The sequence below is a fragment of the Anser cygnoides genome, chromosome 22, assembly GCF_040182565.1.
Source record: "Anser cygnoides isolate HZ-2024a breed goose chromosome 22, Taihu_goose_T2T_genome, whole genome shotgun sequence".
In the NCBI taxonomy this organism is placed as follows: Eukaryota; Metazoa; Chordata; class Aves; order Anseriformes; family Anatidae; genus Anser; species Anser cygnoides.
In genome coordinates, this window is record NC_089894.1 from 4,765,032 (window position 1) to 4,829,023 (window position 63,992).

At 43.6% G+C, this 63,992-nt stretch overlaps 3 protein-coding genes across 4 annotated transcripts; 1 reads left to right on the forward strand and 2 right to left on the reverse strand.

Moving 5' to 3' along the window:
• The first annotated feature begins 1,861 nt into the window (after positions 1–1,861).
• Positions 1,862–23,613, forward strand: PLA2G4C (phospholipase A2 group IVC). 2 transcript variants are annotated; one of them, XM_066981740.1, is made up of 15 exons: positions 1,862–1,947; positions 3,951–4,070; positions 4,906–5,048; positions 9,001–9,199; positions 9,443–9,560; positions 11,845–11,988; positions 13,094–13,147; positions 14,794–14,871; positions 15,428–15,550; positions 15,666–15,791; positions 15,994–16,044; positions 17,440–17,535; positions 18,550–18,704; positions 21,263–21,431; positions 23,162–23,613. In XM_066981740.1, the coding sequence occupies exons 1-15, from the start codon at positions 1,936–1,938 to the stop codon at positions 23,329–23,331; spliced, it is 1,758 nt and encodes a 585-aa protein (XP_066837841.1). In that variant the 5' UTR covers positions 1,862–1,935; the 3' UTR covers positions 23,332–23,613. The 2 variants fall into 2 exon arrangements, with proteins under 2 accessions (XP_066837841.1, XP_066837840.1); XM_066981739.1 differs by having other exon boundaries at positions 1,864–1,947; positions 15,663–15,791.
• A 3,118-nt stretch (positions 23,614–26,731) lies between these two features.
• LOC106045963 (von Willebrand factor A domain-containing protein 5A-like) lies at positions 26,732–45,111 on the reverse strand. The gene is given in 19 exon segments (XM_066981661.1): positions 26,732–26,942; positions 27,131–27,254; positions 27,736–27,788; positions 29,454–29,657; positions 29,828–30,006; positions 31,452–31,555; positions 31,838–32,002; positions 32,158–32,272; positions 32,751–32,833; positions 33,012–33,156; positions 33,409–33,497; positions 33,642–33,769; positions 34,499–34,642; positions 34,645–34,718; positions 34,720–34,888; positions 35,261–35,483; positions 35,622–35,869; positions 36,666–36,734; positions 44,963–45,111. Coding segments are annotated over 18 exon segments (2,370 nt in total). The 5' UTR covers positions 36,709–36,734; positions 44,963–45,111; the 3' UTR covers positions 26,732–26,862.
• Positions 45,112–56,036: 10,925 nt separating this feature from the next.
• On the reverse strand, positions 56,037–56,987 carry LOC106045962 (olfactory receptor 10A5-like). Its single transcript, XM_013196759.3, has one exon. It carries the CDS (start codon positions 56,985–56,987, stop codon positions 56,037–56,039), a length of 951 nt encoding a protein of 316 aa, XP_013052213.1.
• Positions 56,988–63,992: the final 7,005 nt, after the last annotated feature.

The window sequence follows — 63,992 nt, forward strand, 5'->3', positions numbered from 1 at the left end:
CACATGCAAGACATAGAGTTTATCTGAGACAGCCATCATGGCTTCACCAAGGGCAAATGGTGCCTGAGCAATCTGGTGGCCTTCTGTGATGGAGTGACTACAGCAGTTGACAAGGGAAGACCGACTGATATCATCTACCTGGACTTCTGCAAAACCTTTGACAGGGTCCCACATGACATCCTGATCTCCAAATTGGAGAGAAATGGATTTCATGGGTGGGCCATTCCATGGATAAGGAGTTGGCTAGAAGGCCGCTCCCAGAGAGTGGTGGTCAATGGCTCTAGGTCCATGTGGAGGCCGGTGATGAGTGGTGTCCGTCAGGGATCTGTCCTGGGACCAGTACTGTCTAATATCTTTATTAATGACATAGACAGTGGGATCAAGTGAACCCTCAGCAAGTTTTCATATGACACCAAGATGAGTGGAACAGTCGATACAACAGAAGGAAGGGATGCCATCCAAAGGGACTTGGACAAGCTTGAGAAGTGGGCCCATGTGAACCTAATGAGGTTCAACAAGTCTAAGCGCAAGGTGCTGCACCTGAGTCGGGGCAATCCCAGACAGGAGTACAGACTGGGAGCAGAACTCCTTGAGAGCAGCCCTGCAGAAAAGGACTTGGGGGTTCTGGTGGATGAAAGGCTCGACATGAGCTGGCAGTGCGTGGTTGAAGCCCAGGAGGCCAACTGCGTCCTGGGCTGAATCAAAAGAGGCGTGGCCAGCAGGTGGAGGGAGGGGATTGTCTCCTTCTACTCTGACCTCGTGAGGCCCCACTTGGAGTACTGCATCCAGGTCTGGAGCCCCCAGCACAAGAAGGATGTTGATCTGTTAGAACGGTTCCAGAGGAGGGTCACGAAGTTGATCAGAGGGCAGGAGCACCTCTCCTTGAAGAAAGGCTGAGAGCACTGGGGCTGTTCAGCCTACAGAAGAGAAGGCTCTGGGGTGACCTCCTTGCAGTCTTACAATACTTAAAGGGAACTTATAAAAAAGATGGAGAGCAACGTTTTGCTGAATCAGATATTGACAGGACAAGAGGGAATGATTTTTTTTTTTAAACTAAAAGAGGGGAGATTTAGATTAGAGATTAGGAGAAAGTTCTTCACTGAGAGGGTGGCAAGGCACTGGAACAGATTGCCTAGAGAGGCTGTGGATGCCCCATCCCTGGATGTGTTCTAGACCAGGTTAGACGAGGCTCTGAGCAACCTAATCTAATGGGTGGCATCCCATCTTATGACAAGAGGGTTGGAATTAGATGATCTTTAATGCTCCGTCTAACCCAAGCCATTCTATGACTCTATGAATATTTCAGTTTGTTTTGTATGCACAAGTGCACACCTGTTCTTTACCTGTCTCTTGAAATTAGGTTGTTAACAATTGAGTGTTATACCAAAAGGTTATTCACACTTTATCATAAAACTTCCATTCTCTTCTTAAAAAGCAGAATGCTGGGAACTCAGAACTGCTTTCTGATGTAAATTATCAAATCAATCTGAGTCAAGTAACCAGTAACAGCCAGTAAAAGACCAATGTTACCCTAAACAGTTATACTATTACTGTCTAACTGTTTAACATTGGTCTTTTTATTGCCTTTGGATGTACACAGTACTTATGATTTTTTTTTAGCATAAAAATTCTTGTTCAAATGATAACATTCTATGGCAATTATGGTAATATGGGCAGTGTTGCTAAGGTGGAGCAGTCAAAGCCACCAGTCTGTAAATCATTAATCCCTAGGATTTGTGGTGACTAGCATGATGCAACATGACAATTACTCAGTCCTTGTTAAACATTACTTTTTTTCTTACCCCCCCCCCCCCCCCCCAACACATTGGGAAGTAATAAATTCAGCTCCTTCCCAGTTGCAAACTTACTCTGAGCTAAAACATTGCTCTTCATACCTTTTTCAAAGATCTATAGGATATCAAGACAGACATCTCAATGGCTACCATGGTATGCTCTTTCCCTTACCCTAGTTTTCCTCTCTATTTTCTAATTCCTCTTCTGTCTGCTTCGTTGTCCATATTCTATGACACTTATGTAATAATGATTTTGAAAATGGATTTTCTATGTACTTCATGCGTATGTTACTCTGCAAAGTATTTGAGTCTTCCTGTCTAGATAATATCAAAAGATAAACCTCCAAGACATGAATCAGAGCAAGGACAGGATTCATCTCACTGACTGTAAACATCTGCAATATAGATTTCTACATATGAGCTAATCATGAATGCATTTCATAGTGAAGTGGAACAGTGCAACAGTATCTCTGGGGTGTATGAAATATGGTTTAGGAGTGGTACTCTAGAAGAGGTTGTTTCTCTCCATTGATGTTAAAAGATGTTAATGTTAATGTCAAGAAATGTTAACGGCTATAACTGACATGGAGAAGGCTGAGGTACTCAACATTTTGCCTCAGTCTTCACAGGCAACTGCTCTTTCAATACCTCCCAGATCACAGAATCTCAGGGCAGGGACTGGGGGAATGAAGTCCCACCCTCTGTGGGAGAAAGCCAGGTTCGATACCATCTGAAGAATCTGAATATGCAAAAGTTGATGGGGCCTGATGAGATGCATCCAGGGATGCTGAGGGAACTGGGAGATGAAGTTGCTAAGTGTATAAGGAATTGGCTGGATGGTCATATTAAAACGGTTGCAGTCAATATCTCAACGTCCAGGTGGAGACCAGTGATGAGTGGTGTCTCATCCCCTCAGGGTTCTATTTTGGGAATTCAGCAAAGCCAAGTGTACAGTTCTGCACCTGGGTTGGGGCAATCACAAATATCAATAGAGACTATGTGATGAATGGATTGAGAGCAGCCCTGCAGAAAAGGACTTGGGGGTACTGGTGGATGAAACACTTGACATGAACCGGTAATGTGTGCTTACAACCCAGAAAGCCAATTGCATTCTGGGCTGCATCAAAAGAGTCATGGCCAGCAGATCAAGGGGGGTGATTCTCCCAATCTCTTCTGCTCTCATGATATCCTGCTAGGAATACTGCATCCAGCTCTGTGGCCCCCAGCACAAGTCGGTCCAGAGGAGAACCACAAAAATGATCAGAGCATAGAACACTTCTCCTATGAAGATAGGTTGAGAGAGCTGGGCTTATTTAACTTAAAGAAGTCGCCTTCTCTAAGGGAGAGGAGAGAGCAATAAAGGGAGACCTTATAGAGGTCTTCCAATACTTACAGAAAGCCTCCAGAAAAGATTGGGAGATGCTTTACCAGGGTGTGTAATGAGAGGACAAGGGGTAATGGTTTTAAACTGAGAGAGGAAATTTAGACTGGATATAAGGAAGTAATTCTTCACGATGAGGGTGGTGAGGCACTGGGACAGGTTGCCCAGAGAAATTGTGGATGCCCCCTCCCTGGAAGTGTTTATGGCCAGGTTAGATGGGGCTTTGAGCAACATGGTCTAGTGGAAGGTATGTCTTCCCAGACATGCCAGGAGTGTTGGAACTAGATGATCTTTAAAGGTCCCTTCCAACCAAAACTGTCAATGATTGTATGATTCTATGATTCTATTATGTTCAGGGTACTGTAGATCTCAGGGTGAAATCTAAGGTTAAGTGAAATGAATGCCGCCACAAACATATATCTGATCTATAAGAGAAACCTGGGAAAGTTATATTTCTTTAGACTATTGTGAACATTAGTTCCAGCTAGACATCTGTTTGTAACCGAAAGATATATCATTGACTCAAGGAAATCAATTGTTGAATTTGACTGCAGTTGATAAATTGTTTCAACAAGAATTCTGCCCCTTCTATCCTCTGTTTAAAGTATACTAGAAAAATGAGTTCTCCGATCTTCTTTTTGATGATGTTAGGTATTAAATTAGGGTAAACATTGGCTAGTCTGTGGAGAGCTGGATCATATGTATGGATACTGTATATTAATTTTTATGTAGTGAGAAATATTCTTACCCTGAATGTGTTTCACTTTCTATGCCAGGTTAATAATGAAGTTCGTGTGTCTAGTGATCTCTCAGCAGGTGAGATAGAAGCCACTCAGAAGAGAAGGGAAAGAGTGCAGACATGCCTGCTTAAAGAACTTGGTGTTCATTGTGAGGAGGTAAGCACTGACAATCATGTTAAGGTAAAATGGATAACACTCCAGCAATGTAACTAGCACACAGACTGTAATTTGAAGTGAGGTCAAATTACTGACCTCAAGAAAATTAACTCTATATCAGCCAAAACCAGCACAACATCACATGGTATGAAATATTCCTTTAGTCCATTTGGGTCAGTTGTCCCATACCTATTATATTGCCTCCTAGTCTCCTGCTCACCCACAGCCTGCTTTCTGGGGATGGAGTGCAGAGTGGGAAAGAGAGAGCCTTCATACTGTGGCAGCACTGTTCAGTAACAGTCAAATTATTGGTGTGTTATTAGTACCATTCTAGCCTCAAATCCAAAATACAGCACCATATTTGCTGCTATAAAGAAAGTGGACTGTAATCTTGTCAGATGCAATACAGCATACTTCTTTAGAAATGTCTTGGCTGGCTATAATAGTTCTTTCTCTTTTGGAAAAAATAAAAAATAAAGTTCTTGGTGACAGAAAGGGAACAGAGAAACACAGTAAGTACTTCTCAAGATTTATTTATATTTTGAAGCAACGGCACAGAAACGTAGCCAGAACAAAATTACGTATCAGAAAGACAAGAGCAGTTCATTCATGGTGGGACAATACAAAGGAGAACATATTTTGTGACCGTTATGTAAAGGGAAAAGAGAAATAGGGGAAAGCAGGTAGATTATGGAATGTGTCCTTAACAAAACTAACAGGTTAGGTGAGAATTGCAATGGCCCTTATCCCTGACTGTTTGTTAAGCCTTTGCTCTAAAAAGAATGCACCAAGATTAACCTTTATGTACTGGTGTTTTCTGTCTTCCACTCCTCAGAATAATGTACCTAACATTGTTGTTCTGGGATCAGGAGGAGGCCTGCGTGCTATGATAGCCCTGCTAGGAACCTTGGTGGAGCTAAAAAATCAGAATATCTTGGACGCTGTCATGTATCTGTGTGGCGTGTCAGGATCCACTTGGTAGGTACCTGTTGACTAGTGTGATAGTAAGTGAACTGCTTCATAGATTCAGTAGCAATCTGACACTTTCGTCACTGTTCAGAACCCTGTATTGGACTCACAACTGATGAACCTAGTGGCAGGTGAGATGTGGCCTGTAAAAAGGTGGGAGGCACAGGAAATATTTATAATATCACCAACAGTCCAGCAAGACTGATCTTTCATCCCTAGAGAGGAAGAACCTCTCAATGGTGACTTAAATAATAAGCTAACTCTGTCTTACCTTCTTGAAGATATAATTCCCGTTGTTTACAGGTTAATGATGATGAGGAGAGCAGAAAAGTGACAACCAGCCAGGAAAATGTTGAAAACTTCTGGGTACCATACTACTCAGAAGTACAGGGGCTTGTTTAATAGAGGCTATGTTACATTTAGAAAGGGCCTATAAAACTTAGCTACATCTTTCGAGTGTATGGGAATGACTCAAGGTACATAAATGTAAACACCTAGTGCCATTTTACCTACTTTGCCTGCCCCCTGCCGGTTGGGAAAAGCACTGAGTCTCCTACATATACTGCGTCAAATCTACTAATTTTGTGGTGTGGTCTCTCACACACACGACACGTTAAATGACATTATATATATGCATGGTTATGCTCTTGAATTTTGTACTTGATATACTTTTCAGATGTATCTTTTATGCAATGGAAAGAAACGACATTCAGGAACAGGAGCCATTTTACTTTAAGGTCTATGTGCACCATTGTCAGTGACATGCATGGATTGTTGCACACTTAAATTTAGACAAATAAATACATGTGCCTGTATGTGAAATATACACCTAGCCTTCTCTTTTATTTAAAGGGATAGGTTTATGATCTGTAAAGATAGACTTATAGTGACAGCTTAGATATTATAGAAGAAAGTCCTGTCTGGTTTTCTTCAGCTGGTTCAAAAGGACACAGGTCTACAGCTCCTGTGGAAGTCTTGGACACTTTACACCTCAAGTGTCACTATCTGTGGTTAGGAGCCCTATGTGGTGTCTGCAGTAATCCCAAACATCCTCACACTAGAGGGATAGGATGCCATCCAGAACGACCTGGACAGGCTTGACAGGTGGGCCTCTTTGAACCTCATGAAGTTCAACAAGGCCAAGCGCAAGGTCCTGCTTCTGATCTGGGGCAATCCTAAGCACAAATACAGGCTGGGCTGTGAATGGATTGATAATAGCCCTGAGGAGAAGGAGTTGGCAGTGTTGGTGGATGAAAAACTCAACATGAGCTGGCAATGTGTGCTGGTAGCCCAGAAAGCCAAGCCCAAATCCTGGGCTGCATCAAAACAAGCATGGCCAGTAGGTCGAGGGAGGTGATTCTCTCCCTCTTCTCTGCTCTCATGAGATCTCACCTAGAGAACAGTATTCAGCTCCAACATAAGAAAGACATGGACCTGTTAGATCAGGTCCAGAAGAGAGTCACGAAGATGATCAGAAGGCCAGAGCACCTCTTCTACAAAGACAGGGTGAGGGTTGTTCAGCCTGGAGAAGAAATGGCTCCAGGGAGTCCTTACAGCAGCCTTCCAGTGTTTAAAGAGGGCCTTATGAGAAAGCTGAAGAGGAACTCTTTAACAGGGAGTGTAGTAATAGGACAAAGCATAATGGTTTTAAACTAAAAGAAGTAGATTTAAATTAGATATATTAAGAAGAAATGTCAGTCTGAGTTTGGTGCTGGGAAAGCTTGTGGAGCAGTTTATCTTGAGTGTCATCACGCAGAACTTACAGGACAACCCTGGCCCAGGGTTGATCAGGCCCTGATAAGGTCCAGTCAGCATGGGTTTATCAAAGGCAGATCCTGTTTCACAAACCTGATCTCCTTCTACGACAAGGTGATGTGCTCAGTGGACAAGGGAAAGGCTGTAGATGTGGTTTACCTAGAATTCAGTAAGGCTTTTGACATTGTTTCCCACAGAATTCTTCTGAAGAAGTTGGCTACTCAAGGCTTGGACAGGTGTATGCTTTGTTGGGTTAAAAACTGGCTGGGTAGCCGGGCCCAAAGAGTTGTGGAGAATGGATTTAAATCCAGTTGGAGGCTAGTCACTGGTGGTGTCCTCCAGGGCTCATTATTGGGGCCAGTTGTCTTCAATATCTTTATCAATTATCTGGATGAGGGAATCGAGTGTACCCTCAGTAAGTTTTCAGACGACACCAAGTTAGGCATGAGTGTTGATCTGCTCAAGGGTAGGAGAGCTCTGCAGAGGAATCTGGATAGGCTGGACTGATGGTCTGAGGCCAACTGTATGAAGTTCAACAAGGCCAAGTGCTGGGTCCTGCACTTGGGGCACAACAACCCCAAAGCAGCACTACAGGCTGGGAGATGAGTGGCTGGAAAGCTGCCTGGCAGAGAAGGACCTGGGAGTATTGGTTGATAGTCAGTTGAATATGAGCCAGCAGTGTGCTCAGGTGGCCAAGAAGGCCAACAGCATCTTGGCTTGTATCGGAAATAGTGTGGCCAGCAGGACTAGGGAAGTGATTTTCCCCCTGTACCCAGCTCTGTTATGAACACCATGAACATCATGTTCATTTTTGGGCCCCTCACTACAAGAAGGACATGGAGGTGCTGGAGCATGTCCAAAGAAAGGCAACAAAGCTGGGGAAGGCTCTAGAGAACCAAAGAAGGGCAAAAAGTCCGGTGAAGGGTCTAGAGAACAAGTCTTATGAGGAGCAGCTGAAGGAGCTGGGGTTATTTAGCTTATAGAAAAAAAGGCTCAGGGAGACCTTATTGTACTTTACAATTACCTTAAAAGAGGTTGTAATGAAGTGGGGATCAGTCTCTTCTCCCAGACACCAAGTGATAAGATGAGGGGAAAAGGCCTCAAGTTTTGCCAGGGGAGATTTAGATTGGATATTAGGAAAAATTTCTTTACTGAAAGGGTTGTGTGGCCTTGGATTAGGCTGCCCAGGGAATTGGTTGAGTCACCACCTCTGGGGGTCTTCAAAAAACATTTTGATGTAGAACTTAGAAACATGGCTTAGTGGTGGACTTGTCAGTACTTGGTTAAATGTTGGACTAGATGATCTTAGAGGTCTTTTCCAACTTGAACAATTCTATGATTTTATGAAGTTCTTGACTATTAGGGTGGTGAGGCACTGGAACAGGTTTCCCAGAGAAGTTGTGGATGTCCCATCCCCAGAGGTGTTCAAGGCCAGATTGGATGGGGCTTTGGGCATCCTGATCTAGTGGGAGTTGTCTGTGCCCATGGCAGGGAGGGATTGAACTAGATTATCTTTACGGTCCCTTCCACCTCAAACCATTCTATGACTCTGTGATTTTATGATCTTCATTGTACAGAGTCAATACACAGGCAACAGGCTGCTCTTGATGAAGAAGGTAATTCTGTACACCTTAATTTATACTTGTATTAGGGCCATAGAGTTGGTCTTGGAACAGTCTGAGCCCTTCTGCAAGTAGCTAGCAGAGATGATATTTTAGTAGGAGATGATACCACACTGCAAATGTACCAAATTTATTGGTCCTAATAACAGACCAAAAATTTCACAAGTTTGTAAAAATGGTGACGTGATGTAATTCATTTTACTTAAGTTTGTTCCATGTTCTTTAATGGATTATCCATTTCTTAGCAGGCTTCACATCTTTCCCACTAAAGATTTCTGCAAAATCTGTATTCCTACAGCAATTTACCCTAAATACGTGGCATGTAACCATCTGAAATTCAGCTTCATGTCATCTAACTAATTAAATGACATTATCAGAATGCAGATGGGAAGCAAATGATCAAGGAACAATGACATCCTTCTATGCTGCAAAGTTCCTTGCTTGTGGAGAAGCCTATGACTTTTTCTTCCCATACATTTGTTAAATCATTCCAATAACTGCATGTAGATTGAAAGAAAAAAAGAAAAAATCAAAGCTCTGTTCATTTCCCTCTTTACTAGAGAAAGGATTTTTCTCCTTAAAAGGTGCATGTCCATGCTGTATACAGATTCAAAATGGTCAGAAAAATTGAAGTCCCTGGAAGAGAATCTGATCAAAATTCTAACTGTGGACACTTGGAATATTAAGAAGGCAATAGAATATTTAGAGGAGTCATCAGAAGATGAACATTACTCACTCACTGATGTCTGGGCCTCCTGTGTTGTATACAAAATACTGCATCAGGTAAGAAACGGATTACAAACACCTTAGGAATGTTTTGAACATCTCAAAGTAATTGCAACTGAACTTGACTTTGGTGAACGTTTTGAGGAGTTGTATAAATTGAAGTAATATTTTAGAGCATTATGTCTAATTTCTAGATACGTAAAGGTAGAGAGGTTAGTCCAACTCCATTCTCCAAAGTGGGGTTTTCCCCAGTAGTACAGAAGAGAGGAACAACAACTTATGTTCATACTTATTTTCCAGTTTGATGAGAATGAGCTGACTGATCACAAGCATGCCTCCGAGACTGGAATAAACCCTTACCCAATTTATGCAGCAGTGGATAAGGAAAAACTGCGTGAAGAGGGTGCAAGCTCTCCAGGTAAATATGGGTTCGCCTTACAGTATTTTAAATACCATCAGATATCTTAAATACCATTAGGTTCCTTTAAGTTAATGGCAGACATTAACTGTGCCGACATACAACCCCATTTTGACAAATAAATAATGGAGAAAAAGAGGCACTTCCAGGGGCTGAATCACATTCTGTAAAGGTCACTTGCATGATAGGATAAGGTGAGACAACTCCAGAATGGAATAGACTAAACAGATTAGATAACACATCAATAAAATAGATCTTCAAAATGTATGTTGTGGATGAAACTTTACACAGATCTGATGTAGCAGCAGTTTAAGATGTATTAATTCCTTTACAGTAAATCACAAATTAATTTGTATGATTTTTTTCCTTAGCAGCATTTAATCATTAGTTAATCGTTATCATATTTAACACAAAAACTCCTCTGCATCAGCTTATTCAGCAGGCAATCATTGAACCTCAGGGAGTCTGCCCTGACAGGCATCCCTCCCCAGGGAAAGATCCTAGGTCACAGCCCGCTGTGGTCCTGGAGAGCTCAAAGGGGCCTCCAACTGAGTATTTAGAGGGGCGCAGTTCTCTTGCAAATGCTCTATCATGTATTGGCCCTAGGAGGAGCTCCAGAAAAATCCAGATCTTCTAAAACTGAACTGGGTAACTATAGTCTTTTTCAGTATATGGGTGGAAGGACTTCACATAGAAAAGTTCACATTCATTCAATTGCTCAGTCAATCCTGTCTCATTAAACTGAATTTTCCCTCACTACAATTTAAAACTTTCCTACACCTACTTGCACAGAGGACAGATCACCTCCTTCCACTTAACATCTGTAGGCTTTGATATAAAATGATGAGACTTGATTTATAAAGCACAAGCTGGCCCAGAATTCTGATAATCCTGGAAGGTCTGAGTGAGAACTGGTAACTTCATTGTGGAAAGACAGTGTGATCAAGGGAGGGTTTATGAAATAAAGGGTAGGTGGCTTTGCAGTTTAGACAGGTGCATGTATGGTAATAGTCACAACAAAGAAAAAGTTTCACCATTGCTATAGAATGCATTTTATTTTCCATACCTCTTAGAATAATTAACCTCTTACTAGAGCAAATCAGATTGATTCAGTTGTCCATACAGAGGCCTCTATTCACATTTGAGAATCCTTATGTCACAGAAGTGACTCAGGATGTTCTGTGACAAAGGGGGAATTGGTACCTCCTTTTAATAAACATTTTTGGTAAGATTTAGTCATGATCATGAGACAGCTGCTCAGTTAGGGAAATGAGAGGGAGAGAGCACACATACACACACACACATAAAATTTGCAGTAGTTTATATACAATTTGCAATAAAGCACTATGCAAACATATCCAATCACATTATTACAGCAGTCCCAACTCTGCAAAACATCTTCCCTTATTCCATGAAAAACAGAGCTTTGGCACAGGACAGGTGCAGGCCTTGGGTTGGCACCAATCCTTTGTTATGTGTTCCTGAGGTCTTGATCTTCTCTGAAGTTGATTTTTTCTCAAGACAGGATTTTTGGTGTTTCTGTCAAATAATCTGTTTGTTGTTCCCAGCCCATCAGGTAAAAGTGCTCAGGCCAATGTTTATAGCTCTGGGCAGAGACAAAGTGATCAGGTCCTAACTTCTAGGCAGATCATTTAACCCTTTCATTGCAGAGCAGGTAGCACAGAGCAGGCAGAGCGGTTAACCCTTGCCTCATCCTTACCATACTCTGCCTACTTCACCTACTCCTCTATAACAGTATGGGCTTCCTTTCCATCCTACATCATAACAGTCAGCTCCATGCAGATGATTCAGTTCAAGATAGGTTCCTTGGTACCATAAGTCCCTGGTAACAGACACGTGGGTACTTGAATGAAGCCCTTTCTCTTCTCTTCACTTACACTAAAGTGTATTATGGCAGTCAGTGTATTAGAGCAGAAGGACTCTCTTAGCTTATAAGCACTGAGAGGCCTATGAGTTATGCTAGCACATCTGAGAGATTTATTCAGAGCTGTACAATTTGACAGATGATCTGCAGGGATCCCAGACCTTCCAGGTGTAGCAGTTGGAGGCCAGGTTATAAAGGATACCAAGAGCATAACAAGCAGCAGGCATAGCATGCTATGACTTTCTTTGTTCCCCATATGACAATTCATCTTTGTCAGCTGAAGTCAGGTGATTTAAGAAAGGAAAAGAAAAACAACCAGAATGCTATCTTGGGATGGTGAGGTCAGCTATACTTCTGAATACTGTGTGACAAAGCACAATATTCTTTGATTTTTCTCAGGGACCTGGTTTGAATTCACTCCACATGAGGCTGGATATACTGCCTTGGGCGCTTTTGTGAGTACCGAGCACTTTGGAAGTAAATTTGAAAAAGGTAAACTGATGGAGAGTAAGAATAAGAAGAAACACATTTGTTACATGCAAGGTAAATCTTCCTAATTCTTCTTTGTAGAATATATATATATATATATGTATTTGTATTCTGTATACATATGCAAGTATATATATATGTATGTATATATATACAGGTATTCTGTATCTTTCTGCAGGTTATAATAATATATCTATTATTGTATTGTGTGTGTGTATATATATTATGTATGCATGCATAATAATGGAGAATTCTGGAGAGCAGTTTGTCTATCTTTAAACGTCCAAATGGGAACATCTGAATACTTCTCTACTCTCCACTACCTAAATTGACCAGTTTTCTGTGGTTATTAAGGAAAATTAGAGACCTACATCCTAGACTAATGAAGTTAGTAGAATATTCCCAGCCTAGCTGTCTAAATGTTTTATAATCTCAGCATGTTTACTTTACAGGGAGAGATGCTTCCCAAATCAGATGCATCCTGTGAGGACCGGTTCCTCCTATTATTTCAAATTGTTTCACTCTGTTTCAGTCCAGGTCCCAAATCTTTTTATTCCCTATCTACAGCTGCAAATCTCATCTCACTTGTCTATGACACATCTAAATATATCTATCACCCTTAAACACATCTTGCATTTAATCACTTCATGTCCCAGTCTCCTCAGAACACGCACTTGACATCATTCCCTTTAGGAAAAAAAATCTCAACAAACAAACAGAAAATGCACTCTAATTCTGGCTATTTAATTCACTCGGACAGAAAAAAAATAAAATCAAAACACAGAGAAGCAATGAAGAGTACTTATGGCTCTGGGCTCATGTGTGGGGTCTGCCCAGGGAAGTGTTCAGCCAACAGTTCTACAGTGTGAGAGTATTCAGTGTTTGCCACGAGATACTGGACTTAATGTAAAAAAAATAGCTCACTGAACTGTAGATCTGGCACGAGGAAGAAGGAGTAAATCAGATTTTGAGCTGTACAATCCTTTCAGTGGACAATAAGGGAAAACTATGCAAGTAGTATTTAGAGTTAGACTTTTACCTTATAGGTTTTGAAAGTTAGGTAAGAGGAGTGTACTATTGAAAGGCAATCTTGGATTGAATTCTTAGTAAGATTATCATAAAACAAACACTTTAACCACATTTTTTTTTTTCCTTTCAGGCTTATGGGGGAGTGCTCTTGGAAGCAAGGAAGAAATTCTAAAGGCTATACATGGTACTCTATTTTTTTCTGTTGCCTCTATGTTCAAATTACTTGTTATGTCTGCTGAAATTGAGCATATACTTCAAATTACCCTTGAGTGATCCTTGCAGTCCTCCAGTTTCAAAGAGGAATATGGCTATGTCTAACAGAATCTCTACTGGTACTCCATTTTTCCTTCGCCCAGTGTTCAGTAGAATCACAAGGAATTTGGTGAGGGTAGTTTGAAATACTTTTATGAAGAGTGGCAAGAATGAACGTGTATTTTGTGATGAAATATTGAAATCTTTCTTATTTAAAAACAAGAAATAAAACACAAGAATCATTCAGCCTAGTGCATATTTCCCTACGTGAACTACCCAGAGGACACAACTTACAGAAGCGTTCTACAGGTGCACCAGTTTGCACAGCAGCTCACACAAAAGGGCACACAGAAAAAGGCCAGCAGCTGTATTGAGGACAGCATCGACACCATCAGCAACCACAGCTACACGTTACATGGCGTGGTCTCTAGCACCTGCTGGTAATATGAGAGTCCTCAATCAAAGTAAAGCTATAGGAGAATGAATCTCTGCAGGTCTCTGACTGCAGGGAGTGCTTGCAACCTTTTACTGAGGCTCAGGAACAGGAGATGGTCTTCCAGTTGCAGGAGAACTGTGCTTGTTGAGGACCTGTGCCTCAAAGTAGAGGTTCAGTGGGAGGAGGTCAGCAGGCTTCACAGCATCAGAGATGGCAAGAAAAAGATTGGTCAGATATTATCTAAGAGAATTTGAAGAGCCCAAGTTCCATCAGTATCAAAGAAGGATCAGTCTTTGCATGTCAAATTGGGTAGTGGAGACTGTCATGACGACACAAGCTGGAAGCTGGTGACTTTTGGCATTAAGAAGAAAGCTCCTGCTCCCCCTGAAAATTTGCAATTAAGGAATAGATTTAGTACTCTCGTAAAAGAGGAAGGACTGGGAGAATGAGAGTCTGAGCTCTGTCTCAAATGAAGCTCTGTGTCAAATAAGCCTGTGCCACCTACAAAAGGAAGCAGTGATTTACAGTACTGAGAGACTCTGTGCCACAGTGGACAGACACATCCATGTACCCAACTGTTCTCTTGTCTAGAGAGGTTTGCTGAGGGCTTGGATTCATGAACTTATGGAAATATAGCTGTTTCTTGTGTGAACCTGATGTTATCACCCTCCACAGCTCATCCACATGGGCATTGAGGATACTGCTAATTGAGACGAAGTGTCAATCATGACTACATCTGGTGAGGGATGTTAATGGCAACAAGAAGGGCTTTGTAGATACATAATCATCAAAAGGAAGACTAGGTAAAATGTGGACCTGCTGCTGAAATGGAGGCAGGCAGGAATCCTGGTGGCAAAGGACATGCATAAAGTTGAGTTACTTGGTGCCTTCTTTGCTTCACTCTTTATCTGGCGCTTCAAACACAGATCTATGAGTGATGAACAGAACCAGCAGGAGATTAGTGCTCTTCTAGAGTGCCAGCCAGAAGACAGGGGAGATCTTTCAAGGAATTTAAAATGGAACTGTACTTACATTTACATTTAGGTGCAAGGCTAGATTTCTTGATGTCTTTCACTGAAAGACAATGACTATTTTATGAGAAGGGGTATTCTTATTTTAATTATCTTTTTATTTCTTTCAAGAGTTTATCAAGCAGTTGTTACAAAGATTACAAAGATCCTGTGAGACAAGGATATGCAGCCCATATGGATATGATCATGGTGGGTTATTGTGATTCTTTGCGCTTTTTTGCTTTTTTTTTTTTTTAATTTAAACACACTGATTTGCTTTCCCCATGTAATCCCTTAGGGGACTGTCAGGATTGTCAGCCAAGGTACAAGGAAATCCAGGCCTTTTTCCCCCTCTCACACATGTAATAATTTGTAAGGTCTTCAACACGTAACTAATTCCCATTTACTCCAAATTTTGCTACTCCTCCTGCTATTGTGTTTCATGGACCTTTTCTTCCAGAATGAAAACAAAGACTATTTCTATTCTGGTATGATTGTATAGCCATCCAGATGTGAAAAGCTCAGTGTTAGATGTTTTTATTATCAGCAGGGAGAAATATTCACTTTGCTACATGCTTCCTCTCACCAGTTTAAACTTCTTTAGGATATGAAAAACGAGGGCAGGATTTCTACATATTCCATCTAATACAATGACTATATCGTCACTAATTCATGTTAGTTACCATCTGCTTAGATCAATACCACCATGCTGATGTTTGGTAAGATAAATTCCACCCTGACATAACTTCTATCTTATCTTTCTTAGAAAGTATGTCAAATACCACCGAGATTTTTCAGACTGCTTTTCTTCTACTAGAACTTCAGCTGTGTGCTGTAAGTGGGAGAGATCCTGAAGAAGTCTTCAATAAATTGTTGAAAATATTGTCAGGCAAGTGAATGGTGTGGAAGTTTCTTAGTACCTGCACTCTCGGTAATCTGATTTCACAAATTTCTTTGTTGTGTATTCTTATACTTTCCTTTTTTTCTTTTCTCTTTTTAAGAAGATGAAAAAAAATGTGCATCCTACCAAATGTGCCTTAAAGTGCATGAGACTTGGGTGACGAAAACAAAGGAGGAAAGAATAGAGAGCTGTGTTAGTCTGGGTAAAGAAATAGAAAAGGAATTTGGAGGCAAGTATTGCACATTAATGCTCATCATAATGGTGATGATCTCCCCACCCCATTTAGAAAAATTCACGTTTTTCTACAAATCCTGTGATTTATTACAAAAGCCCACATGCATTCGTTGTAAAAAGTTGTCGTGTAAGTTGCTGTGTATTTGTTTCTTTAATGTCACTGGCTTTTAGCTTTTTCTCCACTTCATTTTCCTCAGTGTGTCTTGGACAAGAAGGTACTCCAGAAGAAATGCCACGATTATTGCAAGGCAAGTTTGTTTCATTTTTAATATCTTTTATTGCTCTTTATATTGTATGTGCTTTGAAAAAAATCCATCTTTGGAGGATTGTGAACATAAATTCCAATGTAAATCTTGGGTAGGGTCATTGTGGGATGATCTAGTGAAAACTGTACTGTAGAATGTGTCAATGATATTCTAGTTTCCAGTGTTCACAAAGCTTTCTGTTCTCGTGAAAGTAATTAGAATATGCCTTCCTGAGTAAATAAATTAGGAGGCCTAATCCTGAACAATCAGTTTCCCATTTACTCTTGTTCCTGAGTGAGCCTGTACTGCTCAGGCATTCAAAACTGATGAAGTATATGTTGCAGAGAGTGGATTTCTCAGTGGATTGCTGTTAGCTACTTAGCATGCATTACTCTCAAGTGTTACTTGGAACATCTGCCACTAGAGACATTTTGAAATGAAAAGTCATGAAATAAGAAATCCTATAGCAAGCATTTTTGGCAGCTAATCAAAATTTCTGCCCTTTTATCTGTTTAGATAGAAGTAACTTTTAGATACTTTTAGCACTAAAGTTTTAAGTAACTGAACTCATTTAGCTTATATCTACAATATTTATTGGACCGTGAGTCGAATGAAGTTTATTTGGATTTACGTCAAAAAGACTGAGAAGAAGTCTAAGCAAGACACAAGTAAATTTCAAATTAGAATTTCACTTTGAAGTTCCTAGAATACATTTGCAATGTTAAGCTGGTACATCACATGTTTAGATCCATGGCTCTGCTAGTTCCATCACCCACTGTGTATGGGCAGCTTTTTGCCAACTCCTTCTGGAGCAAATTGGTGGGTGCTATGAGATTAAATATGGCCATTGTTTCTTTAATCTCCTGTGCTTGTTCCAAGGACTGTGTACACAGATCACACCTGGACTGTCTTTGCCTAATACAGTCCTCCAAAGTATTGCATTGAGCTCATTTTCTCACATTTTCTCACATGATCTCTTGAATTTCTCATGGTTTTCTGTCGATATTCGCTACCTCGCACAGCTTGTTCTACTGGGCTGTAACATGGCTCTCACTTTATCCATGGGACTTTCAGCTGGAAAGAAGATTAAGAGAAAGAACGCTCTCTGAGCCACAAGAATGTTGCAAGGGGGCCAGAAAAGATCAGGCCTTGACTGACTTATTCAAATCTGTTTCAAGTGGGCTAAGATTCCACTGACTGATGTTAATTATCTGAACTAGTGAAAAGTATGGTTCTTTTTCTTTGGAAGCACTTTGGCCTTGGCACTAAGGCTGGCTGTATACTATCAGCACGTATGTTCTTCTGACATGATGCATCTTCACCGGATTTTGTTGCACCAGTCAAAAAGTGAAGTTGTCTAGATTCTACTATGTTCTAAATTGTTTTATCTCTTCTTAGGCCACTTATTGAATATCCATAGGATCCTGACTAAAACAACGCACTGTACTTTAAACTGGACGTGGGGAACAACTAATAACTTCCTTTACAAGTGCCGTAAGAAACTCCAGTGAAATCTTTATTTATTTAAGATTCAAAAAATACAAACTGGTTATGTTATCTGACTTGATCGATGGAGCAGAATGCATGGGATCTGGTAGAGCTTTTAGGCTGTGCTTGTGTGATGTTAAACCAATAAAACTGTCTTTGCCATTTATTTTTTTTTAATACAGCAAGTTAGATAACTTTCCTTTCCAAGATCCACCCTCTCTTAATAGCATCCCATTGTGGGCAGCAACTAAACAAGTCATAAACAGAATTTTATTTCACACTTCTGGAATCCAGACCTGCAATATCATTGCAGATACATAAGATACTAGCTCAATTCAGTCACATAAACACAGGCATCCAACATCACACAAACTGCCCTGAGTTCAGGGGACCACAACATTAGGGTGAAAAGTACAAAAGAAAACCTATAAAACCCCTGTGCCCATTTGGAGGAGAACCTGGAGGACACAGAAAGTAGACTAAGGAGGTGGAACTAGACATCTAAGTTTATGAAAATGAGTTGTGCTCCTGACACATGGACAGTAACATTGGTCTCTAGATTCCATCACCTGCACTAACAGAATGCTCACTTAAAATAATGGAAGTTTTGGGACCTAGTTTGTAAGTAGAAACCTTCATTTAGACAGATATATTTACATGTCATGATCTTGAGCTAGCTCATCCATTCATTTTTCCCCTCAAAGATCTTATCTTAAAATGACTAGACTTTCTAGGGGCATAATCTCTTTTAAAAGATCATCAGGAATTTTGGTCTAAAACTGACCACAGTCAAAGAAAGAGGCAGGTCATATGGATGTAGATTCCTCCTGTCAGAATACAGTTGGACATCTGGTTGGGCATGAGATGCATGTTCCTATATATTTTTGGGATGCATAATCAATAAAGTCTGATGTACTCTTTTGGGGCTGGTCATATATATATATATATATTCATATTTGTCTTCATGAAATCTCATTGCTTTTTTTTTTTCTTTTTTTTTTTTTTTTTCCATTGGATTAGCTAACATTCAGTCCTCTCACCTGGTCAAAAACAAAACCATCTCCTTGATTGATGCTGGCCTGGCAATAAATTCTGCCTATCCTCTGGTACTTAGAGCACAGCGTCAAACAGATCTGATCCTTTCCTTTGACTTCAGCTCTGGAGATCCTTTTGAGGTACATATGTGGTTATCTCTTTGTAGACCCTATTTTGGGGGTGATTAAGTTGGAGACTGGAGAAATGCATTATAATCATTAACAAAACAAATTTCAAAGAAATGTGTAAATGGATTCTGACAGGCTGGTAAGCTGATCATCATGTTGCCTGGACTTTTTTTCAAGGCAGTTGGCAGAAACAGATATTTTTAGAACTTGAGGCACTTTATCTGTCTTGTTCACAGGTATTTGATGATATACTCTCAGGTTATCAAGCTATCAGGTTATCAAAGGTGCATAAGAGCAACAAGGAGAAAGCTCACAAATTTCTTAGTCTCCCTTTTTTCCTTAAAGCTGGCCAGAACTTTTGTGTGGGTAACTGATGCTACTCCTTCCTTAAGAGTAATTGATGACATTCTTCAAAGAGATCATTCAGGTATGCAGCGTGAGGAAATGTGGTATTGATAGTCTCACCAGCAAAAAAGTCTGCAGCAACTGCAGAGGTTGGAAATTCCTGGAGAAGAGAAAGGAAAAGAAATTCAACCAGTTTCAAAGATGACACAGCAAGGGTATTTCCTAGAGATTTTTGTGCTGAGTGGAATTTTTTGAAACAATTAAAACAATATGAAGTTGTTAAATGCTCAGTGAAAAAAGATTAGGGAAAGGATGCACTCAAAAAAAAAATATACAAAAAAATAACAACAACAATAAGAAGACCAGCCAAAACAAACAAACAAAAACAAAATTAAAACTCCTTAGACAGTGATCAGGGAAGATATTGATTACAATTATTTTTATTTTTATTATTTTATGTTTCTAACTCTGTTTTATTCTATTTTGGGGGGGGAACTAGGAGGGAGAAGAACACTAAAAAACAAAACAAAACAAAAAAAACTCCTTACGCAGTGAGCAGGGAAGATATGGTTTACATTTATTTTTGTTTCTATTATTTTATGTTTCTAACTCTGCTTCTCTGGCTATTTTCAGTGTGGTCACTTCAGGGACAGTGGAGGTAAATGCACCAGGAAGCACTGGCTGCTTTGGATTGCCATATCTTACAGCAGGCATTGAGAATAGAGTAGAGTAGAGTAGAGTAGAGTAGAGTAGAGTAGAGTAGAGTAGAGTAGAGTAGAACAGAACAGAACAGAACAGAACAGAACAGAACAGAATAGAATAGAATAGAATAGAATAGAATAGAATAGAATAGAATAGAATAGAATAGAATAGAATAGAATAGAATAGAATAGAATAGAATAGAATAGAATTAGAATCGAATCGAATCGAATCTAGTCCAGCTGCCTGACCACTCCAGAGCTACCCAGAAGTTAAAACATATTCCTGAGGGCATTGTCAGTCTGAGGAGTCAGTATGGATCAGGACTGGTGGCAGAAAAGTATCAGATATTTCCTTTATCCTTTATTAAAAAGTTGCATTACAAGTGAGGGTAAATGTACAATACTATTTCTGTAATTGCTTCTATTTAAATATAGTTGTCTAGGGAATTAGTTTGGGGAACTTGATTTAAAAAAGAACTTACTAGCTTTCAGAGATTTTATTAGTATTTCTTATCTTTCAACTGAATGTGGGACATTTGAATGTCTTTTGTGACTACAAAAGCCATGTCTTCTTTACCTTTTTCCAACAGTAATAAATAAAAGTGATAAAATCTATAGAATCTAATCCAGAGATAACATAAATACTAAGGTGTCAATAACTGCCTCTCTATGGGAGAGGCTAGTAGTGTTCTTAACGCCTCAGGACCCATCTTTAACTGTAAAGTGCATTCTTTGTGGAGGGCTTGTTGGAATGAGCTGTGCAAGACCCCAGTTAATCTGGGAAGTTTAAATTAAGTGGCTGCCGTTCATAATCCTTGCACCATCTCAAAGCAGAACATTGCAAACACATTCAGAGAAGAGTGAAAAATGTCTCAAATGTTGTTTCTCCTCCTGAAATCTTCAGTCATTGGAGGATAAGTAAGTTTTCTCAGGGACACCACAGAAAATCTCATTTTGTGCAAGTTCCCAAAATGACACCTACTTTAGTCAATACTTTCATTCAAAGTTAAGCAAGCATTAAAGTTTATGTATGGCTTGAATTGAGTGTGTTGCCTCCATTTGATGGTCAGATACACATATGGAACATGTAGCGACTTTTTAATTTTGCTAGAGTGCAAACATGAGAGGACTGCTTCGGAAAGCAAAATTTGTTCTGAAAGACTGTGAACCTGGTCATATCTTCAGACTGTTGTATAGATGTCAAGACCCTTTAATTTTGATATCTTTCAGTGTCAGCCTTTCTGGATGTAGCTGTAATTTGTTAAACAAAGGTTCTTGCTAGAAGTGACTCCAGAAGCAAGTGCTGGATTTTCATTTATATTCTCGATTCAGTCAATTCCTCAGAGAACTGAAGAAAATTTTGATTTTTATACATAATTTAGGTTATAATTTACTATAGTCTAAGAAACTATCATCATTTTGTAGCAATTAATTTTATTACTGGAGATAGGATTGATTTATTCTAGGTTTTCAAAAACAAACGATAAAAAATGCATACAATTTCTCTGTGTCTCTGTGTCTCAGACTATCGAGAAAGCAGCTGAATACTGCCAAAAAAATGGTATTGCATTTCCTAAGATAGAGAAGCAGGAAACGGAGAAAGAAAGCCCTTCTGATTGTTACATCTTTCGAGGAGACAAGTCATGCCCTACAGTCATGCACTTTCCACTCTTCAACAAAGTGAATTGTTCTGGTAACATATATTTGATGCAATTTTGTCTCTGTGTACTTGCATTTCATATTTTCAACTTCCAGTGCCAAGCATTTCAGAGTCCTCTTTTACCCAGTGCTGTTGTAAATGGACACAGAAGAAAAGGAAGAGAGTAGGCTCTATTCATAATCAACAGATGCTTGTGCAGGTGTTAATATTTAGTGTTTACCCTCACTCCCTCAGATAAATATATGTCTGTACTCATGGCTAAAAGATTTTATGTAATCTTTGGTTTGTTCTCTGTATCAAGCTCAGGAAGTGCGGCCTAGATGAGTGGACAGTGAGGTGGACTGGCAATTGGCTGGATGGCAGAGCTCAGAGGGTTGTGCTCAGTAGTGTGGAATCTAGTTGGAGGCCTGTAGCTAGCGGTGTCTCCCAGGTGTCAGTACTGGGTCCACTGTTGTTCAATTTATTCATCAATGACCTGGACATGGAATGGAGTGCACCTCAGCAAGTTTGCTGATGACACAAAGCTCAGAAGAGTGGCTGATACCCCAAACGGCTGTGCTGCCATTCAGAGGGACCTTGACAGGCTGCAGGGATGGGCCAAGAGGAACCTCATTTAGTTCAACAAGGACAAGTTCAGGGTACTGCACCTAGGGAGGAATAACCCCAAGCACCAGTACAGGCTGGGGGCTGACCTGCTGGAGAGCAGCTCTGCAGAAAGGGACCTGGGAGTCCTGGTGGACAGCAGGCTGACTGGGTGGCAGCAATGTGCACTTGTGGCCAAGAAGGCCAATGCTATCTTGGGCTGCATTCAGAAGTGTTGCCAACAGGTCAAGGGAGGTGATTGTCCCCCTCTACTCAGCCCTGGTGAGGCCACACCTGGAATATTGTGTCCAGTTCTGGGCTCCCCAGTACAAGAAGGACATAGAACTACTGAAGCGAGTTCAGAGAAGGGCTACAAAGATGATTAGAGGACTGGAGTACCTGTCATATGAGGACAGGCTGAGAGAATGTGGCCTGCTTAGCCTGGAAAAGAGAAGACTGAGGGGAGACCTCAATAATGTATATAAATACCTGAGGAGAGGTTGTAATGAGGATGGAGCTGGTCTCTTTTCGGTAGTGCCCAGTGACAGGACAAGAGGCAACACGCACAAACTGAAGAACAGGAGGTTCCATCTGAATATGAGGGGGCACTTTACTGTGAAGGTGAGAGAGCATTGGAACAGGTTGCCCAGAGAGGTTGTGGAGTCTCCTTCTCTGGAGATATTCAAAACCCACCTGGATGCCATCCTGCACAGTGTGCTCTAGGTGATCCTGCTCAGCAGGGGAGTTGGACTAGATGGTCTTCAGAGGTCCATTGCAACCTCGGCCACTCTGTGATTCTGTGATCATTTTAATTAAATTGTGGTCCTCCCATTAAAAAGAAGTTGAGGAGACATCACATTTAGAAGCTAGACTATCCAAATTGGGGATATTTATTACTGTTCCCCTTGTAGTTGTAGTTACTGATGAGGAACAGGCTGGTGCAGATTTATCTCTCTCTGATAACTGATAAAGCTGGTGATCAAATAAGTACCTCTGGATTTTCATTGAACTTCTGCTCTCTCGTTTTGCTGGCTCCAGCATTATCTTAATGTGATAAAGATTTTTTGTATGAAACTTGTGTGTCTTCAGGGATTAATACTTTCCACAAGTCCATGCTTTTCTTGGATGATTTTGTAGCTTTATATTTGGCATTTACTTACATAGTGTTTTCTGTTTTCTAGATAAAATCAAAGAATACAGAAGTAAATTCTCTACTTTTAAAATGTCCTTCCCCGAGACAGACATCAAAGATCTCCTTGCAAAAGCAAAGCTGAATGTGTCCAATAATAGTAAGAGAATTTTGCAAGAGATACAACTGCTTCTATGTTCCTCTCATACAAACAAGTTCTGAATGCAAAGGTAGTTTTTGTGTTTGTTTGATTGTTTTCCCTTTGGTGCAGAATAATGAATTTATGACTCTGTATTTCTCACCTGCTCATTTTTCTGCATTTCCTGTGTAGAATATTTAAAACTGATCAAATATGAAATATCTGAGCTATAGGTTGTTCCTGATGGCAGAAGTATTTGACTTTGTCCCATGGTGCACTGAATAGTCCCAGTCAAATAATATTGCCTATAACATCCCGGCATTAGACAAGTATGCCTGTGATATTAAAAAATGTCAAAGTCCTCAGAGCTGTCCTGTGTTTAATTTACTAGTGTTTTCCTGTGTTTTCTTGTGTTCAGACTGAGTTTAAAGAATTAGGAAATTGAATCTGAACTCAAGAAAAGAAAAAATGTTTTACTGAGAGGTTGGTCAGACGCTGAAACAGGTTGCCCAGACAACCTGTGGACTCTCCATCTGTGGAGATACTGAAATCCCAATTGGACAAAGTTCTGGACAACCTGTTTGAGCTGACCCTGTTTATGCAATGGGTTGGATTGCATGATCTCAAGAGAGCCTGTCAAAGATAAACAATTCTGTGTGATTATGTGTAACCAGGTTGGTAAATCAGCAATAGCATTACAGGAAAAGTGCTATTTCATTAAACTCAGAATAATTTCTTTTGAACGAGTTCCAGTTGGAAATCAGGCATCTTGGTTGTGGGCAGTAGATATGCTTAAGCTAGTACTCCATGGATTTTGGCTTACACGTTTGCTTGCCGAATCAGTGGTAAGGAGTATCCAAACACTATGAAAAACAAGGTTTTGTTGGCAATGAGTTGTCAACACACACACACAGACAGGCAGATGCGCAGCTTGCCACAACAGAGAACCATTTTGCAAATCCTTATGCATTTGGTAACTGACATGCTAAACATCCTCAGTGCTGCTTTGCAATGGAACTGCATATTCTCAACATGGTTTGCTGAGCCAAGGCCAAAAAGGACTTGTACCTCTGTCACCTACACCAGCAATGACAGATCAGGATACAATTTTTCTGAAAGTCTGGTAAGAAAAGAAAAGCACCTCCTATACTTTTACCAAGAGCTGTAAGTCAAGGCAACCACACTGTCAGTGTATGAGTCCATCCTTAAGGATAGCTTCACATTTGTTGATCACAGCAAACAATTAGTCAGGGGAAAAAAATATCTGGGAATGAAAATAGGAAACTGTTGAATGCACTGACGTTTGTACTTCCCCTGACCAGTATGTTTATTTTCTTTGTAGCTAAACCAGGTAGAAATGAATTAGACTTAAAAAGAGTTGCAAAGTGTGTATGTCTAACCTACTGCAGTCACTCATCCACTTATCAAGTTTTACATTTCCTCTGGGGATTAAAATACCTCCTCCCAACTTTTCAAAATATGTGGTGTTTGTCCTCATGATGTGGGCATTGAATAAGATGTGCAAGACACAGATTTCTGTATGTATTGCCTTTGGGTAGGACCTTATTCATTCCATTTATGTGCCTAAAATATCATTGTCAAGAACTAGCATTTATATTTGCCTAGACAAGTTTTGATGAAGTTTGTTCTTTAGCTTTTTCATCTAAGCTGTATGAGCTCAGTTCTTCCATGCAATGTATTGAGGCAGAGTTCAAACGTGAGACTGTTATCAAGCTATAAAACATTGGTCTCTGTTTTCTTGGGAGACATTTAGAATCACAAAATCATGGAATCATAGCATAGTTTAGGTTTGGGCTGAAGGTCATATACCCCTGCTTAAAGAGGTGAAGAGATATGATCACAGAATCATAGAATGATTAAGGCTGGAAAAGACCTCCAAGATCGTCTGGTCCAACCATCACCCTACTACCAATATCACCCACTAAATCACGTCCCTAAGCACCATGTCCAGCTTTTCCTTAAACACTCCCAGGGACGGTGTTTAAGGGACAAATGAGTCCCAGCACTCATTTCCATGGGCTATCAGAACCAAGGAAACACAACTGGCATCCCTGGTCAGCTTTCCAAGGTCATGGAGTTGCCCTAAGAGTGTTTCAAATCTCATTTTTCCAAAATTTGAGTGAAAGAAATGATTACCAGGGTTCTGCAACTGTTTGCATATGAATTTCAAAAAAAGCTGCAATGAATGTGATCAAAGATGCATTTAAACTACTGTTCTGTCTTCAAGTGGGACAAAAATGTATGCTCAGGAAGAATATGACAAACCCTCACGAATACTCTGCTTTCTTCTGATTACTCTCCCAATCTCCAATCATTTGCAGATCAGGGATAGTATAAGGCAGATGTGGTTTCTATTTTTCAGTAATAATTAGATGATTTTTTTCTCTTCCATGAGCTCCGGGGGGAACATGTTCTCACCCAGGTGTCAGGCTGCTGGGTATGCCCTACTCTTACGTCAGTACAGGATGGCAGCAGCGAGCACAGCTGTGGGAGGTGTGCCCAAGTTGAAGAACAGCTTCACTTGGTGGCAGAGACTGGGGAGGAAGTGGGCAGGCTGAAGAGCATCAGAGAGAGGAGATTGACTTGATGGGGGTAGTGCTCAGCCAGCCACTACACAAGAAATGAAGGCTCCCCTACCCCCTTGCCACTAGGCAGAGGGATGGGATCTAATACCCAGGCGAGTGGAAGCAGGTTCCTGTTCAGCACAGCAGGTGAACCCCCCTGTTGCCTATCTCACCTTCCCAGGTGCCCCTACACAACAGGTATGAGGCTCTGGAACTTAACGGGCAAGCAAATGACAATGTGGACAAAGGTCCATCCACATTGGGGGAGTTGCCAAGGCGAGACAATCTATACCCCACATCACAACAACTCCCACCAAGAAAAAAAGAAGGTTTATTGTCATAGGGGACTCCCTTCTGAAGGGAATGGAAGGCCCGATTTGCCATCCAGACCCAACCTATAGGGAAGTCTATTGTCTCCCTGGGGCTCAGGTAAGAGTCATCACTTGGAAAGCCACTCACCTGGTACATCCCTCTGGTTATTACCCTTTATTGGTTTTTCACGTTGGCACCAATAAGATAGAAAAGGGAAGACCAAAAGTGACTGAAAGGGACTTTAGGGCTTTGGGGCAATTGGTTGAAGGATCAGGTGCACAGAGAAGAGCAAAAGCAAGAGGACTCGTGTCAAGATATAGACAGTTTAATAAATGAAGAAAAGAGGGGAAAAAAAACAAATGATGCATAGGCAATCATTCTGATACAAAGGCACTCACTATCTCCTACAAGTAAACTGATGCCCAACCAATCTCTAAGCAATGCCTTCTCTGGAAGACAATGCCCCCTACCCCACCCTCACCTTGCCCCAGTTTCTCCCTCCCTGGCCCTCCCCTCCCCTCCCCTCTCCGGCTGTCCCCTCCCCTCCCCAGCCCTCCCCAGCCCTCCCCAGCCCGCCCCTCCCCTCCTCCCTCCATTTCATATTTTATTTTTAGCATTGTATTAATGATATTGAATATGCTTTCAGACAGTTTAGGTCAGTAATCCTGGCTGCATCCCTGCCCAACTTTTTGCTCACTCCCAGTAGTATGGGGAAGTTCACATCCTGAAGCTGATGGGCTCTACCAAGCAGCCTAAGAGGGAATTTGCTGCTTCCAGACATTCATCCAGATGGATCTCTGCAAGCAGAGAGAAAAAGTAGAGGGCAAACACAACTCAGAAAGGGAAGACAGTGTGTATTGACAGTCTCATAGACTGCCACACAGGAGCACAGGGAAAGAGGAACATGGGTGTTGGCTGTGCATTTTGTGGGAAATGCCTAGAGAATGCCTAGAGGAGAGAACTCCTCCCAGCAAAATCTACTTACCAGTTTGGTCCCGTAGCCACCTACAAGCCTTGGCTTCCAGAAGTTCTGACCAAGATACCCTCCATTTATACCGGTGCAACCAGACTAAGGCCAACACTGTGGCCCAAGCAGTTGGCTTCACATCCTGTGGAGGAAAATTGAACAATCGGGGGAAAAGAAAGACCAAACCTAAAATAGCACAAACCTTTGGACAAATCTTTTCCTGAAAGGAGGACTTCCACACACACACACAAACTCTCTAAGCTTCTGAAATCCTCAAAACCAGAAAGTTCCCAGATACCTGTGTTGATTACATCTCTCCTTTCTACAAGCAGACAGCCTGAATATCCTGACTGTTCTGATCTTCTCCTGCTGGTTCAGCTCAGACTGGAAACTTGGAGGAGAGAAAGGTTCAGCTCATGATATTTCCCCCCACCTGCCCCTGATCTGCTTACCTTACTGGGCCTTTGGCCCTTAACTTCAGCCTTGCTGAGCCCCAAGGCTGAGGTCAGGGCTGAGGTCAGGTCCCACGAGCCATTTGCTTTCTGGAGTGCCACTACTGCCCTGAGACTGGAGAAGTCACACAATCTTGTCGACAACGGTGAAATTTTCCAGTCCCAACTTACGTGAAATGGTGGTGGTTCCTCCATCACCAGCTCTTCAGGAGGAGATTCCTGCTCTGGAAGACAGCAATATTCACATAGCTCATATGAGATAGGCAATGGTTAGTAACCTTAAATTCTGCCTTCTCCAGGTATCCTCAACTGTCCTACATCCTTTCTGGGCTTTCCAAAGTTTTCTCAGTCCTCCAAAGGCATCCTGAGCTTTTCCAGAACTCCAAGAGCATCCTCAAATTTTCCCAGTCCTTCACAGGTATCCTGACACTGCTGATCTTATAGGTCTTTTCCAACCTAAATGATTCTATGATCATTAAAGGTCCCTTCCAATCCAAACCATTCCATGATTCTACAGCATTTAAAGCCCCACTTCATCCTTCTCCACCATCAGTTCTTGAACCCACCAGTCTTATCATGAACTGCTCCTTTCCACATTCTGGGATGTAAGACTTCTTTGAAGCTACAACAGCACTGCAATACATGAGCGTGAAGGTGAGGAGGGTCAAGCACAGGCCACAGGACATTAACGTTATAGGCATGGCCGAGTTCTGTAGCAGAATTAAGAGTTTTTATGGGCAGAAGAAGAAGTATTGGGGAACAAAGAAGTTGGGGGCAGAACTAGGGATCATGTAAAGCTAGCCTAAATGTATACAAAGTAATTTAGGTTGGCAGGAATCTCTGGAGGTCATCTAGTCCAATGCCATGATTCAAGGAAGTTCTCATTTAGATCAGCTTGCCCAGGAACTTATCTTGAACAGTTCCAAAGTTGAAGATTCCAACAGTTCTTGGCTATTCTTATGATTAAAAAAAAAAATAACCTTCCTCATACCCATTCAATATTTCCCTTGTTCCAACTTGTATCAATTGCCTCTTATCCTAATGTCACGTACCTCCAAGTCTCTGTATTCTTTGTATCTTCCTCCAGTCAGGTAGTTGTAGACAAAAGTAAGGTATCCTTATTAACAAAACCAGTTCCTTCAACCTCTTTTAGCATGCCATGTATTTCAGCCCCCTCACTTTAGTGGCCTTCCTCTAGATTCATTCTAGTATATCAATGTTTTTGTTGTAATTAGAGAGTTTCCAGTAACTATCATACGTCTTTTCTTTCTGTTTGGACACTACAGTCAGGCTCAGCTGACTCTGGATGCCTCCCCTAAAAGGCCTAGTTTGTTCTCACCAGTGCCTGGGCATTATACCTATTCTGAAGCTGCAGGTCTGCAGGTTGAGCAGGAGCCTTCCTATTGGTGCCAGAAGTCACAAGTCTCCAGCTTTCTCCATTCTGACTGTGAATTTCAGATGTCCTATCTTCCTTGCTTCATGTCACTCAAAATCTTCTCTTTGCAGACTTTCCACAAAGACCACAACAATCTCCTCTTCATTCACCCTGATGGTGTGCAGTGTGCTCATTACTTTTAGTTCCTTCAGTTAGCAGCTCCAGGCCTTGTCTAGAGTATACCTCTCACAGAGGAGGGCACTTCTGCCCCAGCCCCAGAGAGAAGCACCAGCCTCTCTCTTCAGCTCAAGACCTAGACAGCAGTCTCTTCCTTTCATGCTCTGTCTGGACTGAGGCTTCCAATGCACTATGGGCAAATTTGCTTTGCCTATTTCTCCATCCGTCACCAGCACAGTGATAATCAGGAAGTCTGGTGAGAAAATAAATACTGAAAGGAGAGTTCAACCGTTATGCAACACATCAAAGAATCCACAGTTGAGAATTTTCTACTTACCTTTACAGGGGGATGAAAACTTGGTCAGTGCTACAGCATCAGAGGCTTTGGGATGAAGCATCTCAAGACAGAACTGGAACTTTTGGACCATCCAAAACTTGGTGGAGTTGAACCACACAGGCCTGAAGCCACACCAGAGGAGCTGGCAGGGAACCAGGTTGCGAGAGGGAGGAAACAGCATGGGGGAGTCTAGAGGCAAAGAATCTGAGAGAGAGGCAGGAAGATGGGGAGTGAGGGTTAGACTTTTGTATTTTAGAGATAAGCAAAAGGTTGTTCAGGCCCACAGGATATGGGGCTGGTGATGGTGAGGAGGCATCAGACCAGCAAGTTCCACTTTTCCCTTACAATCCTGTCCCCACTATTCTTGGCCTTACCACGGTGCCAGGTATCCATCAGTTCCATGCGTACAGCTGTGCTGGATGTGAAGGGGGATTGGACCCCCAGGCTGAGGCTGAACTTAACTGCATTCTGCCAGATGTCCTCTGACCTGCTTGTCCCACACCGGGAAAGTTTCCACAGCAGATGCATCAAGGCCATACGGTGCACAGGCAGCCTGCAGGGAAAGGGAGTTAGTCCTTGTTTCCACTGTGGGTAGAGGGATGAGATCATAGAATCATAGAATGATTAAGGTTGGAAAAGACCACCAAGATCATCTGGTCCAACTATCCCCCTACCACCAATACCACCCACTAAGCCATGTCCCTAAGCACCACATCCAACCTTTCCTTAAAAACCCCCAGGGACAGTGACGCCACCACCTCCCTGGACAACCCGTCTCAATGCCTGACTACTCCTTCTGAGAAGAAGTTTCTCCTAATTTCCAACCTAAACCTCCCCTGGTGCAACTTGAGGTCATTCCCTCTTGTCCTGTCACTGGTTATCTGCAAGAAGAGGCCAGCACCCAGCTCCCCACAACTTCCTTTCAGGTAGCTGTAGAGGGCAGTAAGATCTCCCTTGAGCCTCCTCTTCTTCAGACTAAACAACCCCAGTTCCCTCAGCCACTCCTCATAAGACTTGTGCTCCAGACCCTTCACCAGCTTTGTAGCCCTTCTCTGGACATGCTCCAGGGTCTCGATGGCCTTCTTGTAGTGAGAAGCCCAACACTGAACACTATTCAAGGTGTGGCCTCACCAGAGCAGAATATAGATCACGTCCCTGGTCCTGCTGGCTAGATGATTCCTGATACAAGCCAGGATGCCAGCAGCCTTCTTGGCCACCTGGGCACATGGCTGGCTCATGTTCAGGCGAGCATCAATCAGCAACCTCAGATCCTTTTCTTCTGCACAGCTTTTGAGCCACTCTTCCCCAAGCCTGTAGTGCTGCATGAGGTTATTGGGACCAAAGTGCAGGACCCGGCACTTAGCCATGTTGAACCTCATCCCATTGGCCTCTGCCCATTGATCCAACCTGTTCAGGTCCCTCTGCAGGGCCTTCCTGCCCTCCAGCAGATTGACACTTCCCCCCAACTTGGTGTTGTCTGCAGACTTACTGAGGGTGCACTCAATTCCCTCATCCAAATCATTAATAAAGATATTAAAGAGGATGGGCCCCAACACTGACCCCTGGGGAACACCACTGGTGACCAGTTGCCAGCTGGATTTCACTCTGTTCACCACCACTCTCTGGGCCCAGCTGTCCAGTCAGTTTTTAACCCTGCAATGAGTGTATCTATTCAAGCCATGGGCTTCCACCTTCTGCAGGAGACTGCTGTGGGAGACCATGTCAAAGGCCTTGCTGAAGTCTAGGTAGACTATGTCAACAACCTTTCCCTCAACCAAGGCTGCTGTGGTGTAGCAGCAGGAGTAAAGAGGAGGGGGCAGTAAGGCAATGGTCACCCAAATCCTCTCCCCAGGTCAAGGCAGAGGAGACAAGTTGGGAGCACTGGAAACCCATATTGTCTTCCCATCTCAAGGTATGCAAGCAAAGGACACCTATTGTCCCTCCTCCAGACCTTGATAATGTCCCTTTGTCTTGTGGGCTATTGTGTTATCCTCTCACCTGTCATCTGCTGATGGGGACAGTGAGAACCTGAGTGTGTAATCGAAGGACTGGCTGCCTACATGGTACTTTAGGGTCACAGCTGCCACATCTGCCTCTGGATCCTGGGGACACAAGGGAAAGAGTCAGACAGAAAAGTTTATCTGCAAGGCACAGAGAGGCTGGCCGCTTAGCTTCCCTCTCTGCTATGCTAAAGTAGTAGATAGATGTCCATAGTTGGAGCAGAGGCAGTGTCATCTCAGGGGGAAAAAACAGGGTTCACAGAGACATAACATTGGTCTTTCCCAGGTCTAGCAGAGGTGAAGGACTCCATGTGTTGAGAACGTGAAACTGGGAGTGTTTCCTATACCTTCCAGAAAGCCTTGCTCCTGGATCTGATTTCTCACCTGTGCTTGTCCATGGATCTGGGCATAGATGATGCTCTGATGTCCCTGGAAGATAGACTCAGGAGCTTTTCTAATCATTGTCACCTCCAGGCCTGGTGGAAGGTCCCAGTGTAGTGAGATCTCGCTTGCCAGAGGCTGCAGGGCCTGCTGCAGGCATTTCACTGCCTGGTGAGGGGACACAGAGAGCACAGGCTACTGGAGGGGGTCTCTGAGTTGGAGTGGATGATGGCAATTGGATTGCCTTGCATATCTAGGAGAAACGTTGGAAGCACTGAACAGAGCAGCGGGAGTGCTGGAAGCACAGGCACTTGGGCAGTTACCTCAGATGTCATGTCCAGCCTGGAGTGGATGCACACACATTCACCCTTGGTCTCCAGGGAAATGGCCTGGGAAAGGTTGAAGCTGTCACAGTTGTTAACAGGAAAACAGAAACACCTGTACAGGAAAAAAGAGGAAGGTTAGAGAGTGGACAAAGGTGAGAGGTAAGAAGGACAAGAGTGGTATAAAGGAAAGGTAAGAGTGTTTTTAATTTTAGGAATGAAACTGATTCAGCTTTCTCTCACCCTGGAGTGAGAGAGTTTGCCTGCTGTGTAGGGAGAGGTTAAACTGGTTTGGGTTATAGAGGTCATGGGAATGGGTTTTGGGCCCTCAGAGCACACTGAGGTATTGCATGGTGAGGGGGAAGAGGAAAAGTGCTGAGAACAGCCTGGAAAAATTGTGAGAGAAGGCCCACTACAAGAAGAGTATAGGCAGTCTCAGTGAGCTAAGGAAAGTGTGTGTGGAGGTCATTGCTGAAGTCCCATCAAAGTAAAGAGAAGATGTAGGACAGACTAGGACCTGAGAGAATTTTTGAAAGACTGACAGTCAGGGCAAGTAACCATGTTGGGGGACAGGAACAGGGCTCCCCCATTACCGATGATCATCACGGTAACGGTGGACCTCAGCCATGATAGCTTCCTCTTCACTGCAGATCTTCCTCTGGATGAATATGAAGAGCTGAGGCAGAGAGGAGGGGAAACAAAGATTTTTAGGGCTGTGCACCCTCACAGAGGAAAGACACATGGCAACTCTCAATGCAAGCGTCAACAGCATGACTCACAATGAGTACTGAAATCTACCTTTGCCCCAGTGTTTACATTCTTTCACCTCCCCATTACCCTTTGTGCCCTGATACCTGGCGGGGATGCCCACGAAGGAGAGGTGTGCTGTAGATAGACTTTAGGAGGCCCAAGAGGTCACAGCCCCCTAGATCAGGGCAGATGGAAGAGAGGCGTCTCACAGCATTGTCCATGCTTTCCTGCGTGTATTCCACACTTTGCCTGTGGGATAGCAAGCAGAATGTCAGAGGGAGAGAACCTGGTCTACAGCTATCCCCACATGACCACTCTCCAGGAAAGCCCTACCTCACCACCAGTGTTCTAGAAGCAGCCTGAAAGGAGAACTTACTCTATCAGTGCCCATAACAGATCCAAACCCACAGCTGCCATCCAGCTAGAGCTTGTCCCATAGTTTCACTTAGAGTTATACTCAACTTGCCCCTTGGCCCTGACCCAACATCATCCCCAACTCACGGATAGAAGGCTTTGAAAGTCGCCCCAAAACTGTAGATGTTGAAATAGCAGCCCACAGGCAAACTCTTGAGGAGGAAGAGCAGTGTGTTCTAGGGACAGACAGAAGGATGGGCAGAGCTTAGATGGGAAAGCTAGGCAGAACATCCACTCCCATGAAGCAGCTTGCCTCTATCCTCATCACCTGAGCAGAAGTATTGTGAAAAGTCCACACTGAAGCCCTCCTCAGATGGTACCTGTGCATCCTGGAAGAGGCTGCAGTCTATGAGAAAGAGGAATTCCCCAAGATGGCCTGTACTGGGCACCACTTCAGGAATGCTGGGCTTCAGTGTCACCATCACCACAGGGTCTCCCAGCAGAGATCCTGGAGTGTGGGGGGAAGCAGGGAGGATTTTTTGGTTGGAACCCCCTTCTCTGTCTCTTTGCTTTTGTCCTACACATTGCCTTTAGCTCCAACCTATGATATTAACTTAGAAGGAGCTGTTGACTCCCTCAAGGGTAGAGAGGCCTTTCAAGGAGATCTTAACAAATCAGAGGGCTGGGCAATCACCAACAACATGACATTTAACAAGAGCAAGTGCCAAATTCTAGATGGGTCTAGAGGGAAGATGTATGAGGAGCAGCTGAAGTCACTTAGTTGGTTTGTTCTAGAGAAGAGTAGACTGAGGGGAGACCTCATTGTGGCCTACAGCTTCCTCATGAAGGGGAGTAGAGAAAAAAGTGCAGACCTCTTCCCTTAGGTGACCAGTGACAGGACTTCAGGGAATGGTATGAAGCTGTATCCAGGGAGGTTCAGACTGGATATTAGGAAAAGGTTCTTCACTGAGAGAGCAATTGGGCACTAGAACAGGCTCCCCAGATAAGCAGTCATAGCACCAAGCCTGTTGGACTTCGAGAAGCAGGAAAATTCTCTTAGGCATATGGTTTAATCTTAGATAATCCTGAATGAAGCCATGAGTTGGACTTCATGATCCAAGTGGGTCCCTTCCAACTTGTGATATTCTGTGATTCTATAATTTGATGAAGCTACTGCCTGAAAATTCCTCAGATTTCCCCAGTCTCCCTGGTGCTCAGTTCTGCCATCCACACTCACCAGGTGCAGCTTTGGGATCTCTCCTCTCCACCACAGCACTGAGATTGTGACGCCCTTTATAATACACAAGCAATTGCAAATCATCAAAGTGCCAGGGTGCTGATTTCAATGAAACCTGAGGACAAGTGGGGTGTGGGGAGGAAAGAGAACCAAATAAAAGGACCAAGGAGCCCTTAGGATCATCAGTACATCACAGACCCTTCCCTACTTTCCCACTTTGGGACTCTGGCATCTGACAGGGCCATACCTCAGCAGACGTCTGATCTGGAGCTGTGTATTGCAGAGGGGTGTGGCTGCTGTTAATGTCTATATGAGACACACCACGGGCTGACTGCAGGTAGATTCTAAAGCGCAGGTTTTCCAATATCTCGTCCTCAGAAATCCGCCAGCCTGTAGGGACAAAAAGATGTGAGAAGGTGAAAGGAGAGAACATAGGGCAGCAGACAGTGATAGTGGAGTACTATCTGTAATGGGTGGTGGTGGTGGGTCAAATGTGGAATCTGAGATTTCCTCACTGCAATGCTTGTTTGGGGGGATATGTAGTCTCACGGTGTGGACTGTATAGGAATTCGTGGGGATCTTTTGCAGTGGAATGTGTGGGGAGACTTTGGGGTGCTCCTAGCTGTGAGGTATGAGGGGTTATTTTCAGATTCTATCGGTGTGGTATGTGTGCAGCTATGGGGTCCTGCCCTGCAGAGATGGTGAGAAGGACAGTGCTCCTCCCTGGTATAGGCACCTGTGGCCTATATACTATACACTCACTAAAGCGTGTATGTTGGGGCAAAAGGTCTCGTGGCCAGCAAAACAAGGCAGATCCATCAGTATGCAGCGGCAGCTCCTGGATATAGCACAGGTTGATGGCCACCTCCCTGTTAGGAGGCAGGGTCCCCAAGAAACAAGCAAACACTGGACCCCATATATCCGGCTGATCTTGCAGGTATCTCAAATTCTCCATGCCTGACGTGGCTTTGTGCAGCTTCTGGGCCTACCACAAAGGGAGAAAAATATGTTACTGAGGTCTCAGCAGAATTTTGTTCTCCCACTTCCACACTCCATTTCAACCTGAACCCCTCTCCCTGCCCCATCACCACCACCACCCCCCCCCCCCAAAGAATCAGAGTACCTCCTCCTTGTCCCAGAGCATTGCTTCAATACGAGTGTCCCCCATGGTAGCACAGAAGGTGTATACAACAGTGTCAGAGTGCACAGGAAAGATGAACATGATCTCGTCAGAGACTTGCTGCTTATTGCGGAAAAACAGCTTAGACTCCACATCAGCCACAAAGTCCTGGATGGTTACATTTACTGCCACAGATTCCAGCTCTATTTTAGGATAGATTGAAAAGATCCATATTCCCCTGTCAAATAAGCCTGAGGAAGACATAATGATTGTCAGAGTCACTGGTTGACTGTAGAGGATTTTAAATTTGAAGTGTCTGCTTGCAATAGGCAACATTTGTGTGTCCAAACTTGCCACAGAAATACAATTTGCAAAAGCTGACAAATAGCAATGAAAGGTCACTAAGGCTGCCAGCATGTTTCACTTGGACCACATTTCCTCATCTCTCTAAGCCCCTTTCTGTCCAGCATGGACCTCAGATCACCTAACTGTTCCATGCTTCACCTTAATTCAGACCTATCATGGCATTGTGAGGAGTCTGTCTGTCCTTCAACATGTAGAATGAGATAGCCCCACAACAAGCTTCATGCAAATGGCAGGAAGTGCTCTGCAGCTCTTCAAACCTTCATACCGTCATCTCAGAGACAAGGAGCAAGTCCTACCTCCTGTTTTGAGACTAATGTTCCAGAGAGACTAACTTAAGTGGACATATGACTCATTTTGCACTACTAAAAACGAAGGAGGGATCCTAGCATAACAAAAAAGGTAGAGTCACAGGAGGTCCGCATCATCATCCCATTTCTTGATGGCTTCCCTGGAAAGCCCTGAGCACTACGGGTGAAATGAATCACATGTACAACAACCTCTTTTTTCCTATGCAACTCATAAAAAATAAATACTGACTACAGGCCATGCCACTGAGTTCCCAGAACACAAAGAAATGTGCTTCCCTCTCAACCATTCAAGAAATCAGTTCCTTTCCACATTGCTCTCCAGCAAAAATCTTCCCCGCTGTTCACAGACACCACACTCTTGGCCCCAACTCACTCCTGTAAATACGATGCTTGCTCAGGATGCCACTTGGCCTCATCTTGACTTTCTGGTTGAAGACAGGTTCTGTGTAGGAAAGAGCATAAAGCGAGTTATGAGGACCTCATAAAAGAAACTGGGCACCTCCATCTTCCCTTCCTCTAAGACAGGAAGCTCCCACCAACATACATGGCCAAGATGACTCTTGCTTCCTCACATCTTTATCTCAAGATTCTTTTTCACTAGCCTGGTTGTAGATTGGTAGGAGAGAGGCCTGCGATGGGAATGGCAGATGTCCAAAAAATCTGTTGACTCAAGGGGTGTGTGTGTGTGCTTAATTTACACTAGACAGGGAAAGGAAGATGGCAGATATAATGGGTAAGAGACGGAGAAACAAGGCAGAGCATGGGTTTGGGCCCGAGAGGCGGGAATTTCACATGGAGGAAACCAGCACCAATGATGACAGGAAGAAATGGACAGAGGGGTGGACAAAGAGCAAATGAAACATAGTCTGGGCAGATGGGTGGATGCATAAATGGATTTGTGTAAGGAGAGTGGCAAAGCTGTTGGTTGGAGAAGGCTGTATTTAGTGGCAGCAGGAGTGAATGGCAGAAAAATATGAACATACGGAAAGTTGGGCAGGAGAATGGATTAATGAATTTGTAGTTGGATGCAAGGATGGCCATCCAGGCCAGTGGGGCAGATGAGTTTGTGGTGGTTTTACCCAGCTGGACAGCTAAGCTCCACCTCAACTGCTCTATCACTCTCCCTTCTCAAAGGGAAAGAGGGAGAACATACGATGAAAAGGGCCCTAGGGCTGAGATAAGGGCAAGGCAATCATTCAATAATTATCGTGACAGGCAAAACAGACTGAGTATAGGTAAGCTAGAGAAATTTATGACCTATTACTAACAAAATAGAGAAATTAGAAACTAAAACAAAACCATACCAAACAAAACAAAAAACTAAAAACACCTTCCCCTCATCCACCCTATTCCAATTCCTCCACCCAAGCAGCGCAGGGGAAATGGGGAAATGGGGGCTGTGGTCAGTCTATAGCACTTCGTCTCTGCCACTCCTTCACAGTCACTCTGCCCCTGTTCCACATGGGGTCCCTTCCATGGGATGCCATCCTTCCCAAACTGATCCTGTGTGGGCTTCCCACAGGCAGCAGCTCTCCAAGAACTGTTCCAATATGGGTCTCTACCACAGGGTCCATCCGTCTGAATCGGACTGCTCCAACATGAGTCCCCCACAGGTGGCAGCACATCCCAGATCCCCTGCCCCACTGTGGGACCCATGGTGGGACTCCATCCTCCACGGTCTGCAGCATGGATATCTGCTCTGCCGTGGGACCCATGGGCTGCAGGGAGACAGCCTGCTCCACCAGGGGCCTCTCCACGGGCCACAGGAGAACTTTGTTCCAGCTCCTGGAGCACCTCCTGCTCTCTTCTTCACTGACCTTGGTGTCTGCAGGGATGTTTCTCAGTCCTCTCACTCCCAGCTGCTGTGTGCAACAGCTTTTCCCTTTCTTAAATCTGCTCTTACAAAGACACAAACAACATCAATTATTGGCTCTGCTCTGGCCAGGGGTGGGTCCCTTTGGGGCTAACTGAAACTGGTCCTTATCTAACATGGGGCAGCTTCTGGACTCTTCTCACAGAGGCCACCTGTGCAGCCCCCCACTACCAAAACTTTCCACATATACCCAATACATTCCCCCAAGCCAAGAACAAGCTGAAAGATGGAAAAAAACATCTTCGAGTTCATCAGGTTTATATGAAGCATAGGGTGATTTTTACCATAAAAGCCAAAGAAACTCTCTAAGACTCTCATTTTGGAGTTTTAGAAAGCAGGCATTCTTTAATTGCGGTGGATCACTTCACCTAGTGTGCGCACCGAGTTGCTCAATCACAAAGGTTATATGCAATCAAAATATACATATTCATTCGATTTCTATTGGATAATTATTATATTCATATTACGTTCCATAAATCATTAAAATATTCAAATGTTCCTGATGCATGCGCATTTGTTTCTACTGGTGGTCTTTCAGGGTCTTCTGGTGGTCATCAATAGTCTTCCTCGCTGTGTTCACTGGTTGAACCCAGTTCTTGTGCATGATCATGCCATCTCATTCTTTCTTTTCTTATTGTTTCAACTTTGGCATGTATACTGAGCCTAGTCATTTACACATCCAAGGACATATGCATAACATGAGTTCCTCATCTCATCTTCTTCTGACACATCCTCCAGGCCTGGATCATCTTGCTTTCACTTTGAGATACAAGTCTGTATTTGCTTACAGATGAAGCTGGCTAAGTAATACAAAGTTTCCAAACTTCCTCCTATCTAACTAAACATAGCAAAGGTTAGACCTATCTGCTCATAATGCATTTCAAATTTTGCCCCATTGCTCTATCGAAGGGGGGAAAACATATGTCTTTTAGGTTCAATATCATTTTGACCAGGTACCTATGGTAGGACATTTTTGCCAGCTAGTAGCGCTAAGAAGCTGCAAGAGATCCAAAGAAATAGAGCTTAGCCATACAGCCCTGAGCAGAGGTGGTCCAATCTCCAGTCAGAAAGCTGGCCAGCAGCCTGAGCAGTGTGATGGAAGTGTAGCAGATCTCCAAGCTGGACAAATTCACCAGCACATCAGTTTGTGCAGATGCTGACTTGTCACCATCAGCAATGAAGATTTTCCTAAGCACAGTCTGCAAAAGGAGAGAGAGAAGGAAGCAAAACACCTAGAATCAGGTGTGTTCCCAAATGCCAACATTTTCCCATTCTCCTTTCTCCATGCTGTGTTGTTGGTTTTCTCTTCCCCTCCCTTCAGCAAGGGCACCTAGGAGAGAGAATATTTGTGAAAGGAATTACTGTCAGAGAGAAAGCAGTGTTGAAGACACATCAGTCAGTGTTCAGATTCCGTTCAGGGGCTCCATACTTACTGGAAGAAGAGGAACAGGTTCTCAGTGAGAGCTTGTCCTAAGACAACTCCCTCCAGCGAAACAGTTGAGTTACCCCATGAAGTTGCTCTGTGAAGGGTATTTGCTTAGACTTCAACAGTCCAATTACTATGCCTGAAGTTATTCCCAGCATGCTCTTCACAGGTGTTAAGAACAGAGTTCCTTTAGCTATCAGGCAGGAGAAAGACAGCTTGGAAAGTGTGTACGAGGTGATTTAAATCTTGGATTCAAAGTAAATGAAAGAGGGACCATTTGAGTATACAAGTAAGTCATAATCCAGGACAAATATATTTAGCTTTGATTATGGCATGGCAGAAGTTAACCATTGCTTGCAGAATTGCTGCATGAGCTTATATTATTAATTATTAGTCCATGTGGTGGATAATATAATAACATCACTAATAGGAGAGCTGCAGAATAAGGACTAAGTGGCTGCTTCTGGGTCAGTCTCAACTGACTCTTCAAGACAGAACTGACTTAGCAGGGACTATAAACAATCTGCCTGAAGAAACTGAGAAAGTACCAAAAGCTGCAGGCCATTGAATTTAGAGGGGATAAAAGACCACTTAGATTCTGTGGGGTGCCATTAGCAGGAAAATAATCAGTGAAGAACCCACTGTCTAGTAAACTGCTGTGAAGATATAGCAATCCTGACCAGATGACCAGCACATAGAGGAACTGTTGATCCATACAGTAGTTAATCTGAGGAGGCCCAGGCCTGTGCTGCGCTGTGCTCCATGTCCAGGTTGGCCTTCAGTGCTGCACAAATCTCCTGGCCACAACCTAACCTCAGCAGCTTATTGTAATGGAGGAGCCTACATGCAACTTCTGCTCTATACCAGTGATTACAGCACCTGCATGCTGTTGCTTTTTTGTAAAAGTGCAGCAAGAAGTAATTATGTGAACATCCTCTATGTTTTCCTTTAAGAAAATCCTCCAATAACTGAAGTGACGAGACCAAGGTAACCCACATGTGAATGGGAGATGCCCAGCATGCTGCACCAAATTGAAAACATCTAACTCATCTGATGCTTTACAGCTTCTAGTTCTCATAGTTCCCAGCATCAAAGAAAGGTGAAATTCTCTATATCATTCTCTCTTTTGGGTTAGTATTAATAAACAGCATTTTAAATGATACTTTACAAAGTCTGAGTGCTTTTTTTTTTTTTTAAAGTGGGATCAAATCAAACCATCACCTCCTAATCCAAAACATGGTGCAAACCTTCTCCAGGCCGGCTCAACATGTCAGGAGGGATGATCTGATGATCTTGAAGCCCCTGTGCTGTGAATGTTGACTCTAAGGGCTAGTACACAGGTCCCATGGACCTCAGCAGGTTAGTAGGTCTCAGGGACATGTGAATGCTTGTCCTAAAGGAACCTGGAAAGGTCTGTGTACCTTTAACATTATACTGCTATCAGTAACCATGATTGTGTAGCTACATTTTTATAGGTGTTCACTGCCAGTTATCAGAGTTAATCACAGCACAGTTATACTGTAGTCACATGCTGACAGATTTCAACAAACTTAACTGACCTAAATGTATTTGCTGTTGCTGTGATTATCATATCTATATGCCATGGTTTATGTAAGCTGTTAAAGATCATTAAGCATGTTCTTCATAGAGTCCAAGTTTCTTTCTTCACTAGCTAATGCTTCACACTTTCCACTAACAGAAAATGCTCCCCAAGTGATGTCATATCATAGCAGATGTCCTTTTTCGTACCAGTAGAAGAATTGGCACTGCATTTATCGGCTGTTTTGTCCTGTAGGTTTGGGGCTGTATGTTCAGTATTGCCAGTAGGCGGCTGAGTGGGGATGGTTAAGTGGGGAAGGAGCATCACCTAGCGCATGCTTGTGGTAAATACCCAGAATGTGCCTGACTGCCTGCCCAGGGAAAGTCCATGCCTGAGAGCTGTGGTTTAACCCAGCGGGGATCTAAGGACCACACAGATGTTCGCTCACCACCCCCACCCCATCCCCCCACCCCACCCCCAAAAACCCCACACGTTGTAGGATGGGGGAGAGAACTGGGGAAAAAAATTAAAGCTTGGGGGTTGGCATAAAGACAATTTAATAGGACTGAAAATGAAGGAATAATAATAATAATAATAATAATAATAATAATAATGGTGATGATAAATATAAATGTAAATAATATGAGAGTATAGAAAGCAAGTGATGCACAATGCATCACTCACTATCTGCTGACTGATGCCCATCCCATCCCCAAGCAGTGGCCCCAGCCCACACTCCAGCCAGCCAGCCCATATTTATTGTTCAGCATGACATCATACGGTATGGAATATCCCTTTGGCCAGTTCAGGTCAGCTGTCTTGGCTCTGTCCCCTCCCAGCCCTGTTTCTTGAGCACCCCCAGCCTCCTTTCTGGCAGGGCAGTATGAGAAGCAGAACAGTCCTTGACTTAGTGTAAGCACTGCTCTGCAAAAATTAAAACGTTGGTATGATATCAACATTATTCTCATCCTAAATCCAAAATAGAGCATCATTCCAGCTACTAGGAGGAAAATTAACATTATCCTAGAAGAAACCAGGACAGCTCACAATGAACAATACACTAGTAGTTGTACTCCTAAATTCCACTGATTTAATGAACAAGATCTCCTGGCAGGAGAGGGAGACTCACACACAGCCAGGATGTGGGGAATAGGGAGCAGGAGGGCTGCCAGAGGTTGTGCAACAGGGCACTGAAAGAGCAGGTGAGAATGTGGCAGATGGATGAATGGTGTGTGAAGGGGATGTAAGAGGGGACAGAATGAGAAAGGGAAGGAGGGATGTTCATTCACTGCTGTAGTGATCTTGGCTGGAGAATCATCACACACGAAGGAGTTAGTGATCCACACAACAGTTAACCTGAGGAGGCACAGGCCTGTTCTGTGCTGTGCTGCACATCCAGCTTCACCTTCAGGAGTGTGCTGGGCTGCACAAATCCCTTGGCTGCAAGATAACCTCCCCCAGATCACTGTAACAGGTCTGACAATGTAGGCTGCTCATTTTAACATATTGCATGCTGATCAGGTAGATCACCATTTCATGTTGCACAGCCTGGGGTTCCCAACATTGATGGGGATGTGATTATCTATGCTATCCTCTTTCTATATGTATCTTATTTCTTTACTGCCCTAAATCTAGAAAATGTCATTTAAAATGATACTTTACAGCATCTGAGTGTCCTTTTTAATGGGATCATAGTAAACCAGCAACTCCTGGTGCAAAACATTTGATGCAGTCATCAGATCCCAGTGAGAAATGCCTTTCTGGAAAAAGGAGGAAGACAGACTGAGTGCCCGGCTGGCCTGCATGAAAGTGTGGGGGCAGCTTCAAGGTATTCTTTTTGCTCAGGGAGCTTTCCTCGTGATTTTGGAAAGGGAGGAGGAAGTGCCTCAATGTTCCAGTCCAGCTGAAGTATTAACTTATTTCAGGGAGTAAGGAGGGAAAATTTGCACTGTGTTAGGTTGGTACCTAAGTGTTTGAAGCAGCCACCGGGATGTTTGGAGCTGAAGCAGCAGCTCTGCCTGAGCTGCCGGTGCAGCAGCACCTGGGTGACAGGTTGCAAACAGTGGGGAGAAGGGGCAGGGTGGCCAGGGCACCTCTGAGGTATGAGCTTCTTGTTGGGAAGAACAGGGATTGGAGACCTTGGTGACCCTGGGATGAGGAGTGGAGAGCGGGGTTGGTGGACAAGTATGGCAACAGCATTTCTATCTGGCCATTGGAGATGACAAAGGCAAAGGAGAGGGGCTGAAAGGAAGCTTGGAGCACTGGGGCATCGGCCCTGCTCGCCTCTCCCCAGTCGACGCGGAAGAGGCACCTTGCTTAATTGTGTCCTCCCTCCCCGCAAATGAGACCAGGCAAGGGGGGACCCCTCTGCAGCATAGCTCACAGTGAAGGCTGGGGTGGGGGGGGATGGGGGTGGGGGATGAGTGTCTCCCATGTGCTCTATGTGCTCTGCTTGTAACACTGGGCAGATGGTGTAATAAGCAATGGCCTATGACTGTCCTACATGCAGGAGCAGAAGTCAGCCTAATGCATGGAAATCCACCCTGTTGCCCCAGGAGTAAACATGAGTGTTAACACAAGCAGGGCGGGGGCAGGAAGGGGAAGAACTGTCTTGCAAAGTCATTCTAAGCTCTCAGCCAGGAGGATGTGATGCATGACCATGCAGTTCCATTCCAGGCATAATGATACAGCACCTAGAGAGAGCTCAGAACTGTGAGCTCTTGATGATCACCGGCAGTCAGGGTGGGATTTCTAAGGGAATGGTTCTTGGGAACCTCCCTTTTGTTCCCAGGAGATGGAGAGACTCCAGCACCCCTGACTCAGCTCAGCATTAATGGCAGTCTTGTATTCTCTGCCAGGCTGCCCCAAACAGAGTTACCGAGTTAAGGGGATTTTAAAACATGTAAATTTGAAAGGACCCCATAAGAATCAAAGACAGTTTTTCATTTGGGTTTGGGGTCTGCACATGGCAAAAGTACAGAATTAGAAAAATAGAAAAGAAGAAAGGAAGGAAAATGACTATGTCCAAACCTGCCACCAGGGACCACTCACCACAAAAAGTAAGGACAGGTATAAGTGTCCGCACCTTACTCATGTAAGAAAGTGATACTCTCATACACACATACTCTTTGTCCCTGGTGCTCTCAGAGACTCCTCTCTTCAGTCAGCTATCCTTGCTACCAGTTTCTTTAAGCTGTACATGGATAAACCTCCAGTTGCTGGAGGACCCCTTTGTTAGAGGAGTTCCTGTGAAGACCATTGCTATTTGATAAAACTGAGTGGTTCAAAATTAGTAGAGGACTGACTAAGGATATAATTCTGTGTTCACAGTAGAAATTTTGTTTTACCAGCAGCCAATTTTAAGAAATCTAGTAACAAAATATGTATGAATATGTATGCTAATACACTTATTCTGAATTATTATGAATTTATGAATATCATAATCTTTGCATGTATGTCTCATTGGCAATTCGAATCTTAGCTTGCACACTTTCTGTCCTCAACCATGAAGATCCCAAATATATAGGCAACATTTAAACTAATTTACTCAAACCAGTTCCATTTTTGGGCTCTCTCTGAGGGTATACGTTGTTCTTAGTCTCATGCAAAAGCCCTACAAGTAACAAGAGATGGGCAGACTCATTGCCCAGAGCAACAGAAATGAACAGCAACACAAGTTCCATGCCCCACAGCCTGGCAGGACTGGGGAATAAAAACAGACAGACATGCAGAAACCTCCTAACCTTTGCAGCAGTACAGCAAGCACAAACAAACAAACGTGCACATGTGCACAGAACAGCTGTAAGGATGGATGCAGAGGCACACACTCACCATGGAACAGCAGCCTGCAGCTGGAGCAACAAGCAGACAGACACAGGAATGGTTCTGTTACTGAACCCTGTCAGCTGCAGCATGAAAGTATGGACAGACGTGCTCAGACGAGGAGGAGGAGGAGGAGGAGGGATGATCTCTGCAGGAAGTGGGAGGGACAGATAGGAACTGAGTTCACTGTTACAATGCCTGTGTGGCTGCCTGGAATGCAGCCAAATGTGCACTCAGGGCTGGGAACTGGGGATGCTGCCGGTCCTTCCTGCTGGGATGGGCTAGGGGGACTGGAGATGCTGCCTGTTGTGGTTTAACCCGGCCAGCAGCTAAACACCACACAGCCGTTCGCTCACCCTCCCCCCTCCCTCTCTGGGATGGGGGAGAGAAACGGGAAAGTGAAGCCGGTGAGTTGAGATAAAGACAGTTTATTAAGACAGGAATATAAGGAATATAATAATAACAATAATAATAATAATAGTGATAATGATAATAGTATTAACAATAATAATGTGTAAGAAAACAAGTGATGCACAATGCAATTGCTCACCACCCGCTGACCGATGCCCAGCCTATTCCCGAGCAGCCGGCCCCCCCACCCCGGCCAGCCACCCCTATATATTGTTTAGCATGACGTCAGATGGTATGGAATACCCCTTTGGCCAGTTTGGGTCAGCTGTCCTGGGTCTGTCCCCTCCCAGCTCCTGCTGCACCCCCAGCCTGCTCGCTGGCAGGACAGAGCAAGAAGCCGAAAAGTCCTTGGCCTGGTGTAAGCACTGCTCTGCAACAATTAAAACATCAGCATGTTATCAGCGCTCTTCTCATCCTAATCCAAAACATAGCACCCTACCAGCTACTATGAGCTACTTAACTCTGTCCTAACTGGAACCAGGACAGATATCCACCCCTTATTCCATACCATTTATGTCATGCTCAGGTTACACTCTGTCCAATACATTCTAATTAATCACCATTTTCATCTATGATATATAGCAATCATGGTAGTGATGACATACATTATTATATAATAATTAACATACTACAATTCAACTCATGGGCTATTCTCACCCAGTATCAAATCCCCTTGAGGTACACACCGGACCTCCCCATTCTTTTGCATTACCCACCAAGTGCATCCAGGTCCCTGAGCAAAAGCAATTCCACGAATGGGTTTGCCTTTTCCTGAGGCAGGAGTAGCCCAGACTGTTTTACCCAGAATGTTTCTTACGTGCACTACAGGAACTTTATCCCCTTCTACAGTGCGTAACAGGTTTGATTGGGCAGGTCCAGCTCGGTTGGCAGATCCCCTGGTATTGACTAACCAGGTGGCCTTTGCCAAATGTGTATCCCAATTTTTGAATGTCCCAGCACCCATTGCTTTCAGTGTAGTCTTCAACAGTCCATTGTATCGTTCAACTTTTCCAGAGGCTGGTGCATGATAGGGGATGTGATACACCCACTCAATACCATGTTCTTTGGCCCAAGTGTCTATAAGGTTGTTTCGGAAATGAGTCCCGTTGTCTGACTCAATTCTCTCTGGGGTGCCATGTCGCCATAAGACTTGCTTTTCAAGGCCCAGGATAGTGTTCCGGGCGGTGGCATGGGGCACAGGATATGTTTCCAGCCATCCGGTGGTTGCTTCCACCATTGTAAGTACGTGGCGCTTGCCGTTGCGGGTTTGAGGGAGTGTGATGTAATCAATCTGCCAGGCCTCTCCATATTTATATTTCAGCCATCGTCCTCCATACCAAAGAGGCTTTGACCGTTTGGCTTGCTTGATTGCAGCACATGTTTCACAGTCATGAATAACCTGTGCTATAGTGTCCATGGTCAGGTCCACCCCTCGATCACGAGCCCATCTGTAGGTTGCATCTCTACCTTGATGGCCTGAGGTGTCATGGGCCCATCGGGCTATAAATAATTCACCTTTATGTTGCCAGTCCAGGTCCACCTGAGCCACTTCAATCTTAGCAGCCTGATCCACCTGCTGGTTGTTTTGATGTTCTTCAGTAGCCCGATTCTTGGGCACATGAGCATCTACATGGCGTACCTTTACAACCAGGTTCTCTACCCGGGCAGCAATATCTTGCCACAATGCCGCAGCCCAGATGGGCTTGCCCCTGCGCTGCCAGTTGTTCTGCTTCCATTGCTGTAACCACCCCCACAGGGCATTTGCTACCATCCATGAATCAGTATAGAGATAGAGAACTGGCCACTTTTCTCATTCAGCAATATCTAAAGCCAGCTGAATGGCTTTTACTTCTGCAAACTGACTCGATTCACCTTCTCCCTCAGCAGCTTCTGCAACTCGTCGTGTAGGACTCCATACAGCAGCTTTCCATCTCCGATGCTTTCCCACAATACGACAGGACCCGTCAGTGAACAAGGCATATTTCTTCTCATTTTCCGGTAGCTTGTTGTACAGGGGGGCTTCTTCAGCACGAACCACCTCCTCCTCTGATGATATCCCAAAGTATTTGCCTTCTGGCCAGTCCATAATCACCTCCAAGATTCCTGGGCGACTGGGGTTTCCTATTCGAGCCCGCTGAGTAATCAGTGCAACCCACTTGCTCCATGTAGCATCAGTTGCATGATGTGTAGAGGGGACCCTTCCTTTGAACATCCAGCCTAGTACCGGCAGTCGGGGTGCCAGGAGGAGCTGCGCTTCAGTACCGACCACTTCTGAAGCAGATCGAACTCCTTCATATGCTGCCAATATCTCCTTTTCAGTTGGAGTATAGCGGGCTTCAGATCCTCTGTATCCCCGACTCCAAAACCCCAGGGGTCGACCTCGAGTTTCCCCAGGTTCTTTCTGCCAGAGGCTCCAGGTGGGACCATTCTCTCCGGCTGCGGTGTAGAGCACATTCTTTACATCTGGTCCTGTTCGGACTGGCCCGAGGGCTACTGCATGAACTATTTCCTGCTTAATTTGTTCAAAGGCTTGTCGTTGCTCAGGGCCCCATTCAAAAGCATTCTTCTTACGGGTTACTTGGTAGAGCGGGTTTACAATCAGACTGTAATTTGGAATATGCATTCTCCAAAACCCCACGACACCTAGGAAAGTTTGTGTTTCTTTTTTGCTAGTTGGTGGAGACATAGCTGTTATCTTGTTGATCACATCCATTGGGATTTGACGACGTCCATCTTGCCATTTTATTCCTAAAAACTGGATCTCTCGTGCAGGTCCTTTAACTTTATTCTGTTTTATGGCAAAACCGGCCTTCAGAAGGATTTGGACTATTTTCTTCCCTTTCTCGAAAACTTCTTCTGCAGTGTCACCCCACACAATGATGTCATCGATGTACTGCAGGTGTTCAGGAGCTTCCCCCTGCTCCAGCGCAGACTGGATCAGTCCATGGCAAATGGTAGGGCTGTGTTTCCACCCCTGGGGCAGCCGATTCCAAGTATATTGGACTCCCCTCCAAGTGAAAGCAAACTGTGGCCTGCACTGTGCTGCTAGAGGGATGGAGAAAAATGCATTAGCGATATCAATTGTGGCATACCACTTGGCTGCCTTTGATTCCAGTTCATACTGGAGTTCTAGCATGTCCGGCACTGCAGCACTCAGTGGTGGCGTGACTTCGTTCAGGCCACGATAGTCCACTGTTAGTCTCCACTCACCATTAGACTTTCGCACTGGCCATATGGGACTATTAAAAGGTGAATGAGTCTTGCTGATCACTCCTTGGCTCTCCAGTTGACGAATTAGCTTATGGATGGGACTCAGGGAGTCTCGGTTGGTGCGATATTGCCGCCGGTGCACAGTTGTGGTAGCGATCGGCACTTGCTGTTCTTCAATCCTCAGCAACCCCACAACAGAAGGGTCCTCTGAGAGACCAGGCAAGGTAGACAACTGTTTAATGTCCTCTGTCGCCAAAGCAGCTATGCCAAAAGCCCAGCGGAACCCTTTTGGGTCCTTGAAATATCCTCTTCTAAGATAGTCTATGCCAAGGATGCACGGAGCATCTGGGCCAGTCACAATACGGTGCTTTTGCCACTCATTACCGGTTAGACTCACTTCAGCCTCCAATACAGTTAACTGCTGGGATCCCCCCGTCACACCATAAATACAGATGGGCTCTGGCCCTTTATAGCTTGATGGCATTAGAGTACATTGTGCACCGGTGTCTACCAAAGCCTTATACTTCTGTGCGTCTGACGTGCCAGGCCATCGAATCCACACAGTCCAATAAACTCGATTGTCCCTTTCCTCCCCCTGGCTGGAGGCAGGGCCCCTCTAGTCCTGGTCAGAATCTTCATTTCTGTGTTTAAAGGACTGCCTGCTGGAAGTTGGAGCAGCAAACCTTTCAGAGAACTCCTTTTTCCCAATTGTTTTCCTTTGCAATTCACGTACCCGTGCCTCTAGGGTCGCAGTAGATTTTCCATCCCATTTTCTCATGTCCTCTCCATGGTCACGTAGGTAAAACCACAGGGTGGCGCGGTGTGTGTGCCCACCATATTGTCTTCCTTGCATAGATGAACATTTACCCCTAACAGCTGAGACACTGGTTTGTACAGGTGGGGAGGAAAATAATCTCTCTTCAAGTTGGTGGATCTTTTCAGAAAGTTTCTCCAAAGTATTCTCTTTTAGCTGGTGGACACTGGTTTGTTCAGGTGAAGGGGAAGATAATCTTTCTTCAAGTTGGTGGATCTTTTCAGAAAGTTTCTCCAAAGCATTCTCTTTTAGCTGGTGGACACTGGTTCGTTCAGGTGGAGGGGAAGATAAATTCTCTTTAAGTTGGTGGACCTCTTCAGAGAGTTTCTCCACAGCTGAGACACAGGCCTTTAGGGAAGAGGAGAGATTTCCTTCGTACTGCCGGAGTATTTTAGTCACTTCATTCACTGTGGGATTCTCCTCCGTTTTCCAGGCTAGTATTGCCAATGAGTTGGCATATGATGATGGGGCACTCTGTACAAACTTCCGCCACATGGGTAGTGTACACTGGACTTCATCTGGATCTGTGGATGTTTGTGCGTCGTCTAGGTCCTTATAAATTACTTCCCGTACGGCCAATTCCCTCAGGTACTGAATTCCCTTCTCCATGGTGGTCCATTTGCTTGGTAAACATACAAGTTCTTCCTTGAAGGGATACCTTTCCTTCACAGCTGACAGGAGACGCCTCCAGAGGCTGCGAGATCGTGCTCCATCTCCAATTGCTTTGTCAATGCATGCGTCCCTAGCAAGGGATCCCAGCCGCCTGGCTTCCTTGCCCTCCAATTCCACATAATTGGCTCCCGTGTCCCAGCACCGGAGCAGCCAGGTGACAAGCTGCTCGCCTATACAGCGACCAAAATCTTTTCGCACATCTCGTAGCTCACGCTGGTATAGAGTCCGGGTAATTACTGTTGATTTTTCGACATCCTCATCCTCATCTTCAGTCTCCTGCACCTTTGATGGCCGGTGTAGAGTCCGGGTAGTTACTGTTGATTTTCCGACATCCTCATCCTCATCTTCAGTCTCCTGCACCTTTGATGGCTGGTATGGAGTCCGGGTAGTTACTGTTGATTTTTCGCCATCCTCATCCTCATCTTCAGTCTCCTGCACCTTTGATGGCCCAGCCTCGTCTTCACTATGCCCAGACTTAGCAGAAGACTGTCTGCGTTCTAAACGACCTGAGCCTCTATACCATTTTTTCACCTTGTCTACAGGGGCAACTTGCACTGCTACAGCTCGTTTCTCTGACCCAGACACAGGGTCTGCCACAGGGGTTGGAATACCCTCTGCGGGGTCAACTTGCACTGCTACAGCTCGCTTCTCTGACCCAGACACAGGAGTGGGAGCAGCTGCAGGAGCTGGAGCTGCTGCAGGGGCTGGAGTGGCTGCGGGAGCTGGAGCTGGAGCGGCTGCAGGGGCTGGAGCGGCTGCAGGAGCCGGAACGGCTGCAGGAGCTGGAGCGGCTGCAGGAGCTGGAGCTGGAGTAGCTGCAGGAGCTGGAACTGGAGCGGCTGCAGGAGCTGGAGCTGGAGCGGCTGCAGGAGCTGGAGCTGGAGCGGCTGCAGGAGCTGGAGCTGGAGCGGCTGCAGGAGCTGGAGCTAGGTTGCTAGTAGCATCAATTGCAGCTCGATAGGCACAAGCCAGACCCCAGCACGCTACAGTGATTTGTGTCACTTTGGAACTGCCAGAGTCATGACACCTTTTTTTCAAGCATTCTGCCAGCTTTTTAGGATTTTGCAGTTGTTCAGGGGTGAATGTCCAAAACACTGGAGGTGACCACTGCTCTAGAAACCTGCCCATATCCTCCCACACTCCCTGCCACTCGCAACTATCCCGCCTCAAGACAGATCTCCGGATGAGATTCCTAAGTAGTTGTTTAACCCTCCACAAAACCTGAAGCGCATTCAGGAGACATAACAACAAGAGCAGGCTGGTCTGAGTATCCCAAGGATATTCAACATCTCGGAGAGCCACCGTAATTAGCTCGGGGGATAAGAGGGTGGTGGTGAAGGAGAAAGGGAGAGTGAACAGGTAGGGAAACATGTCTTCCCCTGTCCCCTTCACAGATTGGCTCCCTAACGAAAACAGGCAATAGGTGTAATTGCTAATAGTTTCCGAGATATGGGTTCCAAAGTATAGAGTCGACGTCAGTGCTGAGTACAAATACCAGGTTAAAGTCGTGACCAGATATTTCATCATTTCATAAGCCATTGCTACACCGCACAGTACCATAACAGTCTTAAACCAGGGCCCGGAAAGGATAAACAGTGCAACAGGGAGCACATACAGAAAGTAACGCACCATAAAACTCAATTTGGAATACAGGTACAGCAGACTGGAGATTAAGGCAATCAACATCGTGACTAGCAACTATTAAGCAGGTCCAATACTTATACCAATTTTAGTTTAACACACTCTGGTCAGATTTGTCGATATCTCAACCCTTCGGGCCCCACGTTGGGCGCCAAAAGGACTGTTGTGGTTTAACCCGGCCAGCAGCTAAACACCACACAGCCGTTCGCTCACCCTCCCCCCTCCCTCTCTGGGATGGGGGAGAGAAACGGGAAAGTGAAGCCGGTGAGTTGAGATAAAGACAGTTTATTAAGACAGGAATATAAGGAATATAATAATAACAATAATAATAATAATAGTGATAATGATAATAGTATTAACAATAATAATGTGTAAGAAAACAAGTGATGCACAATGCAATTGCTCACCACCCGCTGACCGATGCCCAGCCTATTCCCGAGCAGCCGGCCCCCCCACCCCGGCCAGCCACCCCTATATATTGTTTAGCATGACGTCAGATGGTATGGAATACCCCTTTGGCCAGTTTGGGTCAGCTGTCCTGGGTCTGTCCCCTCCCAGCTCCTGCTGCACCCCCAGCCTGCTCGCTGGCAGGACAGAGCAAGAAGCCGAAAAGTCCTTGGCCTGGTGTAAGCACTGCTCTGCAACAATTAAAACATCAGCATGTTATCAGCGCTCTTCTCATCCTAATCCAAAACATAGCACCCTACCAGCTACTATGAGCTACTTAACTCTGTCCTAACTGGAACCAGGACACTGCCAGCCCTGCCTATTGGGATGGGTGGAAGGCACTGGGTGTAGGGATGCTCAAGGTCTCTGGACTGTTCTGGAATGTCAGTGGAGCCATGAAGAAAACAAGGCCATGGGGAACCTGCATGGGAAGTGCTTTTTGGGCCTGGATGGAGGAAAGAGGCCAGGGAAGGCACTGACAGAGACCATGTAACGTGTTGGCAACCTCCTGGGGGCTCCGAGCCGGGGATGCCACTTTCAAAAGGCTTGTTGTGTGCAGCCAGGGCTATCAGGGAGCAAACTACAGCAGCGCTGCACAGGGTGGGGGGTCTGCCCAGTACTGCCAACTCTGCTGAGCAGCTGGGCTCAGGGGATGGGGGCAGGCTCCTGTGTTCCCCTCAGGAAGCACCCCACAGCCAGAAGCAAAAGTGGGTGCTGAGCAGGTAGCGTCTCCAAATGGCCACCCCAGTTTCCTCTGCACCCACACAAGTACTTCAAACAAGTTCACCAGTTGGCCTTCCTGAAGCTCTTCCCTGCCTTTTACTTTGCCAACATGCCTCATTGGGTCCGACAGGATACAGGTAGGGAGCCAGTTTTAGAGCAGTGAAGAAGCCTTGGAAGAAGAGATGGGCATCTTGGATCTTTCTTGTAGACATTGCTGAGCTTGCTTGGAGGCATACGCCCACAGAGAATTGAATGTCAAAGCTGAAAATGGTTTGGTAATGGATGAGCCTATACCCAGAAGCGGGGTACTGTTTTCTTGAGGACCACTTAGACCTCCTTGTTCCCCAATGCAAAGACTATTTTAGTTGAGAGCTGGAGTCACCAAAGTGCACTAAGTTGCTCCCATCCTGCAACAGTGGATTCTTGCTGCCAAGGAAATAGTAAGTGAGCACTGGAAATGACAGACAGGGTCCATCATTTTAAGATGGTGCTTGTACCATACTTTCTGTAGGTTTTCTGTTTGTGAGCTGCGGGAAAGAAATTTTAATTTCCCACTAGATGCACCATAGAGAAGTTCTGCTGCTGGGCTTGGGGGTGCAATGTATGAACCTCATCCATGATCAGGAGTATTTGGACTATGCTGAGTGCATACAACTGAATGAAAAATAAGTAAAGAATATGAATCATAGCAGATGGAGCTATACTCTATTCATTGGCATCCAGTGACAGGATGAGAGGCAATGGGAATAAAGTAAAATACAAGAATTTCTGATTACATGTAAGAAAAATATTCTAACTTTAGAGGTGGTCAAACAATGGAACAGGTTGCCTAGAGATGCTGTGGTGTCTCCATCCTTGGAGATGTTCAGAACTGAACTGGGCAAGACCTTCAGCACACTGCTGTAGTTGACCTGCTTTGAGTGAGTGAGTTGGACTAGAGATCTTAAGAGCTTCCTTCCAACTTCAGTAATTCTCTGTTTAAATGCAAGTAAGCATTGCAGTCCCACACATCTCTTGATGACTCAGACACCTTTGCAGCTGCCAGCAGGATTCATGGGACTTCTACTTCCCCTCCTGATGGATTCCTGCTTGGCCGTCACAGGCTGTTTGGGTGCCTTATCAGAAGTGAAAAACACACAAATGCTTAGCCTTAGAGCTTGGTACGTTCCAGTTGTCTTTTGTATGCATTAAACAGTAAACAATTGTTTTATTCTTTTAAACAACATATTTTTGCTAGCAGACTCTCAACACTGGCTAAATATACCTGAAAAAAGCGACCCAAGAGGAGGACCATGACAAGATCCTATGATTATTGCTGGGCCAGATATTGGTAGAATAAGCTGATGAGGTGTATATAAGGTAATATAACAACTCAAAGCTGTGACCCACCTGGGAGGAGCATGTAAGGTTCTATTCCACTTGTTGGAGTTCCTGGCAGCTGCCACCGCAGAGTGACAGTCTGTAATGTCTCCACACATCAGCTCTGACACATCAGCTTCCCCATGAAGTCCCATGAGTTAGGGTCAGTTTAAAACCCTTAGCTGGGAGCAGGTGATCAACAATATCTGTACTGCTAAACGTGGCAGCTTATAGGCCTGCAGTCATGCTTGTCTCTAATATTTATCCCTACAAGGCAACACACAAAGCTCAGAGGAGATGAATCCCAACAGAGGTTTCTTCTTTCCCACTATGGTACTTTTTGTGCTTAGGTAAATCAATCAAATAATACTTTTTGCTCTTGGAAACAACACATTACCTACTCTTGGAAGACTAAATGATGTGTCTTGGTTTCTGGAGTTTGTTCAAAGAGAAACTTTGTGTGCTGTACGAAAATATGAGGCAGAAGAATGATGGGAAATCTGGCCAAGATGCCCTGATTTACCAGGTAAAATGGCTCATACAGTCGTCACTTACGGACTTAGAGCATTCATTGACCATGAACGAGACTGATTCAGGTTTCCTTCTCCCTCTGAGAAAGCAAGGACTGTTTTCTTCCCTCCTCCTGAATGAATACTCTAATGTCCTTGAGTCTCTTATCTGCAATTGCTTGTACAAGCCTCTCAGTCACTTTGCCAAAAGCTATTATTCATGGCATAAAGAACAAGTAGCAGAGAGATGCAAAATACAAATGACAGTATGGCCTGGGTAGCAAGATAATTGTCTAAGACACATTGCAGTCTCTGCTACAGTGGCTTTACTGTATTTTCTTTCCTTTTCTTTTCTTTTCTTTTCTTTTCTTTTCTTTTCTTTTCTTTTCTTTTCTTTTCTTTTCTTTTCTTTTCTTTTCTTTTCTTTTCTTTTCTTTTCTTTTCTTTTCTTTTCTTTTCTTTTCTTTTCTTTTCTTTTCTTTTCTTTTCTTTTCTTTTCTTTTCTTTTCTTTTCTTTTCTTTTCTTTTCTTTTCTTTTCTTTTCTTTACTTTACTTTACTTTACTTTACTTTACTTTACTTTACTTTACTTTACTTTACTTTTCTGGAAACAAGTATGGGTTTTTCTTCTTCTCTTCCCTTTCCTCCCCTGTCAAATAATGAGACGCTCATCTCCCAAGCACCAAGTGGTAAGATGAGGGGAAATGACCTCAAGTTGTGCCAGGGAAGGTTTACATTGGATATTAGGAGAAACTTAACTACTTCAAGGGTTGTGCATCATTGGAATACGCTGCCCAGGGAAGTGGTTGAGTCACCATCCCTGGAGGTCTTCAAGAAACGTATAGATATAAAACTTAGTAGCATGGTTTAGTGGTGGACTTTAGTACTACGTTAAAGGTTGGACTAGATGATCTTAGAGGTCTTTTCCAACCTGAATGATTCTATGATCTATTAAAAGATGTTGGGAGCATGTGAGGGGTGGAGAATTGTTGTTTATCTATGAAATAATGAATATTTCTTCTATAAAGCAAGGCATAAAATTCAAAAAAATAGAAAGAGAGAAAAATCTTCATCTCTAGCATCTGATACAAGGTGATGTATTATGAATACTGAATTAGTAAGTTTCATATACACTCATACTGGACAGAAGAAACAAAAACTTTCTAAGTACACTTTGAGATACATCCAATTTCCTAGTGTTTCAAGTTGTCAGGACATTTAAAAACAGTCAAGCATAAAAGAAACAGGCAATCCAAATATGCAGAGGAGAAGAAAGATTCCTTTAAAGCAGCATAAGTTTATACCTTTCTCAGCTCAGCTATAATTTTGACTAGTGTTCCTTTCACTTCTTTGTTCCTCAGGCTGTAAATCAGGGGATTTAATGTGGGAATTATGGCTGTGTATAAGACAGCTAAGATTTTCTTAGTGTCTTGTGAATTACTGGACTTGGGCCTCAAGTAAATCAAGGTCCCACTACTATAATATAGTGTTACAACAATAAGGTGTGAAAAACAGGTGGAGAAAGTCTTGTGTCTTCCCTCTGCAGAGGAAATCTTCAAGATGCTGGAGATGATACAGGCATAGGATACCAAGATGAGATAAAATGGTGTAAAGATGACCAGCACTGTGGCTGTAATTATCTGCTTCTCATACAAGGAGGTGTCAGTGCAGGAGAGCATAATGAGTGGGGGAATATCACAGAAGAAGTAGTTAATCTTGTTGGGCCCACAAAATGGCAATGTGAACACCCAAACTGTCTGCACCACAGACACAACATTACCACTGGCACATGACAGCAGGACTAGGGAAAAACAAGCTCTGCTGTTCATGATGATTGCATATCTAAGGGGGTTGCATACGGCCACATAGCGGTCATAGGCCATGGCTGCCAAAAGGTAGCATTCGGTAGCTCCTAAGAAAATCACAAAATAGAGTTGTGTAGCACAGCCTTTGTAGGAAATTGTCTTGTCCTCTGACAGGAAGTTTACTAACATCTTGGGAACAACAGTGGATGTTGTAGAAACATCCAGGAAGGATAAGACCCGGAGGAAGAAGTACATGGGCATGTGGAGATTGGGATGCACTGTGGCAATGAAGAAGAGAAGATTTCCAGTGATGGTGAAGGTGTAAATCAAGCAGAATGTGAAGAACAGCAAGTTCTGCAGTTCTGGGTGGTTGGACAATCCAGAGAGAACAAATTCTGTCAGAAGAGTATGGTTTCCTAGTTCTGGTCCTTCTGATGGCTTCATCTGGGAGGAATCAAATGGACAGAGTGTCAGAGGAGTAGTCACTGCAATGAGATCAGGGCACTTCAGCCAGTTACTGAAGCAAGGAGCCTCTTGGGAATCCCTGGGGAGGCATTGGATTGAGGGTTACCACTCTGGAGATGGCTTTGCTGAACAAAGAAGGCAATTGCTGTGTATGCTGTAAGAGTGTAACACTGGTGTTCACTAAGTTTCATAGTGTGGGAGAGTGACCAAAACATACATCTATTAGGAGTTGGTATTTAAGGGTTTGCTCCATTATGGGTGTAGGGTTAATTGCCAAGAACATGTGCTCCCCCAGATGTCAGGTTAGTGGTCCCAAATGGTTCCACAGGAATTCCTTGCACTAAAGACAAAGCCCAGCTGACAACGAAAACACTGACAAACCAAAGAAAGAAAAAACAAAATAAAACAAAGCAAAACCGAGTAGCCTTTGTCTATAGTTTGTTAACAAAAGAAGGGATAATAAGAGGGAAAGATACCCACAGAGAACACCAATAAGGCATAAAGAGTGAAGTTCAGTGCTGTCTGCCTCATTAGCCACATTGATTCATTATCCTGACGAGTGTCTCTATGTGTGTGATGCAGATGGAGCACTATGCAGCACTGTGGCAGCTGTGGCAGCTTCATGTTTTGTTACTGCCCAGAAGGGGAAACTGAGAGAAAGAGAGAAAAGAAATTAGACTGCCACAGCAGAACAAATGGTCATTAATTCTGCATTCTCCAGGCTCAAGTTCTGTTACCTAGGGGGGAACCCAACACTGGACTACACTAGTGAATCTCAAGGCACAAAATGTTCTTTGGTGGCAGAAGTGTATCCTTATATGGGGAGAGTGGTGCGGAAGTACATTTTCCACAATACATATAGGGACCTGATCAAGAGACCACAACAAAAGAGAAGAATACATTATCAAAACAAGAGCAATGCTCACAACCCTGTCATGATTCAGCCACCATTTGTAAATACTTAATCCAGTTTCTCTGTCTCTCTTACCCTTTTGCTGCCCTTTTGTCTGTGGTTTTTCTAACATGAACAAGGAAGTCAAAGTTGTGGAAGTGGGAGCCACAGATGATTTTAATTTATATATAGAATAAGGGAACTCTTAACATCTTCAGGCATTTAAATATCTAATGTATTTGAAGGGAATCTTTGTGGTTTTCATTGCTTCTATTGGCATAGAAATGAAAGAATAGCACATTACTGAAGTTCCAGTTTTGAGAGAGATCTTGATATAGCCTACTCATAATAGAGAAGAACATTAAAAGTTACCCTTAGACTGTAAGGGCACATATTTACAATACTTTTCTTAACTTTTGAGGTCCAAGTAGCTGAAGTAGAATCTACCTAAGCTCTTTGATCATTTACAAAGTTTTAACCTATTGCCTTGGTACGAAGTTTTAACCTATTGCCTCGGTTTAGCTTTTAATTAAAGTTAATTAAACTCATAGCAGTCATTGCTTTACTGATAGGTTTTATTACCTAATGAAAAACACCTGTGAAGAACAACTCTTACTTTGTGTACTGCTTTTTTAGTAACTATGAGGACTTACAAGTTTTGGTCTTACTACTTCCTTGGATTTGCTTTGTATAATAATAATAGGCATTTTGAAGTAAGTGTCTTACCTTCAGCAGTTCTGCCATCCAGTGTCTCCAAAACGGGTTAGGTGATTTTCACTAGAAGAATTTCCTTTCTTTTTTTTCTTACATTACAGACAGTGTTGGACCGATGATGCCTACAGCCAGCTTACATTGCAGTGTCCCCTCACAAAGCTTACATTTTTGTTTGTTTGGTTTGGCTTGGTTTGGTTTCTTTCTTGGCCAAGAGAACATCTGAACTACCTCTGAATCATCATTTACTCTGAGTTTAAGTAGACTCTCTTGAAATCCCTATTTCCCTTTTGGGTGGGATCTATTTCAGATGACTTTGGAACTGTAGAAGTTGGTTGATCTGAACTTGAGGCTCCCTCTGTAGACAATGGGAGGGAGCGAGCCAATTCCATACTTCTAATAGTAGATTAAATGCTATTTTGAGTGGCAAACTTCTCTTATTTGTCTGTAAAGGGGGATCAGAGTGACTTCTTCAGACTTAAGCATATCATGTTTTACATGTTTAATGCTATGAATTGTGCATCCTGAAACAGTTGATGATCATCATTAACCAAGAGGGTGTGAAAAATAGCTGAAAACATCAAAAGATGTGTGATTCAAGTGATAGAACTATGGGAGAGAAAACTGTTTTAGCCCTACCTTAACCACTGATCTAGTCTGCTGTCTTTGTATATTTGGGCAGGATGCTTTTAGGGGCAGTAGCTGAGATTTCATTCATTTCTAGCTAATTATTTTGAATCTTCAGTCTTACCTACTTTTTAACTTTAAATCCTTCCCTTCCCTTCCCTTCCCTTCCCTTCCCTTCCCTTCCCTTCCCTTCCCTTCCCTTCCCTTCCCTTCCCTTCCCTTCCCTTCCCTTCCCCCTTCCCTTCCCTTCCCTTCCCTTCCCTTCCCTTCCCTTCCCTTCCCTTCCCTTCCCTTCCCTTCCCTTCCCTTCCCTTCCCTTCCCTTCCCTTCCCTTCCCTTCCCTTCCCTTCCCTTCCCTTCCCTTCCCTTCCCTTCCCTTCCCTTCCCTTCCCTTCCCTTCCCTTCCCTTCCCTTCCCTTCCCTTCCCTTCCCTTCCCTTCCCTTCTGTCACATTTATATGGTGTTATGTTCCACATGAAAGTTCAAATCACTGGCAGAAATAATCATGATGACTGAAGATGCCAAACTGATCAATATATTACTTCAGCCCGTTAGCAAAATAATGAGGAGAGAGAAACCATGAGAGCACCTAGAAGAATACAGCAACAGGAATTTCTGTATGATTCTATTTGACACACTTCAATGCCCTCTATCATGGGCACAATCTTCATTTCCAGTTTTAGATGGACTTACTGTGTTTAGAAAGATGAATCACTTCTGTACATTGTGTACAGTATTAACTTCAGTAGGACTCATATACCTGTGGTTAGGCATTTAGTGTCATTTGGATGTCTTAGGATTGAGCCACGAGTACAGGACAAATAGATATGTCTAAAAACTAAGGGAAAACAGCACCTTTCTAGAGCCGCAGCTGGAGACTGAGGGGGATACCCTAGAGAATCTAAAATGAAATTCAATGGGTATGTTTAGGAAAAAAAAAAGACAGTCAATAAGTACATTAATCCAAACACCTGTGGTGCTAATGTCAATATATGGATTAATCATCATGCCCCTTTCAACATCCAATGAAGAAGAACAGTCTCTTCAATTACAACATTCATCTCTAAGACAGTGTGATGGGGCAGATCACCTTCTAGGCCTGTGAGAGGTGCTGACTTCTACCACTGAGCTATGATTATATTATCTTCAGGGCACACCCTGGCACATGATAACTGTTCCCCTAGCAAGCAGTGTTCCAAAAAGGTGGTGCTGCAGCTAAACAGGTCAGTTCAAAACAGCCCTGGCACACTTCTGTTTATCCTAGATACCTGCTTATCTCTAAGTATGGAAGTATAGGGCCAATGCTTGTGATCACACAGATTTGCCTCTGAATCTATTAGCTACGGTACTTGTCTCAGTCTTTCTCTGATATTCCGCAACTGCACAGTCTGTTCTCACTTCCTCTTTGCTCCTTAACTATTTTCAGGTCCTGAGATATGAGCGTTCCACCAAGTTATGCTTCCTATATCCATGTCTCTAGGCTTTCACAAAATATCTATTCACCGCCTATGCTTTTTCCACAATTGCTGTCTAGCAAATCTAGCTGTCTGTTGCTGCTCTTGTCAGGTCTCTTGAAATCATGATAGGATGAAAAGTAATGGCTTTAAAGTAGAAGAGGGCAAGTTTAGGTTAGATATAAGGAAAAAATTCTTTACTCTGAGGGTGGTGAGGCACTGGAACAGGTTGCCCAGAGAAGCTGTGGATGTCCCCATCCATGGAAGTATTCGAGGCCAGGTTGGATGGGGCTTTGAGCAACCTGATCTTGTGGGAGGTTTCCCGGTCCACAGTTGGGGGGTTAGAACTAGATGATCTTTAAGGTCCCTTCCAACCCAAACCATTCTATGATTCTATGATTCTATGATTCCATGATTCTAAGATTCTATGACTGTGCAGTACATTTCTGTATTCAGCAGAGAAAGATAAGCACATTCAAAAGTCTCTTCATCCTATACTAAGTCAAAAATCTAAGTGATTTCTCACATTTAGTGAGAAATTGTTCTCAAAAGGTATGTATTTCTATTAACAGAAGTGAAAGTCTAGATAGTTTAGTCTAGTAGAAATTTAGACCAATTTCAAATTTCTAGAAGTAGATGAGAAAAATATTCACTCTAAGGGTAGTAAACAATAAGTTTATTTCTTGCTTTAATCTGAAAGCAGTATTCATCTTGCTTCACTTTTGGTATCTAGAAGTTTATATATTATAGTTACTGACTCATTTTACAGCCTGTGGACGAAGTATTCAGTTTGACCATGAGAGTTTTCAGATGTCTAGATATTTAGATCCATATCATATGATGTCTAAGACATCTGCACAGGGCTAGCACATACAGTGCAATACTTAGGGCATATTCAAGCCCTTCTGAAATGGGAACTTAAAGCTAGACAGAATTTGCAAAATCATACTATGCACCTAAACATAGACAGTCTAGTCACTTCCCATATATCTACTACCTAACTGCTCTTTCCAGCAACCAGATACACCTTACCTACTTCTTTGTGCTATGCCGTGGTTGCCTGTTTCTAAGTTAATGATCTAGAAACTCACTTAATAATCAAAGGAGAGAAAGATGTGTCCAAGAACAATTTCTCCTGAAGTATAAAACAAAAAAAAATATGCATGAATATTTAGTTAAAACTGGTTGTTCTTATCCATTGCCATTCTCCCTCCTAAAGGGCCTAATTCTCTACCCTGAATCTTAACATAAACTAGGATTAGTAACTCCAATTTAATAATTCTAAATTGTCATGTCTAGCAACGGCAGCCATTAAGACTGAAGAGGAGAATCCACTACCCAGAAAATTTAAAATAATTACTTTAACAAGTGTTAGTTAATGGAGGCCAAGAATTGTCCCTGGCCTGTTGAAATATGGAATTATATTATTTTCCTTACTGTGAATTTTGTCCAGTTCAGTTAGCCTTGGTTTTTAATCAGTAGTACTCACAATTTATGTGGTGCGATTTTCTTGAAACACAGAGGAGTCAAATAATAGTTGAGGAAAAAAATATTGCCTTTAATCTCTCCTTGTTAGGTGTTTTTATTAAAAAGTGCCACGATTGCCCACAGTCTGGTATAATATCAATGTGAAAACAATATTGTAGCAGTTTCTGAACAAAACCACAATGAAAATAAACTAGTTTACCTGAAAATGGCTTTTTTTTCCATACAGTAGAGTAAATGGATGTAGTAAATTCTCCACTGATTACATCTTCATAGCTTTTACTTGTTCCAACTGTTTAAGATTTGCCCTTTTCCATCCATTTGCCCTTGTCCATCTGACAAAATTTTCTTCATAATATTCTCCATTTGGTAAATATTTTCTTTCTTTAAAATAGTAAGAAATTTTATTCATAGAATTATAGAACAGCTTGGATTGGAAGGCACCTTAAAAGCATCTAGTTCTAACCCCCCCCCTGCCATGGGCAGGGATGCCACACACTAGATCAGGTTCCAAAGCGCCTCATCCAACCTGGTCTTGAACACCTCCACAACCCCTCTGGACAACCTGTTCCAGTACCTCACCACCCTCTGAGTGAAGAATTTCCTGCTAACTTCTAATCTAAATCTCTCCTCTTTCAGTTTAAAACAATTCCCCATTGTCCTGTCATTATAAGAGAAGGCTTAGGGGAGACCTCAGTGCTCTCTACAACTACTTGAAAGGAAGTTGTAGGGAGCTGGGGGTCAGCCTCTCCTCACAGATAACTAGTGATAGAACAAGAGGGAATGGCCTCAAGTTGCACCAGGGGAGGTTTAGGTTGGAAATGAGGAGACATTTCTTCTCAGAAAGAGTAGTCAGGCATTGGAACGGGTTGCCCAGGGAAGTGGTGGAGTCACCGCCCCTGGGGGTGTTTAAGGAAAGGTTGGATGTGATACATAGTGGGTGATATTGGCGGTAGGGGAATGGTTGGACCAGATGATCTTGGTGGTCTTTCCCAACCTTAATCATTCTATGATTATCTGAGCTAAAAGTTGCTCTCCATCTTCTTTATAAGCCCCCTTTAAGTATTGAAAAGCTGCGATAAGTTCACCCCGGAGCTTTCTCTTCTGTAGGCTGAACAGCCCCAGCTCTTTGTGGCCCTCTTCTGTATCTGCTTTGACAGATCAACATCCTTGTGCTGGGAGGCCCAGACCTGGATGCAGTACTCCAAGTGGGGACTCACAAGGGCAGAATAGAGGGGAACAATCACCTCCCTTGACCTGCTGGCCACTCCTCTGCAGGATGCAGCCCGGGATGCAGTTGGCTTTCTGGGCTGCAAGCACACACTACTGGCTCATGGGAAGCTTTTCATCCACCAGAACCCCCCAAGTTCTTCTCTGAAGGGCTGCTCTCAATGGGTTCTTCTCCCAGTCCATACTCATGTCTGGGATTGCCCCAACCCAGGTGCAGCACCTTGCACGTTGACTTGTTGAACATCATTACGTTCATGTGGGCCCATTTCTCAAGCCTGGGGTACATGAGCAACCTGATCTAGTGGGTGACATCCCTACCCATGGCAGGGGGGTTGGAATTAGATGGTCTTTAAGGTCATTTCCAACCCAAGCCATTCTATGATTCTATGATTCTATGATTCTATGATCTAGACTGGTAATGTAAAGGGCAGTTATTTATAGCTCAAGTGGGCCCATGGCACCTCTGGCCATTGTGGAAGAGCCATAAAATTTAGATGAGTTCGTGACTGAGGTGTGGACTTACACAGTATAGCATAAGTTACCCATGAATATGAAACGTGCCGCAAGCCAACTGGTTAAAGCCTC

Coding starts and splice junctions, on each gene's coding strand:
- PLA2G4C (XM_066981739.1), top strand. Junction 9,200..9,442: donor TATACAAAATACTGCATCAG/GTAAGAAACGGA, acceptor CTTATTTTCCAG/TTTGATGAGAATGAGCTGAC. Junction 13,148..14,793: donor AATTCTAAAGGCTATACATG/GTACTCTATTTT, acceptor ATTTCTTTCAAG/AGTTTATCAAGCAGTTGTTA.
- LOC106045962 (XM_013196759.3), bottom strand. CDS start 56,987: ATGAAGCCATCAGAAGGACCAGAACTAGGAAACCATACTCTTCTGACA.